This window comes from Equus caballus, chromosome 4, assembly GCF_041296265.1.
Source record: "Equus caballus isolate H_3958 breed thoroughbred chromosome 4, TB-T2T, whole genome shotgun sequence".
NCBI lineage: Eukaryota > Metazoa > Chordata > Mammalia > Perissodactyla > Equidae > Equus > Equus caballus.
The window spans coordinates 82,431,769-82,503,857 of record NC_091687.1 but is presented as its reverse complement, the minus strand read 5'-3'; the positions used below and the strand labels follow the sequence as shown (position 1 = coordinate 82,503,857).

At 39.7% G+C, this 72,089-nt stretch overlaps 1 protein-coding gene across 1 annotated transcript; it reads left to right on the top strand.

The window, feature by feature from the left end:
- The first annotated feature begins 16,372 nt into the window (after window positions 1-16,372).
- On the top strand, window positions 16,373-71,712 carry AASS (aminoadipate-semialdehyde synthase). The gene is made up of 24 exons (XM_001502175.5): window positions 16,373-16,602; window positions 25,769-25,993; window positions 29,726-29,902; window positions 32,581-32,665; window positions 35,107-35,174; window positions 35,280-35,426; window positions 36,304-36,382; window positions 36,507-36,634; window positions 38,074-38,222; window positions 39,740-39,862; window positions 40,240-40,351; window positions 45,483-45,542; window positions 45,738-45,805; window positions 48,900-49,018; window positions 49,209-49,335; window positions 52,984-53,094; window positions 53,187-53,295; window positions 54,130-54,270; window positions 59,837-60,004; window positions 64,132-64,227; window positions 65,876-65,988; window positions 66,653-66,741; window positions 67,282-67,458; window positions 68,889-71,712. Exons 2-24 carry the CDS (start codon window positions 25,784-25,786, stop codon window positions 69,005-69,007), a joined length of 2,775 nt encoding a protein of 924 aa, XP_001502225.1. The 5' UTR covers window positions 16,373-16,602; window positions 25,769-25,783; the 3' UTR covers window positions 69,008-71,712.
- The last annotated feature ends 377 nt before the right edge of the window (window positions 71,713-72,089 follow it).

The window sequence follows — 72,089 nt, the reverse complement described above, 5'->3', positions numbered from 1 at the left end:
TTCTTATGGTTGAGTAGTACTTAATTGTATATATATACCGCTTCTTTGTTCATTCACCTATCAGTGAACACATAGATGGCTTCCATATTTTGGCTGTTGTAAATAATGCTGCAATGAACATAGAGGTGCATATATCTCTTCCAACTAGTGTTTTGGTTTTCTTTGGATAAATATCCAGAAGTGGCATTGCTGGATCATATGATAGCTCTATTTTTAATTTTTTGAGGAACCTCTATACTCTTTTCCATAATGGCTGCACCAATTTACGTTCTCATCAACAGTGTATGAGGGTTTCCTTTTCTTCACATCCTCTCTAACACTTCTTATTTTTTGTCTTTTTGATAATAGCCTTTCTGACAGATGTGAGGTGATATCTCATTGTGGGTTTTTCTTTTTTTTTTTTGAGGAAGATTAGCCCTGAGCTAACATCTGCTGTCAATCCTCCTCTTTTCTCTGAGGAAGACTGGCCCTGAGCTAACATCCGTGCCCATCTTCCTCCACTTTATACATGGGACACCTACCACAGCATGGCTTGCCAAGGGGTGCCATGTCCGCACCCGGCATCCAAACCGGCAAACCCTGGGCTGCCGAAGTGGAATGTGCACACTTAACTGCTGCGCCACTGGGCCAGCCCCTCATTGTGACTTTGATTTGTATTTTCCTGATGATTAGTGATGCTGAGCGTCTTTTCATGTGCCTATTGTCCATCTATACATCTTCTTTGGAAGAACTTCTGTTCAAGTCCTTTGCTCACTTTTAATCAAGTTGTTTGGTTTTTTAATATTAAGTTGTATAAATTCTTTATATATTTTGGATATTAACACCTTATTTGTTGTATGATTTCCAAATATCTTTTCCCATTCAATAGATTGCCTTTTCATTTTGTTGATGGTTTCCTTTGCTGGGCAGAAGCTTTTTAATTTGATGACATCCCATTTGTTTATTTTGGTTTTTATTGCCTTTGCCTGAGGAGACTGGTCCAAAAAAATACTGCTAAGACCAATGTCAAAGAGCTGACGGCCTATGTTTTATTAGCGTCTGCTGACATTTTGAGCTTGGACTTGAAGCCTCTAGAACTGTGAGAAAATAAATAAATTTCTGTTTAAGCCACTCAGTCTGTGGTATTTTGCAACGGAAGCCCTAGAAAACCAATACGCCATCAATAAAGGCAGTGAAATGCATTCATGGTGCAAGCTGTAAACTGATGTATATACTGTATATAATGATCAGGCCTCAGGAAACTCTGGACAAATTTAATACTCTTAATGAGGTAGGGAAAAAAGGAAATTCCATTCTCCAGTTTCGTCTCTTTTTCTCATTTATTTTATTCCCATTATTTACACACATAACAGTTACGTTATGCTAATGTAGCTTTAAATATACACATGTTGAAATAAGTCTATTTATCTTTGCAGCAGCAGCAGTAGCCTGAACACGGGCCACCTCTTTCTGCTTCTTCTCCTTCACCCAAAATGGACAGTTAAGGGGAACAATAATGAGTGGTGCTGGTGAGAGGCTTAGAGAAAGACATGCAGGAGAGAAGCCCTTTGCTCCTTCTTCCTCAAATTTATCTTTGGTTCCATGAAATGGATATGAATGGGGGGGAATAAAGCCATCCTGGCTGGTGAGGGGGGAGTCCTCTGCAAAGCCTCAACAACATGGTTACTAAAGCTTTAAAGTCAGCTGTATGAGAAGCTGACAGACAAGAGTTAAAACATACCTTGAGATTGCTTGTCTCATCCTTTATTTTTGAACTATCGCAATCAGACCTCTGAGTTTTAGTCTAGTGATAGTTTTTTCCTCTCCTCCTTGTCCTTCTTTTTCTTCTTCTTCCTCTTCTCCTTTTTTTTATCAAGAGGAGCAGCTACTCCCTCTGGTGGGGATGGCAGATTTAGTGGCGGTAAGGGAGACGTCTGGTGAGCAATGAGTATTTATTCATATTTCTATTTTACACACTTATCTCATTTTGGCTACGGTCATTTAGCTAATTAAAACTATTGGTTTGCTTTTTACTCAATTCTCCAACCAGTCCTCAATCTTGTACTTCCCAAGCATCCCACTTCTTCACAATTTCATATTTGGTGTTTCTTAAGTGTGACCAAAACTGTTACCTCATCTGGGCTTTCTTCACCTCCTCCTTTTGTCTCTTAGAACTTTAGTTTTACTTTCATTTGTGCATTACTGGTAATCTTCAAACACCTCTGCTTTCCCCCCAAGTGTTTCTCCAAAGGTCCTTGTTGCCACCTTAGAATTTCCTTACCTATGATTATCTATAAAATGATTATGTCAGGAGGTTCCAGACACATCTTCTTCTCCATTTCTGCCCTTAGATCTACCCATTTCTTTCAGTTCAGAGAGCATAAAGCATACACCCAAGCTTTGGAAATGGATTGACCATCTTTGTAGAGACAGGCTGTATTTTCTATTGATTCTGAAAGTGAGAGAAGCAGGCGCTGGAGTCAGAGGGGCTCCCACCTAGAGAAGATAGAAGCTTCCACGGTTCAGACCATGTAGAACAGGCAAGTTCCACCCAGGACAGGAAATTGTATCGAAAAGCATTCACCTCACTAAAAAAATTACTAATTTAGACTCAATTGCACAATTATTTCTTCTGAGAAGAGTCATAGCATTGTGGTTAAGAGCACGAGCTTTGGAGTCCACCAGGGAATTGATCCAGGCTCAGCTCCTCAGCAGAGATCTGAGTGGCTTTGCTTAACATTTTTAAGCCTCAGTTTCCTCAAGTTGATTGAGGCTATTCGTATCTACTTCATGGGGTGTCATACGGACTGCATGAGATATTACAGATTTAGCATTTTTCACAATAACTGGCATATAGGTGTTCAAATAGGGTAACTTTTCCTATTATCATTTTATTACTATATACTTACCTTATTGTTTATGTTTTTTGCTATTTTATCACTGTACACACTTATACTTTAAAAATCTCTCCCTTAAAACGTTCTAAAATGTACATTATAGTCTTAGATTATGACCTATACTTTCACCCCTTTTATTTCACCACTCTCTGTTGTTCATATTTTTTATTTTTTAATTTGTTTTCTTGGAAACCTTTAGGGTTATGGTTTTAATGTATTTTTTGATCATTTGCAGCATATTTTTTACTAATGTTCTATAGAAAACATTAAGGAACTCATCAATTTCTCATGACGAGATTTTTACATATTGAGGTATATGGGGTAACTATATGGGTTCAAAACTGATTCAGCTTGAACTAAAAAGCCTGACTTACGGCCTATCAAACATACATTGTATATCAGCTTAACCATTAAAGTAAAGAATGCAGTCTTTTAAGATAAGAATGCATTCTTCCCCTCCTACGCCCTATTGGTAACGCCCTGTTGGTCACGCCCTCCTGGATTAGTCCCTTTCCTGACATCAGGGTCATGTTGACCTGCTAATTTGCAACTGAATACCTCTTTGAAATTTTGATGAAAATGTATCCTGTGTGTCTTTAATGTACGTTCTTTGTTCTAAAAAGATACAAAACTGTACTGAAATCCATGCTTATCCGGAATGCCTTCTAAGGCCTTCCTGGGTTACAATCCTCACTCTGGCTCATAATAAACTCATCCCAGTTTTGATTTATAGGTTGGTTATGGATTATTTGTGTCGACACCCATAAGACTGCAATTTTTGTTTATATAGTTTTCCTACATTCTTGTTTTAAAAACCTTAGCACATGAATCAATCTTCTCCATGAGCCAATCAAAATATCCTTAGGAATACTATGCCAAGAATCAAAATAAAATAACTCAGATCCCTAGGAATTTATATTGGAGTATTTCTACAAGTCTATATACTTTCTATCATGTCTGAATCTTGAGAAGCAGATCTTGAGGTTAATCAAAGTCCCCTTGTGATTAACCAGTTAAAATCTTTTAACTAGAAATGATGGCTCTTCAGCCAGGATGCTGAGCCTCAATGAGACCCTATCTCAGTGATTGCATAGCTTCTCCAGTCTCAGTATACTTCTCCTTCCCTGACATTCCTGACTTCCTAAGTTCTCCACTTCCCCACTCCTCCACTCCGTATTAAAGCTAAGGATAATCAGTGCCATTAAAATTAATTTCCATCCATCAGTAGCAGACCTCTATAAGTTGTCCAATTGAAACACTTTAGTATTTGTAAACTTTCTTTAGTGTTTATATTACACTATATTTTAATATTATTTACATGAGGGCTGGCCCCATGGCTGAGTGGCTAAGTTTGTGTGCTCTGCTTCGGTGGCCCAGGGTTTTGCTGGTTCAGATCCTGAGCGCAGACCTAGCATGACTCATCAAGCCACGCCGAGGCAGTGTCCCACATAGCAGAACTAGAAGGACCTATAACTAGAATATACAGCTATGTACTAGGGGGATTTATGGGGGAAGAAAAAATAAAAAGATTGGCAACAGATGTTAGCTCAGGGCCAATCTTAAAAAGAAAATTATTTACATGGATAACCCACACCTATGGGTTATTTATTTATTTATGTTTGCATGCCATCATGACAGGTCAGAAAAATTCAAGAAAGAGAAGGGTATCAGTTCCAAAGACTGCTACTATTGTCAGGATTAGACTCAAGCATTCACTAGTGCCAGGAAATTAAAAAAAAAGAAGTCCACACATGCTCTGGTAATTTTGTTTGCTCCAAATGACATTAGCAAACATGTACAGTATTATTGAAGAATATTTCCAGTTATAATTATATTAAATATAATTTATAATAAATTATATTCTAAAACTGATAGATTCCATTTTAACAAAATTGCATCAGCAAATTATTCAGATTCATTAAACCTCAAAAGGAAAATACAATCAAAGTAAAATAATTATAAGGCATGTTGACATTTGCTGAGTGATCTTTCCATTTAGAAGTGGATGTAGACAGTGGGGTCCTGGGCCTCTAGAACAGAGAGAATCTTACATACACATGTTCATATAGTCTTTTAGATTAGTAGATATAGAGGGACAAATATTGATGTTTTTACTCAGTAAAGAAGATTTAAAAGTCTTCTCAACATTAAAATTTATAATTCAGGAGTTATACCTTAAAAAACAAGTTAGAGTGTTTTTTTTTAAAGCTTTATTTATTATTTATTTATTTTGGTGAGGAAGAGTGGCCCTGAGCTAACATCCATTGCCAATCTTCCCCTTTTTGAATGAGGAAGATTGTTGCTGAGCTAATCTCTGTGCCAATCTCCCTCCATTTTGTATGTGGGATGCTGCCACAGCATGACTTGATGAGTGTAGCTCCCTGTGCCTGGGATTCAAACCTGTGAACCCTGGGCTGCTGATGCAGAGCGGGCAAACTTAATCACTAGCCACCAGGCTGGCTCCAGTTAGGGTGTTTTTTTTAAATGTCAGCATGAGCAAGTATGCTGATTATTATCTGAGTGATCCAACACATCCACTCTCCAGATTTCTCTTACTTGTTCAGTGCCCCAAGAGGCTGACCTTTACAGATTGCATTCCCAGAGTCTGCTCCAAGATTTCTTGTTGAGTTGAGTCAACTGACCAAACTAGCCAAAGTTTGGAGTATGAGGAGAAAAAGACGCCAAGGGACTCTTTTTGTGAGCTATCTTTTTCCCCCTGAGACCCTAGCTGATAATGGTCCCAGAAGTGACCCCAGAGGACAGATCCTCAAAATAGGATTCTAGAATTGTGATGCTCATATATTTGAGTGCATGGACAATTGCCTTGTTGGGAGGAAATGGGATACAATGTAACACGCAATAATGTCACATTATTCATATGTGATGCCATTTGAAGGTGGCATGTGATGGAGTTCAGGGAGAGGACAAAGTGAGAGATCAAGTAGCTGTGGCACTTAGTTGCTATGACAAGCATGAGGTGGATTGTGGAATGGACTGGACACTTCTGGCTGCTCTGGAGAGTGTACATAAAGGATAAACTTAAAGTCGAGGATTCCAAGCTCAAAGCACTAGTCAACGGAAAACTGTATGAGGTTAATTAAGTCAACATCACCGAGGACTCAAATTTTGCAGGAAAGAAGGTTTGGGTAACTCCTCTAGATGAAGAATTGTATTCGGCCAAGTTGTTGGTAGAGGGTAAGGGAATGAACAGTAAAACAGGGAAGCTATTGTTACCAGTTTAGGTCTTGTGACCAGAGCCCTGTATCAGCTGGTTTTAAGTTAATTAATTGTTTTCCCCCTTTCTTCTTCTCACATTTTATAAAGAGTGCTATTGGTGGCTAACATTAAAATTTAGGTTTCAGTAGGAAATATGACAGAACTGACATCACTCAACAATGATACTGTGACTTGTGAGGTTTGGTGTTTCTCCTACATTAGGGTCACAAGTTCTTCCTCCAGACAAAGGTCAAGAGTGGAAGCTGAGTAGCAAACAGGGTGGACTGTACTGGTTATTCTCTGTTTGCTTCCCCCGACCCATACCTTGATCCATACCATGCCCCAGGCTGTGTGCCGCAGGATTGACCTCTCTGGATTCCATTATCAGGCTTCTCTTGCTCTTTGACTTTCAGCTAGGTTCGGCCAAAGGGAGGCAGCAGCAGGGGATTGGAAGGCAGCAGAAGAAACAGGTTGTGGTGTGTATTTCCCCCTCTCCCAGCTTTGCTCGGCCACAGTTTTGGCAGTGGCTATCTTCTATGGTTACAGCTTCTGTCCAGAAGTTCCTCTTCTACAGCTCCGAACTTTTTCCAGGCTCTGCAAACACTATTCCCCATTCTTGCCCCTTAAGTTCTGGAGTAGCAATGATTTCTCTCTCCTACCCGTCCCTGCATGTTTCACCAAGTCTTTTGGTTCCCTTAGCCTTGTCCATATCTCTTTAGATAATACTTTTCATTGAACTCTTTCAGCTACAGCCTTTGTCTGTCCCATTTTTTGCCTGCTAGTACATTGACTGATACACTATAGAAAGAAGGACAAATTGAAAGGGACCAGGTGAGGACAGTCATAGGCATTGGGATCCAGCTACAACTGGAGAAAATGCAGCAAGGAGGGCAGAACACAGAATACAGAGAATATGGGCACAGACAACAGTTGGCGTTCTAGATGAGCAGTCAGCGCTAGAGAGTAATAACTAGGACTAGTGCTGTGAATTGCAGGCACGTGGAGTAAGGAAGCATGAATCCAAGATAAGGTAGTTTTGGGGAGAACCTGGTAGCCAAGCAGACAGAATAAGAGAATTAGGGTTTCCAGCCGTCAAGCCTCCAGGAATCAGAGAATTCTTGTCTCTGTTTGGGACTTGGCAAGTGCATAGAAAAGCATCAGTCTAGATAATTCAGTTTCTAAACAATTATCAAATACTGGTTCATTTACTCCATACGTTTGTTTGTTCATCCATTCATCAAATATTTATTGAGCCCCTTCTATATTGTAGGCCCTGATTTGGACACCAAGGATATATAGGTGAATAAGATAAATTATCTGACTTCATGGAGCTCACAACCCCGCCAGGAGGTGAAGATGAGTAGGAATGTAATTGTAGTACGTGGTTATGAAACATCTTTATCTGGATATATTCTGCAGGTTTCTCAAACTAAATATGCATGAAACTCAATTCATTATCTTCTAAAAAGCACATCTCCTCCTCTACTCTGCATTTCATGAACTGCACTGCTGTGACCTTGTCTCAGCGAAACATGGTGTGACTCTTTCTAACTAAGGCACTGGTGTATCCCTTGATCCAATGGAGTTGATTATTCCTCTTATTTTTAAAAATCTATTTTGCATATATCCTTATTAGAACATTTTTTTTCCTGGTAATTCTGAGGCACAGCCAAGGTCGAGAACTACTGTACTAGATATAAATTCATCCTAAACTGAGGTCATAATTGCTCCTTAGAGAATGGAGTGAGGTGTATCTTGTGTGTGTGTCTGGGAAAGGAAAGAGTCAAGTATTTCTTGCGAAGTGGACATATGGGCTTGGAGTCGGACAGTCTTTGTTGGAGATGTCAAATATATAGTACAGCTAGTTGTTCTACCAGGATGACATTATTTGTTGGAGTTCCCACATTCAAGCTCCCTCATTCTTATCACTCACTTTTGGTTCTTACGGACTGACTCATGCAAATTGAACTCAAAAGAGATTGACAAGCAATACATCAGTTTATTATTAATTTGCGATGAGAAATACATGGCACTGCTTGACAGTGCATTCTCTCTTGCACAGGGAAGTCTCTATTACAGCTGGATGCAACCTTCTCTACAGAAGTAGATGTAACATAAAGTAAAAAGACTTCAGCTTTGGCCCCACCCTTACGTGAGCCCTGTGGGAGCTATAGAGTGTTCTAGGTAGAGAAGGTAAGACAGAATTGCACCCAGGAAGCATTTTTGTACAAGCTTTTTTGGTAAATTGCCTGAAGAGATCTCAGAAGAATGGGACCTGAATTTTCAAGCCTCTAATAATTTACTGTGAATTATTTTCTTGGTGTATTTACTTTTGTACTTAATTTTGAATTTACAATTTTACCTTTTTTTATTAAAAAAGATCCACCAGATAGTATTTCATGCCCCCCAAAATCTGGATCTGCCCCTGTGTCTCTAATGTAGGGATACAGACACCCTGCTGGCCTGGTCAGACTCTGTTTACCTTTTTTAGATTCCGTGAATCTCACTACTCTTCTGTTACTATATCATTGCTTCAGGCAGAAAACAAGCATTTAACTTACGTATGTTTATATGATTGTATCCCATAGAGGTCTTCTTGAGAAGACAGAAGGAGACCTGGGAAATTCCTTTGTACCTTCAGCAATTTGTTTAAAAACACTCTCTAAAGTTGGCCACTCATCTCTCCATTTTGTTGATTTTCATCTGTTTTATTTGAAGGGGATACTTTTCTGACTTTTTTTCTTTTTGAGGACGATTAGCCCTGAGCTAACATCTGCTGCCAATCCTCCTCTTTTTGCTAAGGAAGGCTGGCCCTGAGCTAACATCCATGCCCATCTTCCTCTACTTTCTATGTGGGATACCCACCACAGCATGGCCTGATAAGCAGTGTGTAGGTCCGGGCCTGGGATCCAAACTAATGAAGCCTGTGCCGCTGAAGGGGAGCACATGAAACCAACCGCTGGGCCACAGGGCCAGCCCCTCTGACTTTTTCCTTAATCACATTCTGGGGGTTGTTGTGGCCAGTGTACCATGTATAATAATAACAATGATGCTGTTTTCAAGATCGTGTTCACCATTCTCTGATATGCTTTTTGTCAGCCTACCTAATGAGGAAGCATGAATTACAGAAGACTTGTCAGGGAGGAAGTGATTAAAAACAACTTTGTTTCCACCAGTTCCTTTTCATACATTTTTGTAAGGGACGTACTGTTGCTAAATGTGTTTGTAGAAATCACAGTTATAAGGTTGTTTCTCCAAGATCCATAGGAATAGTCACTAGAGGCCATAGCTCAGTGCACGGGTCTTTTAAAAGTAGAATCAAACAGCTTCAGCCTACCCGTATTTCACACTGATTTCAGAGCTCACAGTGAAGCTGTAGCCCATGTTCAATTTCTCTAGACATTTAGAGCAAACAGTCTTCTGAAGATCAATCTAGTGAAGAAAACTTGACTTTAAATTTCTGCCTATGCAGCTATGTATGTTTCCATCTTCTTTGTTGATTGTATGATTTCATTTTGTTTTGTGTCCTCAGACAGTGATACACGAATGCTCACCCCAACCTTGGAGGGCAACCTAGACCTTTGGTGATTTAAAGTTGTATCAATTTCTTAGAGCTGCCATGACAAAGTACCACAAACTGCGTGGCTTACAACAGAAATTTATTATTCACTGTTCTGGAGACCAGAAGTCCACTATCAAGCTGTTGGCAGGGCCATGCTCCCTCTTAGGCTCTAGAGGAAGAATCCCTCTTTGCTTCTTCCAGTTCCTGGTGGCTTCTGGTTCCCCTTGGCTTGTGGCAGCATAACTCCAATCTCTGCTCCGTCTTCACATGGCCTTCTTCCTGGTGACTGTGTGTTCTTTTCTGTCTCTTGCAAGGACATTTTCAATGGATTTAGAGCCCACCTAAATCCACTATGATCTCATCTTGATTCTTAGCATAATTTTATCTGCAAAGACTCATTTCCAAATAAGATTGCATTCTGAGGTTCTGGGTGGACACGAATTTTTGAGGGGACGTTATTCCACCCACTACAAAGGGCACTGAACTCCATTAGGTGCTAGGGCCGCAGTTCCCCTCCTGTCAGGGGAGATGGTATTTTGCTGTTGTGGGCTTAGCAGATAGCACAGCCATGCTTCTACGAGCCATGGAGCTTTGGCAGCAGTTGGGAAGCTGAGAAGCTGAGAAGCTGAGAACATAAGCAGGCAAAGGTAGCCTGTGCCCAAGAAAGAGAGGTGGAAGAAACAGGAGAAGGTGTTCCTGGCTGTGAAAGATTTCTTGAACTTAATTCCCTTCTTAAAATTCAACAGAGGTATTCTAAGATTTGGGTGTTTTCACAAAACGTGAGACCTCTTTGCTCTTTTTGAATCTCTTTTCTTTTCTGTTCTCTATAGCAGTTCATTCTCCTTGTTTTCCTCTCACTGGACTTGCTTGTAGGGAGTAAACTTCACCTTAATCCTCCTGCTGTGGGCCCCTCACCCTCCGTTCACTTCATTCTTTATCCTTGGTTTTCCTGTTCTCCTTCATTTTGTTCCTTTTTCATTTCCCAGTTTTATCTGTGGTCCAAATCTACTTCTTTCACATAACTGCATAGATCCCTGAGGCCCCAGTGTGTGGTGGGCACCAGTAGACACTGGATTCCAAAGACACCGAGCACAGGCCTCTGGCTCCTAGGAGTGTATACATTGTGGTGGTGTTTGTGGTGTTGGTCTTGACACATCTTTGGCATTTTAGGTTTTTAGCTTCTTAGGGTAGAGGAAGTGTTTATTTTATTTATTTAATTAATTTATTTTTTCCTCCCCAAAGCCACAGTACATAGTTGTATCTCCTAGGTGTAAGTCCTTTCAGCTCTTCCATGTGGGATGCCACCACAGCATGGCTTGATGAACGGTGTGTAGGTCTGTGCCCAGGATCCAAACCAGCAAACCCCAGGCCACTGAAGAGGAGCAAGGGAACCTAATGGTTACACCACCAGGCCAGCCCTGGAAGTGTTTATTTTAACTATGTTTATAAAATAGCTAATAAATGTTTGGAGTTAACCTGCGTATACAGGCCCAGACAGTACTCTATTTAGTTAATTCTTGTCTTTTAGGCTTTTGCCTTTGTTTTGTTTGAGGAGGTTGGGGTCACTCAATAATAGAAAATGACAATGACAGAAAGGCCTGTGCCTGTCATGGGCAGTGTCAACATTACACCATCCAATGGGAACATCCTTCTTTGATATTTTTTCTCTGTTCATTCAAATTCTATTATATTTGTTTCTGATGAGCTATACAGATGGCAATTATCATGAGAGTCAGTTCAATGTCAGGGTACTCTCTCCATCTTATTTTCTGCTTCCTGCTGTGACTTTGCCTACGCTGAGATTAATTTTCCTAGCTGCTACTCCTTATACTGCAAAAAATAATTTGTATGTTGCTTTTTCTCCTTCCTATCTCTACAGTGAGACGTCTACTGTAAAAGATTGGTTTCGTTCAGGACTTGACCCAGACTGGAACTAGAAAGAGAAAAGTCCTGACTCTTCTACCTCCTAAACCTGGACCATTAGTTGTCTCCAGCTCAATTACGCTTATATTTTATTTTGGCTTTAATTACTTCCTCCCTCCTTTCTCCAATCTTTTTTCAGTCCTTCAAGACATCTTCGCTTTTGAGACTTTCATTCAAGAGAGGCTGAGAGGAGGAGCACTCGATTTTCTTCCTTGATTTGAATATATCAGATCCATCATTAGGGATATATATTCCCAAATTTGCATTTCCCAAATTAGCTTATATTATTATGGCATACAATTCTCACTTAACTTATAAAATACAGTGATGTGTAACTGAAAATTTAGAAGTCCCGGTAGACTATAATAACAGTTACTCAGCAGGTGACCATGGGCAGCAAACTTGTCCAGTGAGGTTCACCCGCATGCGTAACTCTTAAGGGATGCAATGGACCCTTGGGGACTTTCTGAAACGTTAGAAACTAACAAAGGTTGACCCTGGAAATGCCAAGAAGCTTGGAATTTTCTCGAATTTTTTTCAGGAAGGTTGCCTAAGGACTGTTAATGGTAGAGGAGGTGAACTAGCAATTAGTTTTCTCAGCTCCTTTCATCTAAGGGTAGGGAAAAAAACAATCCCCGGGGACGTCACTATCTCCGCACTGAATCTGTTTGCAGGAATTGCGATTTATCTGTGTGGGTGGTTCCCGCTCTTGCTTTACCTGATCAGGTTTTTAAATTCCTTGAAGGTAAAGAATGTATGTTCATTCCCAAGATAACTAGGGAGTTAGGCAACAACAGTGATTGTCATTTAGAAATTTTTCTAAACTATTTCTTATTTTATACAACATTTGACTTTGTCCTTTCTATCAGAAAATTCTATTTAAAATACGTAGAATATTTTATTAGGGTGGGCAGATTAGAGGTGATGTAAAAATTGCTGTTCACATAAAAAAATATAAAGTCTTGAGAAATCAATAGAGTAAACTTAAGAGCATGTTGGATTCCTTCCTCCTCCTCCCTTCAAATGTCTACTTCTTTTCTCTTTATGGTAAAGTTCACTTAAGATTGAGAGTGGGCTTTGAATACAAAGAAGGGGGAGGGGAGGATGAAACAGAATATAATAGTAAGCTCCAATAATAGCTCACATATATGGAGAACATGCATCCTTAATCTTCTTCAGAACCTTAGGATGTTTCTCAGTGACCTGATGGGGACAATGAGGCTTAAAGAGACAAAATGACCTGTGAGCGAGTTGGAAAAGGAGGGAGTAAGTCTAGGTCCAGCTCACTCCAATGCCCACATGCCTAACTATACTCTCATGGTCTCTCAGGAAGAACAAAACCAAAGTAAGGAACAACTAGAGAAGAGAGAAAGCCAAAGAAGGTGGGAGAAAGGTAGCCAGCTTGAGTGGCCTAGAACCAACTTTCTAATTTCGGGAGTGTCAACCTAGCACCCCATATGGGTGGAAGGTTCTCTCATATTGAAAGAGTCTGAGAGGTTGGCTGTGGGAGCTGACATGGGGTATATCCAACCTGGTTTTTTCTGTCACCCATTGTCCCTTTTCACTGTGAAGAAATGAGACCTGTCACACTTATTACAACAATTATCACTATGACAAAAAACATTTGAATCCCCCATTTTAACAGTATTTAACAGAATTTACTACTATTTAATAGAAACAGTACTTCTCGTGTGCACATCTTGCAAAAGTCCTGAACACCACAAGCATTTGAAGAGTAATTTGGAATTCAGAGAGGAAGGATTTGGGCCAGGTTAATGTTTTATTGGGGTGGTAGGTCAGAGGTGCATGAGATTTCAAAGTAAAGAAAGAGAGAAGCTGCCTGAGCCTGATGGGCCCTTGGTGGAGTTTCCATGTCCCTTTCCCCGCTTTGCCCATTCAGGAATGCAATTTTGGTAGTTTTCCCATGAGTGTTCAACCATTTGGAAAGTAATTCACAGTGACCAAGTATATGATTCATGCATTTCAATGAGCATTTGCTGAAGATCTTTTGAGCTGGATATTCTTTGCAGCCTCCAGAACTTCTGCCCCATCTCCACTTGCTCTGTCCCCAGGGGCTGACTTTTATGAACCGTGCCAACCCTCTGGCTTTCCTTGTGTTCAATTAGTAAAAGGTACCAGCAGGAGAGGGGAGGGCAGGAGAGTAAAGTAGGATTCTTCATTCCCTAAGCTAGGGACATGCAAACTATGATGCTCAGTCCATATCTGGCCTGCAGTTTGTTTTTATAAATAAAGTTTTATGCCACACAGCCATGTCCATCCATGGAAGTGTTGTCTACGGTTGCTGTTACACTCCAAATGGCAGAAAAGGGTAATTTGTGACAGAGACCTTATGGCCTGCAAGGCCTAAAATATTCATTTTCTGGCCCTTTACAGAAAAAAGTTTGTTGACCCCTGCCTTACGTGGCTTTCTCTTTGGGTGGGGTCATTGATTACTTAGGCAGCTCCATCCCTTCCAAAAGCCAGCATTGTTAGGTGGCACTCTGTATAGCTTCAGCTACACCACAGCTAGAACTCTGAGTTCTGATAACCTTCTCTTCCCCTGGCCCTGTTAAGGCCTACAGTAGTTGTCACTGTTGCTAGTCTGAGGGTGCATCACCATCTTTTATTGCCTTCCTTTATCCCTGCACACAGCTAATCCCTTCAAGTCTCCTAATTTACCAGTTGGATTGTGCCATCTGTTTCCTTCTGAGACGCTGACTGGGCTCTTACATGCGTAGCATTGTTTTAGAAGTAATGGGAAAAAAAAGAGAGTAAGACCAAATATATATGCTTGCTTTTTTTTTTTTTTTTTTTTAGGCACAGCCACATTCTTTTTTTAAATTTTTTTTTGAAGATTGGCAGCTGAGTTAACAACTGTTGCCAATCTTCTTCTTTTTTTTTCTTCCCAAAGCCCCCCCAGTACATAGTTGTGTATTCTAGCTGTGAGTGCCTCTGGTTGTGCTATGTGGGATGCCGCCTCAGCATGGCCTTCTGAGTGGTGCCATGTCCGTGTCCAGGATCCAAACTGGTGAAACCCTGGGCCACTGAAACAGAATGTGTGAATTAAACCACTTGGCCATGGGGCCAGCCTCCTATACTTAATTCCGTTAAGCTTTTTATGATCTGATAGTGATGACAGGTGAGGGATGGAGATAAGATAAATACAGAAAACTATTATATAAGGAAAGACTGTGGTGAGTACAACAGGAAAGGTAGATACATATGAGAGAAGGGAGAGAGCTTAGCTGGTTGGAGTATTCAGGGAAAGCTTCATTGATAAAGTGGCATTTGAGCTGAACCCTAAAGAATGGGTTAGTTTTAGAGAGGTGGACATTTTTGTAAATGAGAATGACAGATAACTGGCCAATATGAGATATTTGAGGAAAAATCGATAATAATTGCCAGTTTCTTTATCTAGACACTTGGCAGAGCACTTTGGACATCATCTCATTTTTATCCTCACAATGACTCCACGAAGTAGTTCCTATTATTATCCTATTAACAGATAATGGAGCCTAGGCTTTTTTCGAAAACTTAGTAACTTGCCCATGATTTAGACCTTGAGGGGGAATAGTAAGGATTCTGATCCAGGCTCTTAATCCTTAGAGAGAGAGCAAAGCACAGCTTGTGTTTCAGTGTTGGCTTCAGGCTAGTTCTGCTGTAGAAATAAAGCTGAGATGGCTGATTTGGGCCATATCTTGAAGCAACTCACACATTGTGTGAAGGACTTTGGATAATGTTCTACGAATAGTGTGTAGCCCCAGAAGCTTTTTGCCTGGGCCAGTGAGTTGATCAGAGTTGTGTGTTTAAAGCAATATGGTCTAGGTCGGGTCAAAAAGGGGTTTGAATGAGAGTAATAGAGGGATTCTAAAGGATAGAATCAACACCTTGGGTAAGGTTGACAGGCCAGAAGAAGAACTGAAGCAAATTTGTTGTTTCAGCCCTGGCTAGGTGGTGATTAGGAAGTTGGTGATATCAAGAACAAAGCTGGGAAACACAGCAAGAAGGGAAGGCTATAGAGGAATGACTAGGAATACGATTTTGGATATGTGGAGTTAAAGAGACAGAGGAAAATCCCAACATCCAGAGAAGATTCTAATTTTCTCTGCATTTGGAGATGTGAGTGGAGTTTATAAGAATGTTCTAGGCTCTAGATTGTTGACATGAGAATTTAATAGTAAACACGTTTGTGGCAGATATGAGAAAAGTGTAACTGTTGGAGAAGTTATAAAAACAGGAGAAGATAACCCTCTGGCCATTGACTCCCTAGGACCACAGAGGGGCTTCAGGCATTTTGTTAGCCTGTAGTACTGAGGCTAAGTCTTTATGAAATGCGTTTATCCCTGTCCCTCTAAAGCCGCTCAGTTAGGACTTTTAAAGCACATTGGACTTTGTCATATGCACATGGATTCTTCACGTTCATTGGATGTGGATGCACTACACTTAATTTCTCAGTCTCAGTTGCTGTATTCTAAAACTCAGCTTTGCTGGATTCTAAGAACTGTCTGGCTTCACAGGCTTGTTACGAAGCTGTGAAAATGCTTTGAAAACTGCATATAGCTGAACAAACGTGATCTACCCGAACTCGTAACTTTTTTTCCAGGGGGTACACACATCTATTTAGCGTGCAACTCTCGGACTCTTTTCACCCTTCTCCGTCTCCGCCTGTCCTCTGCTATGGACGGTTACAAACTTGGTCAATAACTGTCCTGGAAAGACGTAACGCCCCCAGCTGATGACGCAAGTCGGAGATCTTAAAGGAGAAGGGTTTTCCGGCAGGAGCCGGGGCAGGGGCGGGGCATGACCTAGGAGCTGGCAGTGCCGCCGATTGGCGGAGGAGAAGGTTGTTCCCTCAGGGCGGCCGCTGATTGGCTGCGGGAGGGAGAGGCGTGACGTGCTCACAAGTTGAGCAAACACCCCTCCCCTGAAGCCCATCCCAATTTCTGCTGGGAGTTCGGAGCCTGAGCTGCCCGGACGCGGGAGCTCGGAGAGGGCGGGACAGGTGGGCGCCCCAGAGAGGACGAGGTGAGGAGGGGTGCTCGGTGAGGGCTGAGCAGGCGTGCGGGGCACCTAGCTTGCGACGTGCGCTTGGACTGGCCGGCGGGACTCCGCGGTCCGCCGAGGGGTGGGCGAGCTCGGCCTCCTGCTCCCTGCGCCCCAGCGACCCGACTCGGGACCCCGGCCGTTGCCGGGACGAGCAAGGGCGTTGGGGCCTCGCTGCCGGGCCTCCCCTCCGAGGGAAGGAGGGCAGCCGGCTCAGCTTGGGAATTTCTTAGGAAAGGGAAGGGATGGCATTTGGATTTCTTTTCTTTTTTTGGTGTGTGTGGGGGGCGGTGCGGTTGTTGGGGAGTCAAGGGTTGGTGCTGAAGCTGGAGAACGAGCACCCTGTTAATTCTTGGACTGCACGCTTCTTTAGGATGCCTGGCTGCGGGGGGTGGTTGATGGAGGTTGTGGGGACAACCCCCCCTCCCCAGCTTTCTTTCTGCGCCGTTGCCGTTGACCTTTCCAACTCTGGCCTGCGTAGCCAAACTGATCACAAAACTTCTCACTCTGGCCATCTCGGGCTGGCCATTCTCTCTGAGATAGAGACCACCGCCTCCATCCCCCGTCGTCCCCCCGCCCCCCAGCTAGCTGTTGCTCCTTGTCTACGCTCTAACAGAGAGAGGAGGCGTGAGAAAGCTGGGCGCCCGGGACGGCAGCGTCTCCTGAATCCCCGAGACCCTGCAGGGGTTGTGCCGGCCAGTGTGAGCGCTTGAGCTGGGAGGGGACGCGGGTAGCAGCAGTTTCTCGCTTACTCTGGTTGACTGAACGGGGCCAAATGTCCTGACAACTTCCAGAAGAGATGTGCTTTTTAGACTCTCATTTTAGGGGAGTGAAGTGCGGTGGGGCGTGGGAAGAGGGAGGGAGAGAGAGTGTTCCCCAACCTGAAAGAAAGATGAACATTTTTTGATATTGTGGCTCATCAGTTATCGGAATGTGGAGATGTAGTTGTGATTATGCCGATGTAACTATACAAGGACAGAGGATCATTGACTCGGGCAGTGGCTTTCGCATACTTTATAATAGTAAAAAAAAAAAACCAAAAAAAAACACACCGGTAGCACCATGTGTGGGTGCCTCTGTGTCTCTGTGTGTGTGTATTCTGCATATGTTTGTCGCTTGTACTCCCCTCCCCGTTTTGCCCCCTTGAAGATGAGTAAACTTGGGGCTACACCTTCTGGCAACGTAAACTGGTGGCCATTCTGCAAAGTGGGTTAGGAGGACAAAGGTTTAAGCCAACTTACCCAAGTACTTTCCTACTCTCCAGAACATTCTTTATTTATTTTATTTAATTGATTAATGAATTATTTTGAGGAAGATTAGCCCTGAGCTAACTACTGCCAATCTTCATCTTTTTGCTGAGGAAGACTGGCCCCGAGCTAATATCCATGCCCATCTTCCTCTATTTTATACCTGGGACACCTACCACAGCATGGCTTTTGCCAAGTGGTGCCATGTCCCCGGGGATCCCAACCAGCAAACCCCGGGCTGCTGAGAAGCAGAATGTGCGAACTTAACCGCTGTGCCACCCGGCCGGCCCCTGGAACATTCTACTTGTTATCAATCTCCCTTGTTATTGGTGAAAGCATCATCAGAACTTTAATTTGATTTATTTGCAATTGAAATTTTTCTCCCTAACTAACTAGTCCTTTATTTAAGCCTTAATAGACCTTGGCTCAGGATTTTGGAAGTGATCTTTGGTGTGTAGGCTGTGCCCATTTAACAAAAAAGTTTTCATTTTTCCAAATATTCTTGTATTAATTTTCTCATAGAAATAACATAAACAGTGGCAAGTTTTCTTGGTGAGGCCACAGAAAATTCTATGGAATTCATGGAATCACAGAAACCCTATACATTTGGTATGAGAAATAACCAACAACATTATTATCATATTCATCAAATCTAAGATGCTATCAATTTTAAGATGCATCCCTATTCAGGGATGGTAAAATGTGAAAAAAATGTCTCTTAAATTTGATGAAATACAAGATTAAATAGAGGGCTCATTGGACTCCATTTTTTTCTCCTGAAAAATACAAGCAAAGAGGGGAGAGAGAGGTAAGGCCATTGTGAAGGCCTTACCACAGTGTGACAAAGAGCAAGGGAGAGTAGTGTCTTCTGAGTGGTGTGCTTGTGCTCACCTTCAAGGAGAGGGCAGGCTTGGAGTCTTTTTCTTACCCTTTATTGAGTGTTCACAGCATGCAAGGCAATGTTCAGCACTTCATGCACATTAGCTCAGATAAACTTCACAACAGCCCTGAGAGGTAGACATTAATATGACTCCATTTTGCGGATGAGGCACAGATAGGTTAAGTTATATATCAATGTCACAGAGTGAGTGGAGAGCCAAGCAACCCAGGCTATTTGTGGAGGAGAGCCAAGGTGCCTTTGAGGCATCCCTCTCCTGTTGGAAGCTCTGGGCTCCCAGTCACTGCAGTTAATGGAGGTACCTAGATGAATGTCTTATCTTCCTTAGTGTTTTTGGTGTTTGGTTTCCCTGTTTAGTGTACTTTAGCTGGATCTTCTTCAGTGAGAGTACGTATTTATGTTTTAAAATTCTAATGCTTTTGTAATCCCTAGTGCCCAGTCAGTACCATGCTTAATAGAAGCAGGATATTAGAACTAAAAGGGACTCCAGGATTATATTCCAGTCTGGATGAGGAAACTGAGAAGGAACCCCAAAGCTAGTTAAATGTCTCAGCTCCCAGGTCTGGATTTTCCTACGTATTATGTTGCATTTCATAACATTCACTGGTCATGAGATCTTGGCAGAGAATAGATCTTTTGTGAGGTGTTGTGGTGGTCGGGGAGGGGGGATGTAAGTCCCCATTCTTATCGTGTCTATTTTTTTTTTCTCTGATGCATAGGTCTTTATGACGTGCATTTAAATTTGCTCTTTTATTCATTCATTCTTCCTTAAAACGTTTGAGTTCTCCTTTGCGCCAGTAACAGAGATGAATAAAATACAATTCATTCCCTCAAAGTGTTTACAGTTCAGCAAAGAGACAGACAAATAAGCAGATAAACGTTTTGGATTAGACTTCAATTCAGAACTAACTTTGCGTTCCATCTCAATGAAACTAAATTTGTGGGCTAGAGACCGGGAGAGTCAGGGGTCTTGTATCTTTGGATGACTTTGAGTAGGTGATGGGCTTGGGAACATATGAATATTCTCAGACCAGATTAATTAATACTATTAGACTACCCCCCCCACCCCCCCACCCCTCATAAGTCTACTTGTTTTTTAAACTTCTGGCTGGCAATTTTATAAGCGGTTTAACGTGGAAGCATTAAAAGAAGGTACCTATGCAACCGGAAGTGGAAGCGTGGAGTATTGCTGCACGTACAAGCCTAATTCTAACAAGCCTAGGGTTGGGAGGTATTTGGATTAGTTCTAGGCCATCACCGGATGTTCTATTAATTTGGAACTCTTTTGGACCTCTCTAGGATTATTATGGTCTGGATAAGAAACACGTAGTGTGAACCAAGACTCACAGCCACGGAATGGCCCACCCTTATTTACAGTATCAGGGCTTCGTGGGAAACAATGGCTTTTTAAATACACTTGCATTTCTGGAATGAATTGGAAGGGTAGATATAAATCATTTGCATTTCTCATCTATTACTTTATTTCCTTCAACTCAAGGCTACTCTATCCTTAATCTCTCAATATTTAGTTAAGATGAATGCCTGATTATTAGAAATAACTCAGCATTGAGAAATCTCCCCATGTGATTTGATGGTTTTAGAGTCACTGAATTATGTTCTAGTGGCATTATTTTAAAGATCTAAAATATAAAGACAGGGGCTGGCCCTGTGGCCGAGTGGTTAAGTTCGCACGCTCCGCTGCAGGCGGCCCAGTGTTTCGTTGGTTCGAATCCTGGGCGCGGACATGGCACCGCTCATCAAACCACGCTGAGGCACCATCCCACATGCCACAACTAGAAGGACCCACAACAAAGAATATACAACTATGTACAGGGGGGCTTTTGGAAGAAAAAGGAAAAAAAAATAAAATCTTTAAAAAAAAATATAAAGACAAAGAGCACATCTGTGACTACGGGAGCTAGAGATGGAAGATTTGGCCTTAATTTCTTCAGTAATGAATTTCTAATTTTTTTTGTTGAAAGATTGGCCCTGAGCCAATCTGTTGCCAGTCTTCCTCTTTTTTTTTCCCCTCTCCAAAGCCCCCCAGTACATAGTCGTATGTTCTAGTTGTGAGTGCCTCTGGTACTGTGTGGGACGCTGCCTCAGCCTGGCCTGATGAGCGGTGCCATGTCCGCACCCAGGATCTGAACCAGCAAAACCCTGGGCCGCCCAAGCGGAGTGCGCAAACTTAACCACTTGGCCATGGGGCTGGCCCCTGAATTTGTAATTTTTTATATATGTCCCGGTGGAAGCAACAGAAATTAGGAGGAGCCAAGCCTAGCCCTTTTTGTACTTAAGCTCTTGTATTTGCTTGCATGTTGTTCTGGTTTGGGTAGGTGGTCTTTGAGTTTAAAAAGTTTTCTGATTAGGTTGATGCTATGGAAAGGATTGAAGAGACTTAAAGAATTTTTGAATATTTGATAGAAGAATAAACAGCTCTGTGTAGACCTCAGCTCTCTTCATCCACCTACCACTCTTACTCATGAAAACCTGCACAAATCAAATACATTTTTTTATGGCATAAGTACTACCTGAACAATAGCAGGTAAATATAACCTAATCCAGTTACACTGAAGAGTTATGCCAGAACAGCTGACTGTTTTATTACGATTAATCCATAGAGGCTTGGGAAATGCTTTTTATGAAGCATGGAACATCCCTTATTTCCATGGGCCTCACTACCCTGTCTGTATTATCAGGTCCATTCTGACTCTAATATTCAGTTATAATCAGTAATTGATAATTCACCATCAGATTTTGATTGGGGCCACTTAGTTGAAGCTATCCCATCTTGCTCCTATTGGATCCCATGACAGTGAGCAAGGACTGGATTGCTGCTTCTTTACAAGTATCTAACATCATGTTCTAACACCTTAAGTACCCACAAAGTATTTTTTTGAATTAAAAAGAGAAAATTAAAATATCTCTCCCATAATTAATGATGATCAATCAAAATGATAATGTAGGTTCTATTATATTTTTGTTTAAAAATTAGAAAATATTCATTCTAGAAGCAAATTATTAGCTTCTACTATATTAATATATGTAATTGTATAAAAGACCAGTCTGCTCACCATTTGAAAGGACCTTCACAGCTGCATCTGAGGTCCTCTGCCCTTGAGAGTGTCTTTTCTTCAGATATAATCTTTTATAAATACACCTCTCAAAATCGTCTTTGGTTCCTTTATGTGATTTAGGTTGATGATGTACTCAATGACTATGGTTTATTTCATGGTCACTGAAAGAAAATGGTGGGATATGTGTCTAGTGCCAAGCTCAGTTGTTCTGTCTGTCTGTCTCTCTCTCTCTAATGACCGTTTACCTTCTCATTTCTCTTGAAAAGGATAGAAAATACAAAGAGCATTTAAGCATTTTTCTTGCCCCCTATTCTCATGTGTACATTGCAGTGATAAGATAATTTTTAAATCAAAAGAACTTTGTAGGTCTTCCCCAGATTGAAGGATGGAATGAGAGGTGAGGTGGTATCATATAGTCCGCTGTATTGTGAGACTCTGTTGCTAGAGTTCGTCCACTGGCTGTCCTCCAATCTCAGTGCCTGGCTGTGCAATTCACTATGGTGCTCCCATAACTTTTAGAGATATTTCAAATTCCTAATCAACCCCAGGTAGGTAAAAATGTATACCTTAGTGCTGTTCTTGTTTTACAAAAACATAGAGAAGAATCTTTTAAATTTCATTTTTATGCTCTTTGCAACTTTGGCCCTTCATGTGTTGAAGGGAAGACTTTGAAATTGTCAGGGGAAAGGTCTTGTTCCCCCGCCCCCTGACCATGAGAAGCTTCTCTTTCTCCCCTTTACTCCTCTTCTCCTCTTCCTCCTCCTTATTCTCCTTAGTTCTTTGTTTTCCTTCACCTCTCCTCCTCTGGCTTTTCCACATCCTGCTTCCTTGTGTTCCAGGCTTCATCAGCATCGGCACTGTCAAGTAACCTCACTAGAACCAGAGTGTAAACCAGGGGTCTTCCTGCTCTGTGTCACTGAAGGCATTGCCAGAAATGTACATCACGTTTACTTCCTGATGTTCTAGAGAAAGCCCACAAAATCTAGGGCAGGGAAATTGAGAACAGCCCACTTGGGCATTTCCATGAACTACCACCAGACACTTGCAGTGCCCTACCTAAGAGCAATTCAGAATCCTTACTGTTACTTATTTCTTGGTAACCTTAGAATGAAATGAATAATGGGGCCTGGAAAATTCTATGCTGAGACCAAGTTTCATGGTTCAGGTGGTTGCTGACATCATCATACCTGCTATAATCAAATCTTTTTCTAACCACCCAGAAACTTAGATTTACCTTGGCAGGGACACAGGAAAGATTTTTGGTGGCACATAGGAAAGCGATGGATAGAGGCACCGCCCATGCTGAGAGGAGAACTAATCATTTACTACAGCTATTAAAGTTGCTGTCCTATGCATCTGCAGGCTTTGGCAATGAAAAGAAAATCCCAAGTGTTACATATTAAGCTAGGACTCCTGCTTCTGCTTAAAAGCAAGAAATCTAGTCAGACTCCAGTTCCTTCAACTGTAAAATGAGGATAACAGCATTTACTTAATAAGATTTTACAAGGACTAGATGAAATAACATCTGTAAAGTGCTCGGCATAGTGCTTGGCATGTAATGTTAAATCAGCAGTAACTATTACTACATTTGTTTAAAAACAAAGGTACAGGAATTATGATTTAAGAATTCCCTACAAAATGTGAAAGTGAAACAACTTCCCAAATAAACTCCAGAAGGTCAGCCCCTGTCACTTTCCTTTCCTAGTTCCCATAGAAAGCCTGCCTTTGCAAATATGTGTATGTGTATTACATGTGTGCATGTGTCTGTATCTCTCTTCTCACACCGAACTCCCCACCCCAGATGAAGCAGGTGGCCAGGAGGGAGAGGGAGGTGACTGAGTGACAGGAGGCTGTGATCATAAATCAAGTTTGGACTGAGGGGAGAGATTAAATTACCTCACTGTTCCCTCATGTTAGTGCCAAGAATTGCTACTAAGAATAAAGGCTGTAAGGTCACTTGGTCGCGTATGGCATGTGAAACACAGCCCCTGCTGGGAAGATGGGTCCATTTCTGGGCTGATCAGTGTGTTCAAACGAATCACTTGTCTTTGAAATGGGTTTTCCTTAAGAACATAGGGATTCAAGTTCAATGAGACGTTGCAGCTTTTCCTTTGGCTTGGGGGAGAATAAATGCTATGGGCTTGGGCTTGTGTTTGGACCTAATGTCGTCTCTTTTAAAAACAAAACTATGTAAATAAACCCCAAATTGGAGATAGTATATACTAATCTTTCACTGAACTCTTGAATATTGGTATTTTGTCTGAGTCATCATCGGCGGCTCACTTGCGGTGTGCAGTGTCATCTCTTCCTGCCTTTCTTCTTCCTAAAGCCTTCTTAGCTGGACTCCTTGCTGTTGTCTTTATTCTTTTAGTCTGTTGTGTTGTGAGCTGACCTATACATTTTTTATCTCGGGTGGCAAGGAGTTGTTTGCCTCCAGGAACGTACTTGTATGCTCCAGTGTTTGAACAAAACTTCCCCATCTGTAAGATGGGTCTGATTGAGAGTTTGCAGTCTGATGTAACATAAATGTGTTCCATAAGAATTTGCTATATGTTAGCAGTAATTGGTTGGAAATTTCTAGAAGATGTGAAATCATTTGGTCCCTACAGTGTTTTTTTTTTTTGTAAGGATCATTGGCCCTGAGCTAACATCTGTTGTCAGTCTTCCTCTATTTTGTATGTGGGATGCTACCACAGAATGGCTTGATGAGCGGTGTGTGGGTCCACACCCAGGATCCAAATCGGCAAACCCTGGGCTAAGTGCAGGAACTTAACCACCACACCACTGGGCCAGCCCCATCCCTATAGTATTTTGATACCAATCTTAAACATAGAAAACTAAGATTTAGAATCCAATATGATCATCCAAATGATCCAACAAGTTATCATCTGAAATGGTATTTGACTACTAAATGTGTGTAACCATCTGAAGAGGGAAAGAATACTGTTTGGTATTTATGCTTTAACAATTTGTATAAAGTTTGCTGTATGTGGATGCATAGTAAACCTCTTGTACACATTTCTTGATTAAATAAAAGAATGAAATTATGCAATCTGGAATAGCAGTTAGAAAACTGATGAAGACAATTCTGGGTTTAAAGTAATAGCAAAAGGATGTGGTAAGGAGAGAGAACCCTGGAACAGCACTTTTGGAGGAACAAGAGGGTCAGTGAAGGTGGGGCTGAGGGTCTCAGGTTGGGAAGGGGGAGTCAGAGCTGCTCTTCTTAAACTTCTAGCACCTGTGGTGGAGGAACATGTTTGTTTGTTTTGTTTTCTTAAATTTCCAATCTGCCGAGACCGATACTTTTATAAAATTCAATAACAAAGAATTGCTAGAAAAATGATCATGTGATATAAAGGTTTCTAAGTGCTTACCTTCTATTTCTGTACATATCTTACCGCAGACCAGTAAAAAGCAATTCACTGATGGACAACAGGCTGCAAAACAGACTGAGTGGCACGAGTTTAGGGAACGGTCAGAGGTGAAACTTGAGAGAGGTTGGAGCTAGATTGTCAAGAATCTTGTGCACAATTAAAGGATTCCAAACTTTATGCCATCAATATTGGCATCCATTATCTTCCTGTATTTGCGTTGTAGGTTGACTTGCTGAAAACTTCTGTGTGGAATAGATGTTTGATAAAACATGTATGTAAAAATGTATTTCCGCTTAGCAGTTATTGGTTAGTGTCCTGTAAGTTGCCCTGTACTTGTTTTTATTTTGGAAATAAGTAACCTGGTTTGTGGAAATTTGGGTTTGTTTGGGTAAAGGAACACTTTATTTCCAGGTTTTCCCTCCCCTCTTCTCTATCTGGCATCTGCTATCATGTGAGTTGGTTGGATTTTACAGCAGATTTCTTAGGAGACCAGAACTGATCTGTGAGCCCTCCTGCCTTCTGTTGTCCTGTTCTCTCACGATGTCTTTACAGTCACCAGGCTTCAAGATGCTGCGGGCACATAGGACCAAACTGGACAGGCTGGTGCGCAGCTTCTCCAAAGGGCTTCACCACAAAGCTGTGATGGCCCTGAGGAGGGAGGATGTGAATGCCTGGGAGAGAAGGGCGCCTCTGGCTCCCCGGCACATCAAAGGCATCACGCAGCTGGGATACAAGGTCTTAATTCAGCCTTCCAATCGCCGGGCCATTCATGATAAGGTAAATATCGCCAATTTTTAAAAAATATGTGGGAAAAAAATGAACCTGTATATGAAAATTAAGGAGCATCTGAGTGTAAATAAAATGTTTTCTAGTGTCGCTTAAATATTATATGGCAATATTCCTTTACTTTAATTACAGTGAGATTTCTAGAAAGAATCCCTACTCAAGTCCACAATTCAGTCAAAAGTGTTATTTTCCCCCCATTCCATGCTCTCTTCAGCTGAGGGGTAGAGGGATTGCTTTTAGAAGGAGATAGTATCCTTTAGTTATTCTCTCCTTCATGTGTGATTCTGGGACAGGGGAGACAAAAATCAATGACACTACTGTCTTACTGACTTATAAGACTTGTCTCCAGGAAAGACTTTTTTGGGTAGAATTTATTCATGAGTTTACCTTGCCAGCCACTGTGTGAAGCCCCTTGCAGTGGACATTCCGTTTACTCTTCACAGTAATCTTATGATATAGATTTGACTCATTTTCATTTTAGAGGTATACATATGTTTTTTCATCCTTGAACCATTTGAAAACAGGTTGCAGACATCACGACACTTTACTATTAATTGCTTCAGTATGCATCTCCTAGGAATAAGTCATTTTCTTACATAACTACTGTAATCATTTTCACACCTAAGAAATTAATAATTCTGTAACATCATCTCAGAGAGTCCATGTTCAAATTCCCCATTGTCTGAAATGCCTTTATAGTCTTTTATTTTAATTGAAGCTTAAAGTTCACTGCATTTATTGTTATGTCTCTTTAGTTCTTTTAATTGAGAATAGCACCCCTCTTTTGATTTTTATTTCAATGACATTGACACTTTTTGAAGAGTCCAGGCCAGTTGACCTTCTGGATGTAACTACTCTGGTTGTTTCCTCGTGACTAGATTCAGGTTAAACACTTTTGACATGTATATTACATAAGTGATATATATTCTTCCCATTGTATCACCTCAAAGAGACAAAATATCAGGTCGTCACCTGGGTAGGATTGTGTGATCACTTGCCTGAGGTGTGGTTCCCACCAGATCTCTCCATTGCAAAACTACCTTTCTCCCTCTGCAATTACAGAGTCATCTGTGGGATGTTTTAGGACTTGTGAATTTCTTGTTCCTCAACAACCTTTCAGCTAATGATGTTAGTTAGGATCCATTGATAATCTTTGCCTGAATCAGTTTTTACAGAGAGGCTTACAAAGTGATGAATTTCTGATTTTATCACCCTCCCAAGTTTATTCTCGGGTATTCTCTGTAGAAAAGAGATTTCCCTTAGTTTTCCCTTTTCCCTTGCTCTTTAGAGTACCATTATGGATGCACAGGTCTTTTTCTTTTAATGTATGATAATGCATTAACCATTATTCTTTTTAATGTTCCAGTTATCCCAAATTTGGGGTGGTGAGAGTCCCTTTAAGGGGGCTCCTGTGTCCTTTAGACATGAATCCATTTATCTTTGAGCTCTCTTGTTTCCTGCAACAACAAATTGTTCTAGCCTCACCTGGTGCTTTTTCTGCCCCACTCCTGGAATTAGCCATTTCATCAGGGAGCCTTGATTTCTTTTCGTAAATAGAAACCAGGATCTGATATCTGGTGTTAGATGTGCTTATTGTTACTGAGATATTGTTGCTCTTGGGCTCATTTAGTGGACAGAGCTAAGAAATACATAGATACAGACACACACCCATATACATATATATTATGTAATCACGAGTCAGTAAGATATTCCCAATTGAAATTTAATGTGGCAGGTTTTTCCTACCTTCAAAATTTTATGTTTGCATCTTTCTCCAAAAGTAAAAATCTTAATTCTTCATAACATTAATGCACAATTTTTGCTTTATCCTGTAATATGCATAAAATCGTTTTGGAATCACAATACTAATATTACAACAATAAACCTATTAAATGGAGCTTAATGTTTCTTTGAAGTTTTTTTTTTCCCTTTGGAAAACATCTCACAAAGAATATTCACAATACTGTGTTCAAAATTATTTGAATGATTTTTTTCTATGTGGTTTCATTGTCAATATGATATTTAGTTGGATTCATTTATTTTTGATTTCTATTAAATTCTAATGTTTGCTTTTAAATCTTGTGATTTAATTTAATTTTTCAAATAAGTTAAACATTTACAAGTTTCAAAGATTAAAACCATGTAAAAAGATGTAATGTATAGAAGGCTTGGTCTCCACTTAACCCCTTACATCCTGTTCCCATCCACTCCACAGGTTATGATTTTCATTAGTTTCTGATCTGTCATTCCTATATTTATTTTTGCAAAAATAAGCATGTGTGTGTGCACGTGTATTCTTGTTTCCCCTTCAGTGTTATGCAGAAGGTTGGATACTATATATACTCTTTTGCACTTTGCTTTGTTTAGTGAACAGTGTATCCTGGAAATCACTCCATGTCAGTTCACAGTGATCTGCTTCATTCCATTTAGTGGCCCTGTAGTAATTACTCCATGGTTTATTGTGGTTTATTTAACCAGTCTACTATAAATGGGCAAATAGACCGTTTTCAAAAAGACCACGTGTGAACCTTATGTTCATTCTTTTACTCTCTCTTCTGTCCACTATACTTTCCTTTGAAGTAGATTCCTAACTAGATTTATCTTCATTTAATTCAACTGCCACCTTTGATTCTCTTTTATTCTACCTGGATAATGCCATTCTTTGATTTAAAAATCTGAAATGACTGTTTACTGCCTCCATGTGTTAGCTGTGCAGTCTCAGTTAACTGTGTAAGCCTCAGGTATCCTGTTGATAAAATGGTGACGAAAATAGCACCTACCTCATGGGAGTTTGATGAGAATTAAATGAGATAATTCATGCAAAAAGCTTAGCAAAGCACATAGTAACTTATTTATAAATGTCAATGATTATTATTTTTATCCAATGAAGTTCATATTACCCACGATAATATTCAGTCTATTTTCCAGATTGATTTACCCATCCTACCCTAAACATCTTACTTTCCTGCCTCCATATTTGTATATATTCCTTCAATTCCTCTTACTGATATTGCCACCTTGTGTTTCCCCTCTACATATCTCCACATTCTACCCAGCCTTTCAGATTAATTTAAATTTCCATATTTTCATTTCACCTGGCAATTACCTCACTCTCCATTAAAGTAATATGTCACTTAGATTCTGCTGATCGTATGTTCTTTGAATTCAGCCTCATTTATTGTGTTCCTGATTTCGTTTTACTGTATTTCATGAGCTCCTTTACAGGAAGGATCTCATTTGTTTTTCTTTGTATCTTATCGTCTCATCTTGAGCACAGTCCATTGTACAGAGTAGGGCAATAATAAACACTAATTAAACCAAAAGAAAAAGAAAAATATTGCAGACATCTCTCTTCTAAAAATACAGCGGCGTATTGTCACTATTTAGTGTTTAATGTTTCAGTGCATTGTTGGTATAAAATATACATTTCACAAATATATTTAAATCATGTGTGCTAGTGGTTTTGATCAAACTATAAACTGTTCTTAAATATGAGTATTTGCTGAATTTTCTAATTTTTTTTTACTATACAAGTCAAACACGATAGATTTAGCTTTACCTAGAAAGTAAAAATATTAAAAATAGTTGTTCTATTATTTGTTCTAGTCCTTACAGAGTTTATTCTTTCAAAAGGTGGTGCCTTTAATTGCTACCCTTATTTATTAAAGAAAATAGAATGCAACAAATTAGTGGAATAACTTTTAACCGAATTTACATTCCCAGGATTATGTCAAAGCTGGTGGCATTCTTCAGGAGGATATTTCTGAAGCTTGTCTAATTTTGGGAGTGAAAAGACCCCCAGAGGAAAAATTAATGTCCAAGAAGACTTATGCTTTCTTCTCGCACACAATAAAGGCTCAGGAGGCCAATATGAGCTTATTGGATGAGATTCTAAAACAGGTAATTAGTGACCAATGGTCATAAATATTAACAGAGAAACATAATGTTTTTTTACTTTTAACTGTCAAATGGAGTTTTAGTTCTCTTTTGGCACCTAAGAAATATACCATGTTATCCACTGGAATAAGAAAGGGGACCTGTGAGTTAGTGCTTGCATAGTTCTGCTGCTCTTAGGGCTCCTCTGTGGAGCAAGTTTGGAGTTTGTAATAAGAGGAACCAAACGTATGTCATTCCTTTTGTATTCTGAAATGCAAACAATGATAGAAGTGTTTCCCAAAAATGATTACCAATTTATAAGGCTTGTTGGTCACATATTACCACGTAGAATTTTAGAGCTGAAAAGAACATCACAGATCATGTAATCCACCACCCTAATTTTTCTTTTAGAGCTCAGAGAAGTGAAGTGACTTCCCTGAGGTTGCACAGCTCTGTAGTGGCAGACCTAGACTGAAGACTTTTGCATTATTAGCATTCAAAAAGGACAAAAGAATTTTTTGAGATGTAAATACTATGGGAAAACTATTCGCTGTTTAAAATACAGAGTATTCAGTCAACAAATATTTATCAAGTGCCTACAATGTGTCTGGCACTTTTACTGCAATGACAATAAAATATCCCTGTCTTCACAGAACTTACCTTCTGGTGGGAGGAGACAGATGATAAATAAATAAGACATCTCCCATGTTATTTGGTGATGTGTGTAATGGAGATAAATATGATGCAGAAGGAGAAAAGGAGTGCTGGGCACTGGGGAGGTGACAATGCTAGTTTAAATAGGATGATCGAGGGAGCCTCATTGTGAAGTTGGCATTCAGCAAAGATTTGAAGGACATGGAGGATCAAGTCATATCCATCTGGGAAGAGTCCTCCAAACAGAGAGGATAATAGTGAAAATGCCTGAGGGTCTTTTTGAGTGGAGGGTTAGAGTAGCTCATGTTCTAAAATGCTTGTTCTGCTGCTGTGTGGATAATAGTGGGAGGTGGAAGAAGGGTAACAAAATTGATAAGATTGTTAATCTAGGCTAGTGTGGACTCTAGGCTACAAGTGATGGTGGCTTGCATGAGGGTGGTGGTAATGGAGGTTGCGATGCGTGGACAAAGCTTGGGTGTGTTTGAGAGGTGTGATCCTACAGGATTCACTGATGAAATGAATGTGAAATCGGAGAGAAAGAGGAGTCAGAGATAACTTCAAGATTTTGACCTGAGCAACTTAAAGGAGTTGCCATAGATTAAGATGATGCTACCGCAAGAAGAGCAGGCTTGGATGGGAGGATCAAGAGTCGAGTTTAATTTGTCCATTAGACATTTAAAGGCAGATGCTGAGTGGACCGTTGGATATGAATTTGTAGCTCAGGAGGGCAGTTCCTCCTGATACATTTTGTAGTTGTCAGAGACTTGATGGTATCGAGTGGGTGTGGATAGAGAAGTCCGAGGTCCAAGACCTGGCGTAAGGATGCTAGAACATTGGAAACTCGACTAGAATCTGAGAATAGAGCACAGGAAAGGAGAGCTCACAAACGTAGAAGCAATGAAGGCAAATGTATTTTATATAGACATATAGAATCATGCCTACTAATTTCATGTATGCGAGAGCTGGGCTGTAGTTAATTTGCAGGATTTCTAAAGAACAAATTCAGAAAGTAATTAATAGAAATAATGTTATAAGAAGAACGTTTTCACCTTAAGCAAATAAACTCCTTAAAAAGTACTTTAGAAACATTTTTTTATTATATGAACTTTTGTTCATTACAAGCAAATTAATAAAAACGGACCCAGCAGGGCTGCTTTTTGGCAGCATTTTGTAACCAATTACCTGGAGTTGCATGAATATTAAACATTATTAAATTCATGCACATGGTAGAAATCATATGATCTTTGAGGAAATAAAATGTTTAAAATATTCTGTAATGCCAATGTGTCAATACCTTTTAAGCATGAATTCATAAGACATTGCTGAGAGAGGGAAGATTTTCAAGAAAAGTGGAAGAATGTGGTTTTAGTGAAGGTGAGGAGGTGAAAAGGATGCATCATGTGCTACTTTTTAAATGAAGCTTACTTGTGAAAGGATGGAGAGAGAAAAAAAAGAGGAGAGAGAGAGTCAGAGAGGGAAAGAGATAGAGCAAGAGAGAGAGAGGGAGGGAAGGAGAGAAAGAGAATGAGATATAGGTTTGTGTATGGACTTGAGAGGGAGTGTTGTTATTATTTTTAAGGTAGAAGAGATCTGGGTGTATTTGGAATGGAGGGGAAGAAGCAATGGAAAAAGAGATGATGCAGGAAAGAGAAAAAGTTCAAGAAGAGTGGTCTCAGAGGACATGGAAAAGAGCTGGGCTCTAGCTCATAGGATTAGTCTCAGGAGGGACTTGTTTTCTTTGAGACTAAAAGAAAAGATGAGTGAGCTGTAGATATATTTGTAGATGGTGCTGGACTAAAAGTTAAAGAAAATCATGCCTTTATTGTTTTGTTGACTACCATCAAGGGGTGTTTAGCACCCTGCTAGGACCGTTCTTTCACCTGTAATACAAACCTATCATTGGGTTGTGACCCAGCATTTTCTAAATATTTCATGTTGCACCTAATGGTAACTTATGTTAGCAAGTCAAGACTTGCTCATATATGTGCTTTCCTCACTGAAATTAATGTTGATGGGTCTGGTTGAGAAATTGTTTATCCTTTCTTCAGGAAATCCGACTTATTGATTATGAGAAAATGGTGGATCATAGAGGACTTCGGGTAGTGGCGTTTGGACAGTGGGCAGGTGTGGCAGGTAGGTATGCCTGGGCTTTGACGTCACCCACTTTCTAAATTTGCCTGGGGAATCAATAGTTGTTTTTTTCGTTTTTCCTCTCTTTTCTGTTGCAATGGATTGGGAGTGTTCATTTCCACCAATAAAAATAAACATGGAGATGTGACTAAGGGTGATGAATATCAGAGGAATAGAATAAGAAGGTAAATCATTAAAATATATTTATTACAAATATTAAAAATGAAAGAGAGCAGGGAGGAGGGTAACAACTGTGGACAGGCTCTGGCTTCTTGGGTAGTTCTGTTTGGAAGACTAGAAGGAGAGGTCAGTTTGGCAGTGAGTCATTGGGGAGCAGGAGGGGGAAAAAGGGAGGAAAAAGGTACACGACAGGAACCAACAGAGGAGCAGCATAGAAAGAATAAGAGCTGGAGTTTAGGGGAAAGCGCCGCTTGATTTTTCTCGCAATGTTACTTTGAACCTTCTGTAGTTGAGAAACACCACCATACGTTATAACTCTGTATTGGATTAGACCACTTAATGGTCTGTAATTGTCAGAACAAATAGACAGAAAATTTGTAGGGATGTAGGGCACTAAAACATGAGCACTCTCTGTGACACACCTGACAGTTATTGAAAACTCCACTCAACAACTGCAGGATACACAGTCTTTTCAAGTCATGTGGAACATTCACCCAGATGCTCCATATTCTGGGTCACAGAACAACCTTTCTTTTTTTTTTAAAGCATCTTTTTTTGTTTTTGAAGATTGGCCCTGAGTCAACATCTGTTGCCAATCTTCCTTTTTTTTTTCTTCCGAAGCTCCCCAGTACACAGTTGTACATCCTAGTTGTAGGTTCTTCTAATTCTGCCATGTGGGATGCCGCCTTATCATGTTTTGATGAACGGTGCTATGTCCCCACCCAGGACCCTTGAAAGGCACAAATTACCAAAACCAACTCAAGAAGAAATAAGAAACGTGAATATCAATGTACAAAGTAAATTCCACTGATAATTTATCAAGGAGAATGAATTATTTTCTTGTAAAGACTTATTTATAGTAGCTTCATTCCTAATAGCCTGGGAACAATCCAAATGTCCATCAGCAGAGGAATGGATAAATAAATTCTGGCATATTCATAAAATGGAAAACTTCTCAACAATAAAAAGAAGCAAACTACTGATACTCACAAAGTATATATGAATCTCAAAAACATTACGCTGAGTGAAAGCAGACACACAAAAAAAGAGTATATACTTAGAATTTCACTTATATGACACTGTAGAAGAAATTAATCTATATAGACAGAAATAAGATCACTAGTTGCCTGGGGCCAAGGATTGGGAGGATCGACTAGGGTGGGGGGATTATTCTGTATCTTGATTATGTTGGTAGTAATATGGGTGTGTACATTTGTTAACAGTTATCAAAGTATACACTTTAAATTGGAGCATTTTATTGTACATAAATTATTCCTTTAAAAGTTGACTTCAGAATAAAAAGCAAAGAAAATTTGATAGGGTTATGAAGAAGGAAAGTTCTGTTCTATAAAAAAGGAGAGGGGTGCTGAGGTCTTTGCTACAGGCATGCTGAGTTTTTGCTATTTGCAAGACATCCAGATTGAGAAATCTATAAGGTGGGGTTGGTTAGGGCTTGAAATAAAATGTCTGTGTTAGAGATACAGACCTGGGGTCAGCAGCATACAGAAAGTACTTGAAATTTAGGACTTGGTGACATTAGCTAAGGAAGAAAATGAAGAGATTGAAGAGAATAGGGCCTGGGAGAGAATTCTGAGGCTGATTAACATATGAGGAAAGGGCAGAAGACACTTATATAAAAGGAATGGGCATGGGAAGAAGCATGCACAGAAATATGGGATGAAAATTTTCAAGTCAGAGGTGCTGAGGGAAGAGAGTGTTCCAACAAAGAGGGGCTCCACATTGCCAAATGTCTCTGACAAGTAAGTCAAGATCTGAAAAGTGTCCACTGAGTTTAGCTATTTAGGTCACTAAAATTGCTGATGGGGGTCATAGGGTCAATGATGGCTTTGTTTTTGTTTGCTCATTTGTTTTTGGTATGGGAGGAATGGAAGTATGTTTAAATGTTGGTAAGGATGACCCAATAGAGAAGGATAGTGAAAGGAATAAAAGTGAAGTTTTTAGAGAGGCAAGAAGGAATGGGATCTGGAGCAAAGGTGGAGAGATTAACCTTAGAGAAGAAGAGAAACACTCTTTCCATTGTAGCAGGATTGAAAGTGGAGGGAATAGATGGGGATGCAGCTGGGTTGGTGTTTTTGATGGCAGGAAGCTGAAGGGATGCATAAGATGGCTACTGTGACCCCTTCCAATTCTGAGATGCTGTGGTCTGTGCTTCCTCAGAGCACCACAGGTTGGAGAATAGGCAGAGAGAACAGCTTCGACTCCTCCCAACTAATGGTCTTTCTATTGGTCTGATTCTGCAATAGGGATGATCAACATTTTACATGGAATGGGTTTAAGGCTCCTTGCTTTGGGACATCACACACCTTTTATGGTGAGATATTTATTTTGTTTACTTTTTTGAAAATACGTGTTACATTTCAAAAGTAGAAAAATGTCTCAGGTGGTAGACTCACTTGAATCATGTGCTTGCTTTCAGCACATTGGCATGGCTCATAACTACAGGAACAGCAGTCAGGCCGTGCAAGCTGTCCGCGATGCTGGCTATGAAATTTCTCTGGGTTTGATGCCAAAGTCCATAGGGCCCTTAACATTTGTGTTCACTGGGACTGGTAATGTATCGAAGGTAAATTCCACCTGTCTTCTTTCTGTAAAGCAGTCTGAAACTCTGAAACTAATGCAAAGGCTGTGGGCTTTCGTGGGGCGTTCAGAGCCCTGCTTTTTTGTGAATGGGCATTCTATTTTTGAAACTTTTCTTACCTATCTACTTTGCCCATAGTAAAGAGCAGTAATGGTCCAAACTTATTTTCTTTGCTTTTAGTTGATTCCAAGCTGTCAGAGGCTTTGAATGCTTTTTCTTTTCTTTTTTCTTTTTAGAGGGATAACTCATTGTTAATGGTGTAAAGGTCTGTTCTTAGGGTGATCTGTTTTACCTACATCATTGAGATGTCCAAAAGTTTGAAAGTGACCCTAGAAGGTAACTTTTGCAAGACGACTTGGAGTTTTGCCAATAAAATGTTAGGAAGCTTAATTCAGGATTGGAATGTATACTTTCTTCATTGTGGAGTGGTTTTGAGCACACATCTGTGATCCCCCAGAGAAACTTACAGTTGTAAAATATTTTAGAAATAAGACATCACTATTTGTTTTATACTGTGAGATGGGCATCTAATGTTTTACTTTCCCCACTTGAAATAATTTCTGAAATGGAGCAAAAAGCAAATAGGAATATTTTATTGTACTCTCATTTCTAAACACTCTTGTTTTTACTCTAACTTAAGTAAAAAATGAAAGCCCCTCCCAGTGTGTGCCATTCAAACTGGAGTAAATCTGTTTTGCAGGCTGTGTGCAAGAAACTCGTCTGTACTTGCATGTTACAGTCCTGGTGGCAGGGCGGGACAAGCGGATCTACGTCATTGTGGGGAGAATGAATTGGAGTCTTTGCAGGAAAATGTGTTGGCTCTTCTATTGACTTCTAGATGTTTACTCATGTGTCGTTACAGGGAGCCCAAGATATCTTCAATGAACTACCCTGTGAGTATGTGGAACCACATGAATTAAAAGAAGTTTGCCAAACTGGAGGTAAGAGGGGGACGCTGACTATGTATCTTGTACTGTTTTAAACAGTTTCTGTGTTATAATATTGTACAGCTATAAATTTTTATCGCTTGTCGCCCACTTTACTCATTTCTCTCTCCTCTGCAAGACCTGAGAAAAGTGTATGGGACGGTGTTAAGTCGTCATCATCATCTTGTCAGGAAAACAGATGGTGTATATGATCCTGTAGAGTATGACAAGTATCCTGAGCGCTACATGAGCCGCTTTAGTACTGACGTGAGTATCGTATTCAGCTTCCGAGTGGGTTGCTCATGATTCACTATAGCGAGACCGTTTTCAAGGAGAGAAGTTACGAATGTGGATGTTGGTTTTCAGTTCCCCATATTGACTTGTTGTGAGCCCTTTGGGTATCATGAGTCAGCCTTAGGAGCTGTTGGCCTTCATCGATGTTTGGAGTGGCCTTTGCTTAGTGGTTTGGGTGGCTTCTGTGGATATGCCCTTTGCTTGCCTGTTTGTGTCTTTACTTCAGGTCTGCATGTGCCCAGTAGTTCTAAAACATTTCCCGTGGATTACTGATTTCTGTATTTATCCTGGATTAGTTAGTACTGTTGGCAAAGCACAGTGTTTATGAGGTTTGCTCTCAACATAGGTTTCTTCCTTCTATGGCCACAAATTGCAATCACACCCTCAGCCAACTGTCTTGAAATGCGTGCCATTGATTACAGGGCCAGGGTGAAATAGTGTGGCTATATAAATACAAACCCATGCCCACTGGATAAAAAAGTTACTTATAATTAAAATCCTTCTGATGTTGGCACACTGACCCCATCTTATAAGAAGAGTAATATGTTTGTGTGTTCTGTAGTCTTTGATCATGTAACAGTCCTCCTCAAAATAAACCAACAGAAAATAAACAAAACAAAAATGCATGCATTTATTTTGAAAAGGAATGTTTTAAATAATTTTAAGTATGTTTGAACAACAAAGCATTTTTAGATTCTAGATTCTAGCATCTTTAGATTTTAGATTTAGTGTTATAGGATATAGTGCATGTTATAGAGAAGGACTCTCACCTGTAGCTTGAGAATGCTTGAAAAATAAAAATTCTGAAACTAGTTTCAAGCTGCAAAATTTTGAATCTAGTAAATTTCCATCCTTTTTCTTTTCTCCAATCACAGAAGTGTTGGTGATTGGATGCATCCTAAAACTTATAGTGACCTAGTTACCATGTGTGCATGTATGTAGCACATTTACCCACGGACCTTACAGAGTTATCTGATTTAATAGTTACAGCATTCCTTTGAGGATTGGGGTACGTACTGTCCCCAGCTGGCAGGTAAGGACAACAGAGCCCAGAGAAGCTGAGGTAGCATGACTTAGGTCACACTCCACTGGTGGTGGAGCTGGAAGTAGAGTGCTAGGCCACTTGATTCCTTTTTCTTTTCTTTCCTTTTTCTAGGCTATGCAATACATTATAGAACACACAATATATTTATGTTCATATATTTCTCTATCCTGGGGTAATTCTACACTGAAATCTGGGTGGGTATTTATTGTCTTTGCGTCAAAAGATGGCCACTGATCTGATAAATAATGAATTCAATTAGAAGGAACATTAAATGATTTCTCATGGACTTTGCTGGTAGCTGTCTTTCAGCACACTGCATTGAAATATGCTGTTTCCTATCTTGTTGAACTTGGAAGTTGCTTTACAGATCGCACCATATACAACTTGTTTAATTAATGGGATCTACTGGGAACAAAACACCCCTCGTCTCCTAACCCGCCAAGATGCTCAGAGTCTCCTGGCTCCAGGCAAATTCTCAGATGCTGGTGTTGAAGGCTGCCCTGCATTACCACATAGGTAGGGACTTTACTTCAGCAATGATGGCAGTTTTTAGCAGCAGGGCTCACTGTAAGGGTATCACACATGGGGAATCCACATATCACAGGACTTGCCTGTTAATGACCAGTTGTCTGCCTTATCTTATTTGACCTCTTGGCAGCATTTAACAGTTAACCTTCCCTCCTTCTTGAAACTCTTTCTTAGCTTCTGTGTCTCCACATGCAGCTCAAAAGTAGCTTCCCCAGTGAGGTCCTCTCTTGCTTCCCCATTCCCATCTCTCTCTAGTCTGTTACTCTGGTTCTTTTTCTGAAATCATGATCATTCATTTTCCTGTGTTTATGATTTTTCCTCTCCTCCTAGAACTTAATCATGTTTTTTAAAGATTGGCACCTGAGCTAACATCTGCTGCCAATCTTTTTTTTTTTAATTTTTCTTCTCCCCAAAACCCCCCAGTACATAGTTGTATATTCTAGTTGCAGGTCCTTCTAGTTGTGCTATGTGGGATGCCACCTCAGCATGACCTGATGAGTGGTGCTAGGTCCACCCGCAGGATCTGAACCAGTGAAACCCTGGGCCAGTGAAGCCGAGCAGGCAAACTTAACCACTCAGCCACGGGGCCGGCCCTAGAACTTAATCTTAAGGAGAGGGATCTTATTTATCTTGGTCACAAGTAACCAGTACATTGCCTGACATATAATATACATTCAAATGATTATTAAATGTTCAATTAATTAATCAATAAATATTTGTGGAACATCGGTCTACCTGGCACTCTGCTAAGCTAAAGGATAGAGAAGAGTAAAAGATATGGTTGCTACCCTCAGGCACATAGCTGGCATGAAGTAAATGCTAAGGGAATGCTAGAAGCAATCAATATCACAAGACTTTAGAAGACAGCATGGGCTCAGCAAAGCCTTAAGAGGGAGGGGTGAGGAGAACGAGAATTTCACGTGGTAGGTTTGGTGCTTGATAAATATGGAGCCACCAAAACACAATTTAACACAGTGAGCGGGACAGTCTGGCTCTGGTATAGTGTTTATATAGGCTAGTGGTAATTGGAGATTGGGCAGGAAAATTGTGGTCAACCTTTAAAGGATTTCAAATGCTGAGCTGAGACATTTGTTCATAATTCTAGAGATTTCCATGTAATAACATATAAAATTATGTTGTACTAACCAGGGTGAAGGGAGTTGGTGAAGTAGGTTAACTTTAGTCTGTTTTCAACAATTTCTCTAGGGAAGGGATTTCCCACTTTTCTTTCTTTTCCTTCTCCTCTCTTCCTCCCTCCTCTGCCTCCTCCTTCTTTTTCTCCCTCCTCCTTGTGGAGAGTGAAACTCACTGGGGAAGAGTCTGTGTATCCCAGAAGAACGCAGTGTCCTGAGCAGTGAGCTGTAGAAAAAAGAGCTAAGAGCCTAGGAAATAGTAGGCATCCACCTTGAAAATTTTCTAAGCACCTTACATTTTTATTCATTTTTTTATCTTGTTGGAGACTTCAGAGTTCCATGCTCTCAGCTAAGTATTGATGTTATTTTCAGACTTGTGGCAATATGTGACATTTCAGCGGACACAGGAGGATCTATAGAGTTTATGACCGAGTGTACGACAATAGAGCATCCCTTTTGCATGTATGATGCAGACCAGCACATTATTCATGACAGGTGAGTTTGCTAAAGCTGTTAGATGCATAATAATATGTTCACTTACCTTTATATACTAGTGTTAAAATACTCAGTATTTTACATCTTTATGAAGGCTAGGTAAATTTCTAGAGATATGCTTAAATGTATTAAAAAATTTGGTAGAAAAACCACATGCAAATTTGAACACTTAAATCCATATACACTATATTCAAATGGGAGGTGAGTTGCTGAAGAAGGAAAAAGTTTTGTTTGAAAAGTCCTGTTTATTTTCTTACATGCTTTGGTACAAAATTACAAATGGTTATGAAGCAAATATAATGGAGTAGACATCTGGAAAAGTTAGAGCTTACAAATAGCATTTTGTACATCTGAATAAAGCATATTGCTTCTCCTAGTGTTGAAGGCTCTGGAATTCTGATGTGTTCCATTGACAATTTGCCGGCAGAGCTTCCAATTGAAGCCACAGAGTACTTTGGAGACATGCTTTACCCTTATGTTGAAGAAATGGTAAGCAGACCGGTGGCATCTACAACAACTCTGGGGCTTTAAATAGAACTACGGAGTCATCTTATGAATGTTCTGGTCTTCTGTATCTAAGAAATCTGTTGTAAAAGGAAATGCCAACCCTTCCCTGAAGTACTTACTGACACCCTTATTTTGCATATTCTGCTTACTTGTCTCATGGGAAGTATGGTTATATAACTGCCTTCATGCTTAACTACAATTACATTTGTCTCTCATTATGCATATTTTGCATACATAAGAATGCATAAGAGTGTTCATGACATGTGAGATAAGACTTGTTTTATATTCAATTCTTTCTGCTGGCTAAGTCACTTCATACTGAAGCATTCTTACTGTGCTGTGATTAACAGATTTGAAAAATCAGAAATATGGAAAATTTCATTGGATTTTAGTCACTAATGCTTACTTGAGTGACAGCTTTGCCAAGGTCATGTACTTTTTGTTGTGATCAGTGATTGACTACTAAAATACTACTGTGTTATCTAAATTCCATTTTCTTTGCCAAAGATAAGCTTTCTAATTTTAGTATTTATCCTATGTTCATGCCAATCCTGCTTTATTTCTGTTGGTAATGTCTACCTCTGACAATGATTCCAAAGCTATGAATAGTAGCTCTTGTCCTTTTCATCCTACTTTTATTCAGGAGCTCTCACACTAAAATGAGACAGTAGTTAGTGGGGCATGAATAAGTGAAACTTCCAGGCTGTGATCTTCCTTTCTTTCCTGGGTGGTTTCATTTTGACCTTTTACTTTTCCTCCTGGAATATGTCCACAGGAAGACATAATAGGCTTTGGAAAATGCAGGCAGCTAGCATTATCATGGTTGGACACGATGTTATATTGCACCTACCATGTGCCAGACTATATTCAACTTACTCTATATTTAATTTTTAAATGCTCATGAGAACCCTGTCCAGTCGGTGCCATTATTAACCTCCTTACTGATTTGGAAACTAAGACAAAGAGAAGTTAAGGCTGAGAAGGTTGCTTATTCAGTGTTGGATCTGTAGTGGGTCTGGGATTGGTGCTGAGGGATTAAAGTAACGTGAGAAGGACAGTACAAATGCCAGGTGTCACTGGAGACGTCGACCTGCATTCTGGCCTTGAGCGGGGCACGCCTTCCTTTCTGAGCCTCAGATGTTTCTCCTGTAAAATCAGGCTGTTTTAATATATAATCTTATTGCTCCCTCCAGTTCTAACATTCTGTAATTGTAAATGTCGAAGTGGCTGAAAGGCATGTATATATAAAAGAAGTAGTAATAAATTTACCTGGATGTTTACCGTTTGTTTTTTTTTTTTAAAGATTGGCACCTGGGCTAACAACTGTTGCCAATCTTTCTTTTTTTTTCTGCTTTATCTCCCCAAACCCCCCCGTACACAGTTGTATATCTTAGTTGCATGTCCTTCTAGTTGTGGGATGTGGGACACCGCCTCAACGTGGCCTGATAAGCGATGCCATGTTCGCGGCCAGGATCCGAACCCTGGGCCACCGCAGCGGAGCGCGTGAACTTAACCGCTCAGCCAGGGAGCTGGCCCCTGTTTACCGTTTTTGATGACGTTCATTCATTTCTCTCTGGCATCATTTCCCTGCAGACTGAATAAATTCCTTCAGCTCTTTAAGGGAATTTTTTATTTCAGATATTGTCTTTTCAATTCTAAAATTTCTATTTGGTTCTTTTTTTTTTTTTCCTCTTTATCTGCTGGGAATTTCTATCTTTTCATTTATCATGAGTGCGCTTTTTCTTTATCACATGGCGCATAGTTATAAAAACCACTTTACAATCTTTGCCTCATATTTCTGAAATTCTGGATCAGCATAGGGTTGAACATTATTGGTTGTCTTTTCCCTTAAGAATGGATCAGTTCATAGTTTTCTTAGGTTGAATAATTTTGGATTGTTTCCTGGATGATATGAATACAGTAGTTATGCTGTGGAGATTCTGGAATGTTACATTTCTCTGAAATGTGTTGGTTTTTTTGTTTTAGTGGACAATTAGCTTGGCTAGACTTAAGCTGAAAACACTGTCTCCCCTGAGGTGGGAGGGTAGCTCTAGTAAAAGTTCAGCTCTTTCATCTGTACCTGGGCTGCAACAGTCTGACCTGCACGTGCTCAGCTGGGGGGTCATCCAGAGACTTGGAACAGAGTTTACATGGAACTTCACTTTTTCTGAATCTATCCTTTCTGGCATTTCCCCCTCACACTCTTGAGGCTGTGGTTGCTCTGAGTTCCACTTATGTTTCCTTAGATGAGAAAGTCAGTGAACCTACTGCATGTTTTTACCTCCTTGAACCACATGGCCTGTCCTCAGGAAAATGCCAAAGGAGCAGGAAACTCAACTACTGCTCTGGTTATTTCCTCCAAGTTTTGACAGAGGTGGTATTGCTTAGATTCTGATGACTAAGCCAACTTCTCTAAACTGCTCACAGCTCCTTCCTTTTTTACATGACTATGGTCCTTCAAACTTTATGGTGGGATTGTTTTGGGGACATCTATCTCAGCCTTAGCTTTAAGCACTGGACATTTGTGAAAATTGATGACTGTCTCTATTTCATAGTCTTGATATATGTGTATCTGCTTACCCCCCAAAGTTCAGTATATTGTCTATGTTCTCTTCTGCTAACTGTGTGGGAACTGTATTTAGAGTATATGCATGGTCCTTTGCCCCCAGATTCCCCTTATTGACTTAAGGGCCATCCAGACCCTGTAGCTTGCAGGGCACAGGCTATCATTTTGAACCAATATAGAAGTTTTGTTTCATTTGAATTCAGGAGATATTTACTGAGTGTCTGTTGGAATAGGACACAGCTATGGATGAAGAGAATTAAAACACAGCTTCTACCTACAGAAGCATGAGGTCCAGAAAGGGGATGAGACAAGAGTGCAACCCTGCCATAAAGTGCAATGTGACAGCTGTTGGAAAGATGTGAATGTAGTTGTGGAGAGGTCGTGTTCTGTTGGGTAGAATCAGGAAAGGTTTTATAAAAGAGGTGGCATTTGAGCTGGCTCTTGACACATGTATAGGATTCGTTCCTTTGCATGGGAGTGGGAGGCATACGATGTGATGGAGACAGGAGAGGAAAGGTGGGAGTTAACCTGACGTTGGGTTTCTGTGAGTTGTCAAGTCTGGTGGAGAAAAGGTAACTATGTTGGTTCCATATTGGGAAGGGTCTTAACAGTGGAATAAATAGCTTGAAATTAATCTAGGAAAGAGTGATGAGCTCTCAATGTGTTATATGTGAAAGTGACAAGACATACCACATGCTTCAGGACCCTTGTGCTTCTAGTGTTGTAATGGTTGAATTCTAGCAAGGGAGACAGGTAAATGCAGTAACTGAGCAGCTTTTCGTTTCTTTTTTGTTTGCCTTTCTTTAGGTGGACTCATGACAGTTATTCAGTTTTCTTAAGAAAAAGATCCATTTAATTTTAAGTAATTATTTCCTGTATCCACTAATATATTTATTAAATATTAACCATTTTATAATGTAGCAGGCATATGGTGAGATGCCAAGTGCAGTTCCTACTTTCAAGGTGTGCTTGGGGGCAGCTTTTGGTAAAGGCTCCACAGAGGAGGCAATTCTTCAGCTGCATCTTGGAGGACAAAAAGAGAGGTCCAGGTAGAGGAATAGCACGTGAGGCATCTACATGGGGTAGCACAGAGGCATGGGAAAGCATGCTGCAACTAAGCAGCTCTGAGCTGTTTCTAGGACTCAAGTGTTGGGTATGAGGCAAAAGGGCAAGCCAAGGTTGCAGAGGCAGAACCAGACTGTAGAGGGCCTTGTAGGTCACGCAGGGAGCTAGAGGTTTTATCATAAAGGCCATGGAAAGCTACTGCATTATTTTAAATAGGCACAGGAGAAATAATCAGATTTGTGTTTTAGATTGGAGATAAATGGAAGGAAGAAAGGTGGGAGGTAGTTCCCATGGTTCTTGTAAGGCCTAAATAAAGCTGTAGAATTGACATAAAGAGCAGAGAGAGTGAAAAGACACACAAGAGTTTGGTGGTTTAATCATATGCCGAGTGAAATTCGATCCTCATTTTATTGTCTACTCGTGGCTCCTGGCCTGTAGGGTGGTGGGGAGGTGGAGAAGTTTGATTGAGAAGGGGATACTCCAAAGGTGCCTGGGAAAAAGAAGCAGTGGGAGGACCCTTGGTGTGTCAGTTCCATGGGGTCCCCAAAGTATACCCTGTTTTATAGGTATACTTACCTGAATAGATATCTGGGAATACATAGTCTAGATGTCTTGTGTTTTAGATACACAAAAGTAGTTTTATATTTATTTTAACAAGTAAATAAATACTATCCTGCCAGCATCTGCTAGGTACATTTTGCTCTTTCTTAGTTGGGTGAGTGTCCTGGACCTTAGCCTATGATTGGGGAGGAAGGATTGTCTCCCTAAGGGCTTGACCAACAGAAGCAACCATGCTGACTCATGACCTTTATCCCTTGGCAGTCTATTCAAGAGTTGGATACCTTGGAAGAAAAGAGGAGGACTAGAAGGATGTTAATATGGGAGATGTGGCTTTTGTGGTTGACCATCTGACATTCTTGCGAGATAATGGGAAGAGTGTGGATGACTTCTTGAGGTCTACTTGCTCAAGTCATTTTCCTTGCGGACTTTGAAATGCTAATGTGCCTATATGTAGAACTAATATTCATCTGAGGAGACTCCCTATTGCAGGGTTGGTGGCCCTGCTGTCTGGAAGACTCATTCTCGACTTCTAATAGAGCAACCTGAACTTTGCAGTGAGATAGAGACCCTCTGAGGGAGGAGCGACTGTAAAGCTCGTGATATTTGCCAGCATGCTCAGTATGACACATCTCGCTGGTGGGCAAGGATAAGCTGTTTTGTGTTTCCAGCAAGCAAAGGTGATTGTAATCACATTCTAGTTTTAAAACTGGAAGTTGTGCTAAAATGACCTGCTCTTTGGGGCAGAATTCACTGCTTGTGGAAGACTGACTTCTCTTACCGATTATTTCTATTCAGTGATCTTCAGATAATTGTATTCTAAATTCTTTTTTTCTTTTGACTAATATTTTAATGTGGATACAAACATGAAGAAGCCTTCTTTGCAATGTCATTGATCTCTTACCAATCTTATTTTCATTTCAGATATTGTCAGACGCAACACAACCTCTTGAAAGTCAGAATTTTTCTCCTGTGGTGCGAGATGTAAGTTATGAAAAGAATTTCTTTCCATGAGTGTATTTTTTCCACCATCATCCTCTCTCTCCTCTTTCTCTTCCTCTTTGTCTCTCTCTGTCCTTCTCTCTCTGTCACTCTGTCTCTTCTCTATCAGTCACAAGCCTATGTTTTTGGGACTAAAATGTGGATACTAAAGAGATGTCTTGTGTCATATACATTTAGGCAGTGATTACATCCAATGGTACATTGCCTGATAAGTATAAATATATCCAGAAACTCCGAGAGAGCAGGTAAGCATTGTTCAAATCCTCTTGTTTTATGCAATTATTCTTATCTTGGAGCTCATGAGTATTTTTTAATGCTTCCGTGTGAATTTGTGATGCTAGGTTTATTCAATATGTAAATTTTGAAAATGTCTGTAAATATAGGAAATTCAAACTAAGTGACTGGCTGAAACCAGTGTGAATTCTTCTTCCCTGAATGATATTGTAGCATCCTTTTGGCTTTCTAATATCCTATGTAGACTTGTATATAAGCAATTGAAAACCCAAACGGATGTCCTTTGGGGAAACCCTTGTTCTTCCTCTAGCATTTTGCATACTGTCGCACCTCAGTTATTTTCTCAAAGGAAAATGAGCACATGAACCCTTTCTGTGGTGCTTTCAGTCTGGTTTTTCTTGGACTCTCTTTTGTTTAATATACTGTTTAGGGAAGTGGGCTCTTGGTTAGAAATTAAGAAAAGAAATGAGGAAAGAAAATGGTAGAGGTCAGTTTTCCCTGGAGAGTCTTACGAGGAGGAAGGTGCTAAAAAGTAATGTGGCAAAACTACTCCGGAGAATAGTTTTCTTAGAAAGGAACTTAGCTAAGGCCTTTGTTTCCTTTGTTGATTTTACTACTCAAAGTTTGAAAACATTGACATCTCTGGAATGTTCTGGTCCCCTTCAGCTGATTGTACTGGATCTGTGTTTATATCTCCTCCACTGGTCTATGCACATTTAACAAAATAACTCAGGCATGGAATTCTCTGGAGAAACCAGAGTGATAAAATTAAAAACAAACCAAAAAACTGCCTTATCTTTTTTTCTCAGTTTTTCTGCCTACAAGAAGTAAATACGCGATCTGGTCAGATCAAGTATACTGTTATGCTTTTTCGTATGTGTTAGTTTGCTTATATTTACTTTTTATGTGTCAATGAAATAGTGAAATATTCTGGCATAAGATACCATGAGTGTATAATTTGTTTTTTGAAAAAGCAGCTAGCTCTATAAACCCATCGGAGAGTCACTTATAGAGGAAACTTCATGTGTGTTTATTTTTCGTAGATCTCTGTTTCTTTTTCCTTTAATTTTTAATTTTAAAAAATTTTTTGAGGAAGATTAGCTCTGAACTAACATCTGCTGCCAATCCTCCTCTTTTTTGCTGAGGAAGACTAGCCCTGAGCTAACATCCATGCCCATCTTCCTCTATCTTATACGTGGGACGCCTACCACAGCATGGCTTGATAAGAGTGCGTAGGTCTGCACCCAGGATCTGAACCAACAAACCCTGGGCTGCCAAAGCAGAACGTGTGAACTTAACCACTGTGCCACCAGGCTGGCCCCCTCTCTGTCTTTTGATTTTCATCATCTGATGATCTCTTATAAACTAATCCTAATGATGTGTCTAATGTGACCAGTCACGATGATATCTCCCCCTTATACATCATATTTCATGTAGCAGCAGGTCTACTTGGCTCCAATTGCCAGGACTTTCTGCCCTCCTTCCCGGGTGGAATCTTGTGCCAAGAGACTGACAGTGAAGACTGCATTTTGAAAGGCAATTTAATCTATCTTGAACCCTGCCTTATTCTTATGTTCTCTTCATCACTTAACACAGTGATTATTAACCTGGAGCCTGGAGTGTGGAGTTTGGGGCTGCTGATGAGATGGACAGCATTAGAATCTATGAACAAGTTTTCAAAAGTATATTGTGAACATTTTATATTTGGACATCAAAATAGTATTTTTTAATTACGCATACTACAAAAAGTGTTGTTAGAAAGGACATACAATAACCAAATAATAATGGTTCTTTCTGGGAGGTGAAATGGGATGGGGATGGTAGTTAAAGGAGACCTCACTTCATCAGTAATATGAATGTGTTGGGGGTGAAGAGAGGCAGGGACATTTTATATTTGTGTTTATTTATTTATTATTACAACTTTTTTTATTGAGCTATAATTGACATATAGCATTATATTAGTTTCAGATGCACAACATAATGATTTGATGTTTGTATATATTGTGAAATGATCACCACAATAAGACTAGTTAACATCTGTCACCATACACAGTTAGAATTTTTTTTTCTTGTGATGAGTACTTTTAAGATTTACTCTGTTAGAAACTTGCAAATATGCAATACAATATTATTAACTATAGTTACCATGCTGTATATTACATTTCCATGACTTACTTATTATAACTACAAGTTTGTACCATTTTGCCCATCCCCACCCCCCTATATTTATTTCTATTCACTTATAATTAATGAAAAAGGTAAAACTTGAGAGACATCCTGGCCTAAAAGATTCCAACAACAGAGCCTGCTGCATAAGCCCCTGGCACCTGACCATTTCCATGGTTTTCCATTGGTATTTGAGAATTTGATTTGAAAGTTTTAACGAGTATCTTCCATATTTAAGACGAAATGTTCTGAGCGTTAATGGGTTTACAAAGGTGGATAAGACTTAATCACTGTGTTGGAAGTCATAGTTTGTAGGAAAGACAACGAGTTATCTGTCAGGGGGTACAGATTCCAACAGAATAAACTGTTTAAGAATTAAAATCCTGCCTAGTAACTTGTCTTAGATTTCTATGTTTAACCCATGGCATTTGTCATTTCAAAATTATGGTTTTAACTGTTTTCAAGTGGCCCTAAAGATAAATGACAAAATAATGTCTAATATGGATAAAAATAATCTCCTCCTCAAGTTATTGTCTTCTCAGATTGTTGTGAGGAGTAAATAAGGTTTTTTGATGTAAAGCCCCTAGCGTGGTTTTGAATCACGTCCCCTGGAGGGATAAAGTGTGCGACCAAGCTGCTCGATCGTGAGTAAGCCAGGCAGTGGTCGAGCATCTGCACCTCACTGGTGGTATCGGAAATTCAGGACAGTCTATGGACTCACACCTCAGCAATGTCATGGTCTGTTGTTCATCATACAAAATCCAAAATAGTTAATGAAAAATGTTGGTATAGGGAGCTCCTGTTGAGGTTCTTATTGGAAGAAATGTGGGAAAAATTATTGCCTCATAGTCTAAGTTTTAATCTGGTTTGGGGATAAGATTTTGTTATTCAAAATTTTTTTGTTAAATTTTTCTCCCCCTCCCCCCTTTTTATTTATAGGGAGCGTACTCAGACACTCTCAGGCACCAAGAAAAAGGTCTTGGTTCTTGGAACTGGTTACATATCTGAGCCTGTACTGGAATACCTGTCAAGAGATGACAACATAGAAATAACAGTAGGTAAGCAAAGCCTAATTTTTAAAGAAGAAGAAGAAGAAAAATCGATTTTAAAGCATGTTTACTCTGTGAATTTTATATGACTATTTTGTTTTTAAACTTTGAAAAATTATCTTTGGAGATATTAAAATGTGTTTTACTCCCTGACTAGTGAAGGAAATCTAAAAATTAGACTTTTTTATTCTTGAAATAGGCTCTGACATGAAGAATCAAATTGAACAGTTAGGAAAGAAATATAATATTAATCCTGTTAGCGTGGACATTGGTAAACAAGAAGAGAAGTTGGGCTCCTTGGTGGCAACACAGGATCTTGTCATCAGGTTAGTATCTAGTGAGAAATGACTGCCATATGCTTAGTTCTTATTGTTGCTATTTCTCTTTCTGTGTTTCCTCTTTCTTCTCTTCTTTTCTCGTCTCTTTTCTCTTTAAGTACACTTTTTAATTGAAGTGTGCATCCAGAAAAGTACATAAATCGTAAACGTATAGCTCAATGAATTTTCACAAAGTGAACACACCATGTAACCATCATCCACGTCCAGAAACAGAATATAATAGTACCCCTGAAGCCCTTCCATTTCTAGCCCTATTCCACAAGAGTGGGCACTATCCTGGCGTCTAACAAATAAATTAGTTTTTGCTTGTTTGCAACTGTGTACAATTGGAATCATTCAGTATGTTCTCATTTGTGGCTGTCTTCCTTCATTCACTATTGTGATTATGAGAGCTGCTTGTGTTGTTTTCTATAATTGCAGTTTATTCATTCTCACTGATGTGTAATATTCCATTGTGTGAATATCTCATTATTATCCATTTGACAGTTTTGGATGTTTAGGTTGTTTCTGAAATTTGGCTATTATGAATTGTGCTGCTGTGAACATGTTAGTATTTGTCTTTTGGTTACCATATATACACATTTCTGTTGGTTATCCACCTAGAAGTGGAATTGCTAGATCATGATGTATTCATGTTTCATACATTTTGGTGGCTATTTTATCCTTTAGACTTATGCAGCTTAAATGAAAATGTAGCTTCTCTAGCTTTATGACCATCTTAAGTCTTATCATGGGAACAGATCTTGAAATACAGTGTTTATTACTATAATAAAAATGCATATCTAACTTCTAGATATAGAGCTACATGAGGTTCACTCTATAATTGAACTTGGTTTTGAAAATACCAAAATGTTAAGAATAGCTATTTATTCTCAGAATATAATTTTTCCAAGATAGAAGGAAGAAAGTTACCTGCTCATTCAGAGTTAGGTCACTTTCAGAGTTAGATCAGATTCAAGTGATATCTTTGGAGGAAGTTCTGTGATGTCCTACTTTAAAAAACAGCCTTGGAAAACAGCTACAATGAAAGGTAATTCTAAGTGAGAACTTTTGTGCTCTCTCTTGATATATTTAAATGTGAGCTCACTTTGGGCACTTAAAATGTTATTCAATTTATACAAATTTAATGTATATTAATTTTTATCCAGCAAAAATTTACTAATGACCAGTAGACCTTGTCTGTCAGTGATATGAGTATGAAAATAAGTCCTGATTCAAAATTTAATGTTCTAGCCTTCTGAGTAAAACAAAGAGAATTTATTTTGCCACACATAGGTACCTAAGTATAACATTGTTTCTTGATTTAAAAAAAAAGAAAAAATAACATTATGAGACATATTTGGAACTAAATCTGAATTATGATATGACAAGATAATGGGCAAAGTAAACAATCTATTAGTATGTTCAAATTTTAAAATTTAGCAAACTGATGGCCGTCAATAAGATTTAACAATAGAAAAATCTGTTTTGTATTTAATTTTCCTCAGTTAGTTGAGTTTTGTTGCTGAGTAGTGGGTATGCTGTTAAAGATTGTTAGCCTGTACTATTTCTTAAGTAATTTTTTATTTTTTAAGTTAGAGAAAGAATGTTTTGATGTAATCACAGTGATACGGACTAGCAAAATAAAATGAGTAAAAAATACGTTTCACAAAATATTTTATAATGATCTGTCAAACTCTTATGGTTTTTATTTTTCAATTTTAGTTTTTAATGATTTAATGCAAAGTAGTAATCAAATTTGATAAGTTACTTTTAAAATTCCATTTGTATTTTGTCTATGTTTTCACAAGTGGCATTTCCAATTATTTGGATTAATTGGGTTGGACTCAACTCAAATAATTCGAGTTATGTCCCCTTGAGTAGTTACTGTATCACGTATACAGTGAATTGTGAACTCTAATCTCTGTCTAAACAAGGCACCATCAAAGTCCTACCCTTCTAGTTCTCAGCATGTTATTAGGTTAGTGCAGATAATGCTAAAGTTTAAAAATATTAGGTCTTGGTGAAATTTTATCAGGCAAGGTTTCAATGTTGGAAATGTGACAAAAGATCCTCACTTACCCTTTAAGATAATGTCATTATATATTCTCTAGTAACACTTTTCCAACAAAGAGTTTTGAAAGCATTTTGTTCGTTGGCTGTTAAAGGGCTACCATATTTAGTAATAATTCTTTTTTATTAAAAAAAAAAACAACATTAAAGAGGCCAGCCTGGTGGCATAGTGGTTAAGTTTGTGTGCTCCACTTCAGCGCCGTGGGGTTTGAAGGTTCAGATCCTGGGTGTGGACCTAGCACCGCTCATCAGGCCATGCTGTGGCGGCATCCCACATAAAATAGAGGAAAGTTGGCACAGATGTTAGCTCAGCAACGATCTTCTTCAAGCAAAAAGGGGAAGATTGGTAACAGATGTTAGCTCAGGGCCAATCTTCCTCACACACACACACACACACACAAAACCCAAAAAACAAAAATCAATGGCTTTCATATTGATACTGACAAAATGTGTACATAATTTTATTCCACATGATAACAATTCTGAGTAGTAATAGTCCATTCTATTGACCTGAGGAGGATTAAGTGCCTGAGAGGTGGTTTTATTGTTTTGTTTTATGTGAAATAGACAAAATATGAAGTACGCAGGATGAATTTGACAAGTATGGTGATATAGTATGATAATGTTTATAAGTTTGTATTTATATTTTCGTTGGTACTTTGTAGATTGCTTTACCAAATAGGCAATACGCTTGTAGAACTTAAATATTGTTATGCAATTGACAGGGTGTTTTGTTATTTCTTGGATAGAATATAATTATGCTCATTTATATCAGCATTTATGGAAATTCATGTTTTGTGATTGTAGTCTCAGCACCAAATTAAGACACCAAGCCGAATTTTTAGAACACCCAATCAAACTTGAATCTTGAATACAGCTTCATTTTTTGCTCACCTATAGACTTTTAGCCATTTTCATAGCTTTACACCAATCAATGCCATTAAAGCCTATTTCCTCCCCTGGCCCTTCCTAAACTACTGTTTAGTGTAACACATGAGCCACCTTGACTTAGTTTAACCCCCTCCTGATAGCCATTTGAGAGATATGGAGGTAAAAAGAATAACAACTTTATCTTGTAGTAGAGGACCCAAGACAGAAAATCACAGATATGTAAGGATGAATGGAATACATTCCGTTAAATTTTAGGAAGAAGTAGCTGGATGCATGCCTAGGAAAGAGGCTTTGGGGGAATCTGGGAAAGCTTCTTGGAGGAGGTACCTTTCCAGACATTTCTTAAAGGAGATTATGACCTGAATGGGGGTGGATGGGTGGAAGGAGCCTTCCAAGAGCTGGAAAAGTAAAGGCTGTGAGTGGAGAATTACAATAGCTTCTTTGGTTCCCATAGATGATTTATGAAGGAGATCGGGGGAGAAAAATGGAAAGGTTAGGTGAAAGTTATATCATGGAGAGTTTTAAGTGTGATAACTGGATGAGTTTATCCTACAGTCCGCAGAGTCATTGATCATTTCTGAGAGAGTATAATCAGACTGATGCCTTAGGACGGAGTTTCACGCAATTCAAGCTACGTTGCAAGGTAGGCTTGGGAAAGAAGATCTCTGATTAATTTCTTCTTCTGTTTTTAAGCTTGTTGCCTTATGTCTTGCATCCTCTTGTGGCCAAGGCATGTATCACAAACAAAGTTAACATGATCACTGCAAGCTACATAACACCAGCACTCAAAGAGTTAGAAAAGAGGTAAGTGTCAGTCATTTTCAACAAAGTAGCACCATGGCATTATTTTTATTTTATATCCAGCTTTTCCTTCCTCCTCTTTCCGCCTATTGTAGTGTGTCAGATGCTGGCATCACAGTCATTGGCGAATTGGGATTGGACCCTGGTCTTGATCATATGTTGGCAATGGAGACAATAGATAAGGCCAAAGAAGTGGGAGCCACGGTGAGCCCAATTTACATCCAAAAGTCCATTTAGGGAAATGTTAAAAGGTCTAGACTTTTGTGTACAGAAATAATCTTTCTGTAATTTTGATTAAAGAAGCTGCTATATTCTAACCCCTACTTTTGGCAGGAAATTTCAAGTAAAATTTTGTAACTGTGGAAATATTTGTATGGTAAAACAATGTCCAAGTCTTAACAATAAATTTTTAGAGAAATAGATGCTACCATAATATAATATTCTTTAATAAAAGAATTTAGACTGCCTTAGAGATAAGGTTTGACTTTTAAAAGTGGGAAAAATTCTTTGGAATATCGTTAATCTGTTGGCAATGAAGTATCTTTTACATATGAGAAGGAAATGTTGGATATGAAAGTGTGATGAATCAAATTAAATGTTTCAGGTTATATATATGTAGTATATATAATCAAATATAGAATAAACTAATTATAATTATATATTGATTAATTAACACTAATTAATCATAATTATATATTATAATATATAATCAAATTATAATCAAATATGTAATTTGAATACCAAAGTCAAGAGGAATTGACCAAGCAGAATTGAACTAATAGTTGGATTTTTAGCTAATGTTAGTCACAATCTCTAGAGGGCTTTTAAAAAATGCATATATATCAAATATGACTGTGACTGATCAAGGATGTATTTGGCATTAAGGATGTATTTTTGAAAGCCTTAGTAACTTTAAGAAAGGAAAAACTGTAGCAAGTTTCCTTCACTTGTGTCAATGTACTCAATTAATTATTTAGATAAGTTATTCTCCCTAATTTATTGTTAATTCTCGCTAATTTATTGATTCTTTAATTTCAGATTGAATCTTACGTTTCCTACTGTGGGGGGCTTCCAGCCCCTGAGCATTCGGACAATCCTTTGCGATACAAGTTTAGCTGGAGTCCCGTGGGAGTTTTGATGAACATCATGCAGCCTGCCACCTATCTGCTCAATGGCAAGGTGAAGGAGCCTCATCACAGCTTTAGAGACATGAACCTGCAATCCCTGCCTAAGAAAGTCCAAACTCTCTCACCCAAAACCAAGGCCCTTTCGCCATGGCTGTGCTGCTTGTCCTCCGCTCTCTCCTTCTGCGCTGTTTCCCAGTGTACAATTTCTGTTCCATTTGCTGTGGTCTCCTCACCACTCCCAGCAAAGCCTGTGCTTGTTCTTTCCTCTTTGCCTTCTTGGCAATTTGTTTCTGCAATTTGCAAACTCACTTCTCATCTTCTCTGCATGTGTAAAGTTTCTTGCAATTTATTTCAGCATGATAGACATTTACTGAGTCCCCACTATGTGCTGGACTTGGGACAAGGGACCAAAGGTTGTCACCCTGAATGAAATTCCTGACCTCGGAGAACTCACAGCTGGAATGAGGGTAGCTCTTAGAATAGAAGGTTTAGTGGGTCGGGGGAAGAAACTAAGCTTTCTTTCCCAGCTGCTGTGCACCAGAATAGAAGAGCTCTTGAAGCTTAGTATTATTTTCATCATTTTACAACAGGGAAACTGTGGCTCAAAGAGAATGTTTAAGATCATTCTGCTGGCATTCAAACCCTGGTCTCACTAACTCCAAAGACTTTTCTTTCCCCTTTGACCAGATCGCCTCATGGCGGGAAAGACAGACACTGGAATAAATAGCTATAATCCAATGAGAGAATTTCCTAAGTTTGCTAAAGTGCCACACAATACAGTTGAGAGGGCAACGGATTTGACCTTGATGGAGTTGGGAGGAGGAAAATTAGCAGAGAAGACAAGATGTGCTCATCCTCGAAGGCTAAGAAGGTGCCAGCTGGGATGCTGCCATTCATGACTATGCTAAGCAGTGACTTCATTTGATTCTTACAACCCTGTCAGGTTTATAAAGGAGAAAGCAGGCATAAGAAGCTTGGCTAACTCAGCCGCAGTTAGAGAAATCCCAAGTGGCACAGCCAGTATCCAAATCAGATCTGTCTGCCTTCATAGTTTATCCTCTTAACTGTGAGGGAAGACTCATGTTTGGGAAGAAACATGACCAGACGGAAGGCTTCTCTTTAAATTTTGAGTCCTAGGCACCTCCCTCAGCTCACCCTTGTCTCCGCCCTGCAGGGAGTGATGAGTTATGCGATCAGTTGTGTGTTTTAAATAGGTTATTCTGGAAGCAGTATTATAGATTCTTAGTGTATCTGTGAATCAAAATATATTTTGCGTACAAATGAGCAAAATGAAAGAATTTCTTTAGAAACAAGGTGAATGCTATTATCAGCCGTTGTCGTCTGTGCCTATGATGTAGAGTGTGGCCCACGGCCTTGGCTGCACATGGGGATCACCAGGGCAGTTTAAAAACTACTGATGTCTTGGTCTCCTCCTGAGAGATTCTGATTCGTCTGGGTTTTGGGATCTTTAAAAATTCCCCAAGTGATTCTCATGTGCAGGTGGATTTGAGAACTGATGTAGTCAGCAGAGGACCACAGCTGCACTTAAAACTCTACTAAACAAGCAGGACACTTGAATTTGATGCTGGAAAGATATATTCACATGTTTCAGCATAAGAAACAGGACCCCAGAGTTCTGGTCCAAGTGCTGGCATCCCTCACAGTGTCACCAAAGGCCGGGCCTGGGCATCAGCCTCCTGATGTGTGATGTGGGCACTTAGATTTCATCCAGTTCCTTAATTCTATGCATCAAGAAGCTTTGGCCTAGAAACTGCCTGATTTTCTACCAGGCACACATCTTTTTATATGCTACAGCCTATCTCCGGTTGCATTTCAACAGCTCCTTCCCCCTTCTGCAGTCGTGGAAAAGAGACTGGCCAATGTTTGGTATCAGTTAACATGCAGGAAAACTTTTTGCTTCAGTTGGGCAAAATGCTTATTTTCAGGAGACCATATAAATGATAAAGATGATAACAATGAAGGAGTCAGCAGAGTGCAACCCGTGCAACAGAAAGAGCAAGGGATTTGTTGTCAGTGGGCCTGGCTTCGTGCTCCAGCTCTGCCAGTGTGGCTGGGTGGCACTAGAACAGCCATTTAATCTCTCTGAGCTTGGGCTTCTTGTCTGAAGATAAGCATGATCATACCACCTTGCAAGCTTCTTGCAGTAGGGCTCGATGATCTGTGTTACAATTGTCAAGTGTGTCATAAGTCCCTAGCAAATATTAGCTACATAAAGAAATTGAAGGTGGTGAGAGCTCAGGAAAAGCAAGAGGTGATTTTGAGGCAGCAGAAGTTGTTGTTGTTGAATTTGAAGTTTTTCCCTTTCATCCTGAACTCCTTTTGTAAAAAAGAGTGCTTTTTGCATCTCCCTGACACTGTGAAGAACACCAACAGAAAACACGATGCTTTGCTTTTCTTTGCTAAAATGATACTTTTTTCAAGGTCCTGCTCAAGTTTCCTCTTGTGGATGCAGCTTTTCCTGACCCTTCCAGCCCCCGTTCACTATCCTTTTGTCTGAACTCCCACACTTCGATGGGCTGTGTCTAAGAATTTTCCAAATGCTGTATCATTCACTCAGTAATTCAAGTGTATCAGACTGTCTCCCAACCCAGATTGTTAAACTTCTTAAAGCTTCTCTTTTATTCTCGTCCCTCCATCCCCTCTGCCACCATCACCCTCCACCATGGAGCAGGTCTTATATAATTCACAGAATCATAACAGAGGAACCAGGTGAACTCTCTGACTTCTGCTTAAAGTTGAAGACAAACTTTTCCAGCAACTTAGGCCTATGAATTAGGATGTGTCTCATTGTCCTACGTCCTTGTAGTAATTTCCAGCCACTGGTACTATTTCTAATTTATAACTTCTAATCCTAATTCTAATGAATCTGATTTCCTTCTTCATATTTGGACACAGAGATCATGTCTCTCTTAGTTCTGTTCCCTCCATGGGTGATGGGACATTGGTGGCACCAGGGCGTGACATGGCAGAGCTTTGTCATCTCCTTCAGCCTCCTCTCCCAAGCTACTCAAAGCTAACCAAATACTCTTAAGGAAGGATCATGCTTGCTCTGCGAACACAGCTCTGAGATGGGTTTTCTAGCTCTTTGCCATTGCCTGCCTTAGCTTGGCTGCCACACCCAGCCCCTCCTTTGTAGGAAATCAAGAGCTGCTGCTCTCTCTGTTGCCTGCAACCATTCTTAACGCAATTTTCAGGTGCATCATTGGTGGTATAATCTGGAATGCTGTATCTTGTCAATCAATATCCTTCTCAAAAACTGATCCACAAATAAGCACTATTAAGGGGACAGTATGGTATTGTAGAAAGAACATGGACATTGGAGTCAGATAGGCCCGGACTCAAATCCGCCTCTGGGTGACTCTTTCAGCCTCAGTTTTCACCTCTGAAAAGTGGGTTGTTACATGGATTAAAAGTCATATATATATAAGGCACCTGGCACACAGTGGGCCCTGAATAAATGATTGTCTGTGTATTTCCTGTGTTGGTTAGTTTAGCAATCAACCTTATTGTGAGTGATTCTCTGTGGTTGGGAGACGTGTGGGTGTAGGTGCGGGTGCATGTGTGGGGAAAAGGGTTGGATTCGGAGCAGCCTGCCACAGCAGTGAGTAATGAGCCAGTCTTTCTGCTGAGAGTGGGTTTGGGGGTGAGCATTGTCAAGTCAGAAAAAAAATACATATTCTCTTCCAAATAGATAAATATCTATCTTCATCCAAGTCATTAATAAAATACTAAACAGGACAGGGCTTATTAATGAACCCCGTGATATGTCACTAGAAATGCAACTTTGAGTTGATATCAAATGATGATGATTATCCAGTAATTTTGGGGTCCGGTTGCATCTGCAGCTGTCACTCACTCTAAATGAATCGTTACCATTCAGCTTACTTTTGCCTATTTTTTTCACAAAGCTCTCCAGATAGATTTATGAACCACTTGATTTATTTCTGATTAGTAAAGTGCTAGAATATAGTAGTCTTTACTGAATTGTTCTTTAAAGAAATGTCCTAACCTTCAAACAAGTAAACAAAACTTTAGAATTGCCATAGGTTAGAGAAGTGAGATGGGTGTGGAGAGAGACCCTAAAGGTTAACATTTACCTTCTTGTTAGATTTCTTTAGAAATTTAGAATCCTGAGAGAAGGAATTGGTTTTAAAGAAGTAGTGCAGAAGTGGTCCCTCTGGAAATGTTTGCTGTGCAGTCCAGAAGAGTTTCATAAGAAAATTAAATGAAAAGCATTCCTCACTTCCCTCAGATTCCAACTCTTGGAATTTTAGATAGTGTTGACATTCTGCAAAATGAGCCTTTTAACCGGAGAGCTGTGGCCAGACCTGACATTGCAGTCAGCATCATAGCCCATTTCCTCCTGAGGCATCAGATACATATACATACGCTTCCGTTTTCTCCCTCATACCAAGGCACGTGCAGAACTCATCCACAAATAAACTCTGGGAATCTTTAAGTTTAGGCAAAGACTCCTTTGGGTGAATTCCTCAGAATCCGTCTGAACGGCATTGGCAGCTCCCTCGTACATTGTTTTGTGTACCTTTAGATGTGGTCAGAAATTGTTCACAGTGGTGCAAACAGGACACAGTTCAGTTCACCAGCAGCCCCAACCAGAATCCTCAGCCCTGATTTTATCACTCCAGAATGTTTTCCATTATTTCAGGGATGATCATAAACCTCAGATACTAAAAGAAAAATTTAATCCTTTAATCAAAATTAAAGGAAAAAAATGCCTCACTGCATTTTGAGTGTGTGTGCTGGGGGGAGGGGTGTGGGTAAGAGGAGTACTGAGCAACCAGAAGAAGTTGGGAGTTGATGTAACTTCTCACATCAGGAAGATCACGGGGTAGCACTTTTTTGAGTTTCACCATATGTTCATTGCGTTGTCGTTGTTGTGAGGGGAGATCTCCCTTCCTCCTGGTCCCCAACATGCACCATAGGTTGTCTAGTCCAGGGTGTGAGCTCCTTATAGTTGCTGTAGCACAGCTCCTGGTGCTTGGTAGACAGTCAATGAATAAAGGAGGGAGTGGAAACAGAAATTGTATCGTATTCATCACTCTCCTTACTCCCTCCACAGTGAGTGTGATCCCTGGCACCTACAGAGTCGGTGCTCCATAAATGCTAGCCGTGCGAGTGAAATGTACAAGACTGGTGCCTGACGTGACATTCAGAAGCGGGTGGGAGTAAAGAAAAAGAACAGAGTGAGAATATTGCTATTGCTATTTGAGCATAGCAAGCATTCATCTGTTGCTTTTAGCTTATTATTTATTTAAAAACAAAACAAAAATGTAGTGGAACATAATTCAGTACCATCTTATCTAGGGGCAGGAAAAAATAGAAAAGATCTTGGTAAAAAATGAAATGCTTTAATCAGATTTTAAAGCTTGGGAGAACAGTAGCCTTGTGAATTATGATTAGTTGAACAGCTTGAGTATGGGATGCTGATTCTGGTAATTTCATTAACAATTTTTTTTCCAAATCCTCTATGCTTTCTTTTAAAACTTTAATGTCTTTATTGTGCAAATAATGCAGATAAACGCAAAAGGGAACAGATTGCTGTAACCCCACGTGTGTCTTCTCAATGTGTTCCTCAGGTTGTGAATGTTGCAGGCGGGGGCTCATTTCTTGATGTGGTTACTCCCATGGATTATTTCCCCGGATTAAATTTGGAAGGCTATCCCAACAGAGACAGTACAAAATATGCTGAGATCTATGGCATTCCGTCTGCTCACACGTTGTTGCGGGGGACGCTGAGATATAAGGTAAGTGACTGTGCTTTACATGAAGTATGTTGCCTGTTTCCATGCAAGTGATGTGTACCCTTAATTTTTCTTAGTAATCAGAATAATTAAGATGATAAACCAGGTTGGGGTCTATTTTCTGAGGACCCTCTTGATTGAATGTTTTAGGGGACAACTCAAAATGGCTTGAGCATAAAGGGAATCTTTGACTCATGAGGAGTAGGGGGCAGACGAAGGGCCAGCTTCAGGTATGGTGAGATTTGGGGGTCACATGACCTCAATGGGACTTGGTTTCTCCTCACCTCTTGGCTCTCCCTTCAAGTATTGGCGGCAGTCTTAGGCTCCACACAGTGGCAAGATGGTGGCAGCAACTCCAGCCTCTTAGGTTCAAATCCAGTGAGAATAAAAAAGAAAGTCTTCTTTATAGCTAGAAATATAATTTCTGTCTCATTAGCCCCTGAGGTCAGTGGGATAAAATGTGCCAATCTGCTTTGGCCTCTGTTTTATGTCCCTAAGGTTGAAGATGAGGTGAGCGTCACTTTTCTCACAAAGCAATCTAAAATGTTTTTACCACAAAATGGTGTGTAGATTCTAGAAGCATAAATATAAATGTCCACTGCACATTTATTAACCACAAAAGAGTAGTTCAAGTATGACCAGAGCAAATCAGTGTAATAGTTTTCTAGCACTATTATAACAAGTTACTACAAACTGAGTGGCGTAAAACAACAAATTTATTGTCTCACCACTCAGGAGGCCAGGAATCTGAAGTCAAAGTGTGGGTAGGGTTGGTACCTTCTGGAAGCTTTGAGGGGGAAACTGTCCCATGCCTCTCTCCTAGCTTCTGGTAGTTGCCAGCGATTCCTGGTGTTCTTTAACTTGTAGACACACGGGTCCAATCTCTGCCTCTACGGAGCGTATCACCTTCTTCTGTTTGTCTGACTGTGTCCTCTCCTCTTCTTATAAGGACGCCAGTCACTGCATTTAGGGCCCACCCTCCCCAGATTAATTTCACATCAAGATCCAAATAAGGTCATATTCTGAGGTTCTGGGTGGTCGTGAATTGTAAGAGAGATGTTACTCGACCCACTACAACCAGCTACATCTCTCAGAATCAGAGATCTGATTTCAGATCTCTCTGTCCTGTGAGATTTCCTGGCTGGGGCCTGAGAAGGGATTTGTCTTGTGTGTCTATTGAGTATTTACTAATTTTTTTACTTTTTCTGGAAGATGTAAGACGCAGGGGCCCCTCAGTGATAACCTTTCAATTCTGTGCATGCTTTCTCCTTCTCTTCCCTTTTCACTGGCTCTTACCTTTGCCTGGAACATTTCCCCCAGGTATCTGCACCACTCTCCTTCAGCTCCTTCAGGACTTTGTTCTCAATAAGGCTTTCCATACCATGGAATTGAAAATCACAGCTCCCTCCTCTGGGACGTTTCCCATCCCCCTTCCCTACATGAGGTAGGCAGCAGAAAGCAGTGAACACTGCTGGTGTTATTCATGTGTGACAGGGAATAACTGAAAAAAACTACTGTAAGAGCAGAGGTTATTTGCACAGTGTAGGCACAGGACAGACCAACTTCTGGTTTGCCTCATTTCTCTGTGTCTAACACCTATTTATTCTTATAGAGAAGACAACCACTATATCTCTTACTCTTTAGAGCTTCTATTGCATTTTTTGGCACCTAGCATTTACATCCCAGCATTTTTAGTTAGATTTATATATATATTTTTCTTGTCTCCCGAAATAGATTTTAAGCTCCTGGAGGGCGGGTACCTCTACTCTCATGAATGTGACGTTCTCACTGTCCAGGAATCAAATGAGATGTCAGTGATAACATCCTAAGGAGATCTAGGAAGCTGGGATGTTCTACGAGCCTTCAGGCACAGCAGAGATTCTAGCGTGAGTTGAAGCCAAACCATCCCCAGCTCTGGCAGATTTCTTAATTCTGTTTTCTTCAATTTGTTCTAAGAGTATAAGTAGTAACTTTTTGGGGGGAGTTTAGGAATTAGGATTTCCTGCTAGTGTTAGGTATAGTGTCTTTCCAAACATATAGACCCAGGAATTGAAGGCTTCGAGAGATTTAAAAATTGAATAAGCTCTCAAGAATGTGGATAGATGAGAGGCATCCCCACAGATTCCTGGAGGATGGAAGATGTGACAGTGTTCATATCCATGAAGGCCACCATCCTGAGCAATGTCAGCAATCTTTCAGTGACTGGAATATTCTTTCCCGTATTGGAGATGAGGCACTATCATCAAAGGATGACAGGGAGACTCTTGTCTTGGCTGCTCTCCTGTACCTGCCTGTCACTTGCTTGTCCTTCCAGACCCAGCTTGATATCACCTTCCCCAGGGGTCTTTCCTGACTCCTTCTCCTTGACTCCCCTCCCCCACATCTATGTGAGTTTCTCCTCCTCTGTGTCCCCATAGCTCTGTGTTTGCCCGTGTCATAGCACCTATAATATTCTACTGAATTGTGGTCATCAGGGGTCATGTCGTTTTGCTCACTGTGTGCCAGGCAGTATCTGTTTGACTTATCTGACCCTTTTACTGGACGACAGTTTCTTCATGGGTGGGGACTGCATTTTTCATCTCTGTGGCCTCAGTTGCAGCGTAAGTCTGACACATGGCAGCAGTTGGCTAACTGCTTATGGATGAATGAATACACACAATAAATTCATTTCTAGAGGCCACTGAAAAAACTGTATAATCTGCTCACCATTTTCTGAGATTAAGAAATAGAAAATGTCTCAGTGTTTGAGATGTCAGATGAAGGGACCTTTGGCACTTGTCAGGTCTTAGATGCAAGCTGGGGGTATTGCTTTTTTGTTTTTCCTCTTTAAAGTGTATTTACATTGGGTTAGAGCAAGTAAATGTGAATTCTTTACTTAGTAACCTTTGAACAGTTTGAATAATACAACCTTTCAGAAATGTGAAAATTACTAGTTGACCACACATTAAGTGGTGAAATAACCAATGACTACAGGAAGTATTTTATATTTTAATAACTTTATTGCTTCCTAAAATAATTTCCTGCCCTTCTCCTCCTCCTTGTCCTCCTCCTCCTTCTTTTCTTTCTCTCTCTCAGTAGTTGCAGCAACTACAAAGCCCCTTATTTGGGCCTTCCCACTTCCCCCCTGATTTGCTCACAGGGGGAACATGCTGTTGTGGTCTTCCTTCACGTCATCGTCATTTGATCTCTTTCAGCATACTGGAATGCTGGATAATGGGGTGAGGGCGTGGGGGTGAAGGACACTCATGCACACACTTTCTAGACTTACAGTCCAGTAGCACTTGTGTTAAGTGCTGTGATAGAGTATGTACAAAACGCTACAGAAGTACAGAGAGGAAGAGAGTGCCCATTCAGCTAGGGGGCTCGGTAGGTATGCTGAGCTGGGCCTTAAGGGAGGAGTAAACATTTTATGGGCGAGGAAAGGTGGCTACCACGTTCCAGGCACAGGAGCAGCATGCACGGAGGCCCAGGTCTCTGGAAGAGCACAGCATGTTCGGGGCATGGTGAGTGGTAGAAATGGTGATTAATGAGTCAGGCTGGAGGGGCATGTTGTGGTGGGTTTTATATAATATGCCAAGGACTTCAGACTTGTTCTGTAGACAATGAAGGACCCATGTGGAATTTTTATCAGAGTGATGACATTTTAGAAAAATTTCTCTGTTTTTTTTCCTGCTCCCTAAGTGCATTAGGATAGTGATTTTTAATCAGTAGAATGAATAGAATGAATGAATTCTCTGCTTTTGGGGCAGTAGTCTTACAAGGTCCTTCTTCCTTTATAAGAGAGAGAACAACTGTTCTATTAAATACTACTCTGCTGAACTGAAAGCATAAAACACAAGAGGAAATGTGCCCTTACGCTGTCAGAAAATACCACTCACATGTAATCCTGAAACAGAAGTAAAGACCCAAGTTTTGCAAGGTCTCTTATGTATACCTGTGGAATTGTGACACTGCTGATTTTGGTTTGAACCTGAAGGTGGTTGCATCCATAATAGTAATACAAATGACTGTTTTCAACCTGTTTGCTAAATGAGTTACAAAGATAGATCCTTCTTTTGAAAAAAAGCTTTTTAATTTTTTTTCTTTGAAGAGAAAATTTTCATATACTGCTTAACAATTCTTGTTAACAGGGATATGCCAAAGCCTTGAATGGATTTGTAAAATTGGGTCTTTTAAATAGAGATACATTTCCTGCCCTTCGACCTGAGGCCAACCCTGTCACCTGGGTAAGTGACTCCAGAATTATACATTGTCTGCTGCTCTTCAGAAATGCCTTCTGAAATGGTCAGGTTTGAACTTTGGTTTGGACCAGCAGAAGAACACATTCTGTGGCTTATGTGCGGGAAGATAAACCCTAACCCGAAAGTCCTCTTTCCCTTCACCTTATGGGAGGATGGAGAGGACATGGAGGTGACTCACCTGTTTCCTGCAGTGACTGCTACTACATGACTGCTCCCTCAGTCCTGGGGACAGCTGCACTTGCTCTCTGTATTGAGCTCTGGGCTCTGCCACTTGTCTAAGTGGTAACCCAGTGATAGGAGCTAAGCTTGGGCCTCCTGAAACTGATACTGCAGGAGAACTGCTGTTGGTGTCAAAGAACTGGATTCCCAGCCCCCGAATCCCATCACTTCTTTCATTTGGCCATTTGTTACCATGAGTAATTTGTTTTCAATTACTGAGTTTATGTCCATATCTGTGTTGTATGAAATCCTAGAGTCACAGGGTTGGAAGGGACTTTGGAGGCTTGGACTGAACGTAAAGTAGGGCTTCCACTAACTGCCAGGAATTAGCTTGTTATGAGCTGATCTCTAAGTTAAATTAATGTGCCTATATTCCAGCGGAAATGCTAGATATTTATCACAAGGAGAAAAGGATCAATATTGCTCATCCCAGTGAGTCTCCCAAAGAAACTTTGGTATTCTTGCTAGCTAGTTGCTTTTAATTTCAGTTTACTGTGTATCTGAGAGCCTTTCCAAACTAAATTTTACCTTTCATAAATGTACTTGTTGGACAGGAGTGAATAAGTCTCTATAGAGTGAACCTGAGGTTGAGGCAGCTGGATTAGGAAGGTGGGTGCAGGCATTCTTGGGGCTGGTCCCAGTATCTTGGTAGCTACAGTCTAGAAGTGGGGATGGCAAACTTTTCTTTGGTAAAAGTCCGTATTGTAAATATATTAGGCTTTATGGGCCTTACGGTCTCTGTCAGATTACTCAATTCTGCCGTAGAAAATACATACACAAATGAGCATGGCTATGTTCCAATAAAATGTTTTATTTATAAAACCAGGTAGTGAGCTAAATTTGGCCTCTGAACCAGTTTGTTGATCCTTAATCTAAAGCATGACTTTTTCCTTGAGAGCCTGTAAAAATGTTTTGTTCAGAAAGCAGAGAAAAAGCTACGACCACTGTTTAAGTGTTCTTCCTTTGAGATTTTATTATCCACAAAGTCTTTCTCATCTCTTAAATCTACAGAAGAACTCTGGTTGCTACTGGCAACCATAGTAATCAGCTCCTTCCACTTTGTCCTGGCCAGAATGGACTGCTGGGGGGTGAGGGAGAATGGATGAAAAAGTGATGGAGAGGACATGAAAAGGCAGGAAATGTGATGGTAAATATGGTACCATCTGTTTAGTATTGATTTGGTGTTATGATCCATTTTTGTTGCTGAAATATCACTTTGGAATACCTTGCATTTATTGGTGTGTGGGTGTGCAACATGTGTATGCACATGTATGTGTTATAATTTACTATTTCTGATTATTTCTAATTTAAAATTTGAGGTGCATTTGAGGTCCAAAGTCTTAGTAGGATAATTTCTCAATTTATTTTTTATTTTATAAGGGACTTAGAATTTTTATCTTTATTTTTTAACCAGAAAGAACTCCTCTGTGATCTAGTTGGAATTTCACCCTCCTCCAAGCATGATGTGCTTAAGGAAGCTGTCTTTAAGAAACTGGGAGATGATACCCAGCTGGAGGCTGCTGAATGGTAGGCACCTGCCAATCAACTAAGAGAAAATATTGGATCAATGATTACTTAGTCCTTTCTAGTCAAAGAAAGGTCAAGACAGAACCAAACATTTTACATTGCCTTTGATTAATTTGCTGCTCTGATGTTGGCCCGTTGTAGAGAGATTACCATGTACCATGGGCATGTGGGGATAAAAAGTTAGATAAAGAGAGAAATTCAATGGCAGTCACAACTTGGGAAAGACTTATTTTGAGACACTTTACTACACAGTTTTTGAGAAAGGTGGGATATTTTTTCTCTCCTGGAGGAGATTCTCCCAGTCTTTCTCCAACGACTTTAAAACACTCATTCACATGGCTGTGGCACATTATGCTGGTATCCTTAACATGGGAGAACAAACCTGTAAATTAAACTCGTAGAAAGCTTGCAACTGTGTGGATTTACAATGTGTTAGTTCTGCTCCAAGGAGCACTGCCTTGGGGATCCTGGGGATAATTCTAAAGGTTAAAACACTACTAGTGTTATTGTTATATTTTACAGTTTAGGAGAGTCCTATAACTTAACTTGGACTGTCACCTTGTGATTCTGCCCTTTCAAGATAAAATCCAAGGAGCTCCCTTCTTCTTCCAAGTGAGAATATGCATAGGACTAAACTAATGCAGCCATCTCTTGTGCTCCTCAGGTTGGGCTTACTTGGGGATGAACAAGTCCCTCAGGCGGAGTCTGTTGTGGATGCACTCTCCAAGCATTTGGCCATGAAACTTTCCTATGGTAGGCTACGGTGTATTAGCTAAGCATCCCAGAAGAAGGACCATAAGATGTAGTTACTACAACTAGCGAATTAGATGGAGGGCTGGAACCAAGCAGTAGGATTGGAGAAGTATAATATGAGGGAAGGAGCACTTGGGCTATTTTTCCAGAGGGAAGAACAAGAGAACTATTAAGTAAGAGTGGACTTGAATAATATGGGAAAGGAAAAAAATATTAGTTTTATTTTAATTTTTCATGCATTAGGGAAATGTTAAAGGAGTGTTCTGGGAGAAAAGTAGGTGGTCTCTACAACAGTGCCCTTGTGTCTATAGCCAGGCCATGGTGATACCAACCTGGCTAGAGGAATGTGATCAGAGTTATAATTTCCTTGAGTTTTCCACTTGTTCTTTGGGGTGGAGAGATGTATTAGATAATTGTCTAAGGACCATAAATAATAGAAGGAGAAGCTTGTGAGAACAGAAGGGCAGGAGCAGGAGATGAAATACAATATTGGAGTTGTGATGATAGTAGCATTTAAACATGTCTTTTATTTGTTTTAAGGCCCTGGAGAGAAAGATATGATTGTGATGAGAGACAGCTTTGGAATCAGACATTCTTCTGGACATTTAGAAAGTAAAACTATTGATCTTGTGGTTTATGGGGACGTCAATGGCTTTTCAGCCATGGCTAAAACTGTGGGGTTACCCACAGCTATGGCGGCCAAGATGTTACTTGATGGTAAGTTCTTTCATTAGAGGACCGAGTCTATCTCCATATCATTTCCAAGTCATTCAGTGCCTGGACATCAAATAATTACTCTTGAGCATGACACTGGCCTTCACTAAAAGTGAGATATCTCAGAAGATCCAAGCCCCGGCTGCCTGGAGGTGACTGGAGGTCACCTTGTGGTGAATGGAGAACATGGGCTTTGGAGTTAGACCTGATTTCTGTCCCAGTTCAGTCACAGGATGGCTGAGTGATGGGGTGCAAACTCTGAGCCAGAGTTTCCCCATTTTTAATGTGGGGATTGTTATCTCTAATTCACAGAGTTGTCGTGACTCTTAAGTGAAATAACACATAAGCGGGCCCGAGGGAAAGTTAACTCCCTTGGTTTCTTTCCTTGTTTTTTTGTATTTTGGGGGTGGTAACACTGAAATAGCAGAGGATATTCACTCCCAGATCTTCAAGACTATAGGCCGTGTTTTATTAATCTTCATACCTCAGCCTATTATCAGTGCTCAAAATATTTTGGACTAAATGATTCAACTTTCAACTTTCTACTTTCCCCTTAAGGTCACAGATACATTCAATAAGTATTACCTCTGAATATAATACCCCATTTGGCTCTTGTGAACCATGGGGGGAGAGAAATCATCAAAGCATATAAATGTACAATAATGAGAAAACATATCCACAGTAGAATATCAGCTAATATCAAATTAAACCACCTGCTTAGTTATTGGGGAGCCACAGTGAAGAAGTACAGTCATGCGCTGTGTAACGATATTTTGGTCAACAACAACAGTGGTCCCATAAGATAGGTATCACGGAGCCTAGGTGTGTAGTGGGCTAACCATCTAGGTCTGTGTAAGTAGAGTCTATGATGTCTGCACAATGACGAAATCATCTAACGACACGTTTCTCAGAAGGTATCTGTGTCGTTAAGCGACATATGACTGTACTAAGGGATGAGGTCACCACGGCCTTTAAGACAAGTGCCCAGACTTACTGTTTCAGTAATCCTAACAGATGCCGGTGCCCAACAAATCAGACTGGTTTTAATTCATTTTGTTGATGTTGTGCTTTTTTTAAAAAAAATAACATCAGCAAATAAAGCAGACCAGTTAGGTTTACTTTACTTTCTTACTGTACTTTATTCTCTCATTGTCTTGGCAGTAGTTAATGTAGTTTAATGTATAAATTCTGACGCTATCCTTAAGTCCAACTGTGTTTTCAATCTAAACCCTTTTCCTTACAGAGTGTTGATGAAGTAATAATTAATCAAAAGTAATAATTTAGTAGGGGACATTTAAGCAGCTATCTTAAAAATGCCTAGGCCTCCAACAATTCATTGACTCTGAGTGTACTGCTGTATGGAGACTCTTGCTGTGGAAATTAACCTTTAATATCACCTTTAAAATGGGAACTACAAATTCATTTTATTCCAGGTGAAATTCAAGCTAAAGGTCTGATGGGGCCCTTTTCGAAGGAGATCTATGGACCAATACTGGAACGAATTAAAGCAGAAGGCATTGTATATACTACACGGAGCACAATCAAACCATAATTGAGAATTATATTTTGTTCTTATCTTTCTAGGCAACACAGCTGTGAACGTTTATGCGACAAACATGCTTGCCAATGTGCTTTTTTAAAGCACGATAAGTTTTGATTAAGTGAATACAGTGGTGTTTTTGAAATACCAATCTCTATTTTAGTATAAGATAAAAATACTTAGAACAGGAGATGCCAGTAATTACCAGATAACTTTAATAATTATATAATGTATTTTTTTCATGTATATGTGAAAATGATAATGACTGTGCTATTTGTTAATTTATCGTGCAACTTTTTTCTTACAAGAATATATTTTCCTATAATCAGCCGATGAAGGTATATCTTTTAGTAAGAAAAAATTTCCTCATGCAGCTGTATTTGTATTTTTCAAATTGATTCAGTTAGATTTATTTAGATTACCTACGTACAAACCTTTGCAATAGTGCTATTTTATGCTTTGTTTGTAACATTATGATTTATTTAGTAAAGGTCATTTCTTATAGTTTTTCTTTAGTGTTTGGAAAAGGCGACAGGTGAGATTAAATCACAATCCACACGATCACCTCATTAGTCACAGCAAAAGCATTTAACAAAATCTAATACGTTTTCATGATAAAAACACTCATCAAACTAGGAATAGAAGGGAACTTCTTAAACCTGATGTAGCATATCAGTGAAAAACCCATAGCTAGCATCATACTTAATGATGAAAGACTGAGGGATTTCCCCCTAAAATCAGAAACAAGAGAAGGATGTCTGCTCTCACCACTTCTATTCAACTTGTACTGGAGGGTCTAGCCAGGGTAATTAGGCAAGAAAATGAAATAAAACACCTCCAGATCAGAAGGGAAGAAGTAACACTCTCTCTATTTGCAAATGGTGTGATATTATGTGTAGAAAATCCAAAGGAACTCTCAAGAAAACATTAGAACTAATAAATGAATTCAGCAAAGTTGCAAGATAAAAGATTAATATACAAAAATCAATTGTGTCTCTATATAATATTGATGAATGAAACAATACTAAGAAAACAATTCAATTTACAATAGCATGAAAAAAGAATAAAATAGGAATAGATCAAGAGTCCAGAAATAGCTCCCACTGTTTATGGTCACTTGATTTTTGAAAAGAATGCTAAGACCACTCAACAGGGGAAAATAGTCTTTTCATCAAGGGGTGCTGGAACAACTGGATATCCACATGAAAAAGAATGAATTTAGATCTCTACCTTACACCACATCTAAAAGTTAACTCAAAATAGACCAATGACCTAAATGTATGAGCAAATACTATAGAACTTTTAGAAGAAAACATAGGCATAAATCTTCATGACCTTGGATTAGACAGTGGTTTCTTAAATAAATGACACCAAAAGCATGAGAAACAAAAGAAAAAAATAGATAAATTTGAAATCATCAAAATTCAGAACTTTTGTGCTTCTTAAGACACCATCGAGAAAGCAAAAAGATAACCCACAGAATGAGAGAAAATTTTGGCAAATCATATATCAAATAAGGGAGGAATTTGTATTTAGAATATATAAAGAGCTATGATAACTCAATAAAAAGACAAATAACTCAATTTAAAAAATGGACAAAGGATCTGAATTGACAGTTCTCCAGAGAAGATATACAAAAGGCCAATAAGCACATAAAAAGATGCTCAACATCATTAGTTATCAGGGAAATGTAAATCAAACCAATAATGAGATACCACTTCATATCCACCAGTATTTTATAATAAAAAGTGATAACAAGTGTTGGTGGGGATGGTGAGAAATTGGAACCCTCATAAACTGCTGGTGGTAATATAACATGGTGTAGCTGCTGGGGAAAACAGTTTGGTAGTTCCTCAAAAGGTTAAACATAGAGTTAGCGTATGATCCAGCACTTCCACTCTTAGGTATATACTCAAGAGAAAGGAAAACATATGTCCACATAAAAACTTGTGAACAAATATTCATAGCAGCATTATTCGTAGTAGCCAAAAAACAAAACAAGCCATAATGTCTACCAACTAACAAATGAATAAGCATAATGTGGCATATCCATACAATGGAATATTATTTGGTGATGAAAAATAAATGAATTACTGATACATACAACAACATGGATGAACCTTGACAATGTTATGCTAAGTGAAAGAAGCCAGACACAGAAGACCACATATTGCATGATTTCGTTTATATGAAATGTCCAGATTAGGCAAATCTATATGTAGAGAAAGTAGATTAGTGGTTGCCTAGGGAGGTTTTGAGGGGAAATGGGAGTGACTGCTAATGAGTTTGGGGTGATAAAAGTGTTTTAGAGTTGATTGTGGTAATGGTGTCACAGCTCTGTGAATATACTAAAAATCACTGAATTGTATACTTTGAATATGTGCATTGCGTGGGATATGAATTATATCTCAAATTGTTTAGAAAAGATTAAATTTCAAATAAAACTTGTTTTATTTTTGTTCCATGGGGCATAAATGTTTTCCTTCAGAGATGTAAATGAAACACCTGATTGACTTTCATGGCCTGTGCTCATATCCTGGCATATGAACCCAATTCTTCCCTTGAAATAAACAGCTATTATATGTGGAGTATATGGAAGTTGAGAAAGCATCTATGCTATTTGCAAAGGATCAAAGTTGATGAAGGCCTGGTCCCATCTGTCACAAATAATATATGGAGATCAATATATTAATAAATAAATAAATTCTGTTGCGGCAGGTTTTTTTGTTTTTGCTTTTTTTTTTTTTTTTTTTTTTTTACCACAACACTGAGTTCAACATAATCAATTAGGAAATACAGCTTGTGTCACATTGACTCCACTCCAATCTGGAAGAGCACCCAAGTGGGATGGAATTAGAGAACCAGCACCTTGGGTGGAAGGAGGAACCCGTTGAGCTCTCAATATAATTATCGATTTGGGGCAATAACTGATTTGGGCTTTCTGACAACAATGAGTGATAAAGAGTATATGATTGAAGAGCTGATCTAATGTGAGTGCTAGAGGTAGTGCTAGAAAAGGAAGTGTCAGTGAGCTTGAGTTAAGACAGATGTAATCAAACACTGCATTGCCTCTCAATAACAAATTTTCCAGCAG

Bases quoted from the DNA above. Each gene is read 5' to 3' on its own strand.
- AASS (XM_001502175.5), top strand. From the start codon at position 25,784: ATGCTGCGGGCACATAGGACCAAACTGGACAGGCTGGTGCGCAGCTTC. The intron at 39,863-40,239 runs GTGAGTTTGCTA...TGCTTCTCCTAG, and splicing joins CAGCACATTATTCATGACAG to TGTTGAAGGCTCTGGAATTC. The intron at 66,742-67,281 runs GTAGGCTACGGT...ATTTGTTTTAAG, and splicing joins GGCCATGAAACTTTCCTATG to GCCCTGGAGAGAAAGATATG.